The 72,089-nt window shown below is 44.0% G+C and overlaps 2 protein-coding genes across 2 annotated transcripts in view; both read left to right on the top strand.

Annotated features, from left to right (window-relative positions):
- Window positions 1–20,461: 20,461 nt before the first annotated feature.
- LOC306775533 (E3 ubiquitin-protein ligase TRIM35-like) lies at window positions 20,462–21,853 on the top strand (the record flags this gene model as incomplete). The annotated part of the gene is made up of 1 exon (XM_079265984.1): window positions 20,462–21,853. Exon 1 carries the CDS (start codon window positions 20,480–20,482, stop codon window positions 21,851–21,853), a length of 1,374 nt encoding a protein of 457 aa, XP_079122110.1. The 5' UTR covers window positions 20,462–20,479.
- Window positions 21,854–67,631: 45,778 nt separating this feature from the next.
- Window positions 67,632–72,089, top strand: part of grm7 (glutamate metabotropic receptor 7) — a gene marked incomplete at its 5' end in the record, with an annotated part of 174,029 nt that continues 169,571 nt past the window's right edge. Inside the window, one exon of the mRNA XM_079265687.1 lies at window positions 67,632–68,138. Within this exon, the coding sequence (XP_079121813.1) occupies window positions 67,632–68,138 (507 nt within the window). The remainder of the gene's footprint in view (window positions 68,139–72,089) is intronic.

A 72,089-nucleotide genomic window follows, 5' to 3' on the forward strand; every position in this document is an offset into this window, starting at 1 on the left:
GAACCCCTGAGACAGAAGTACCTGTATGTGTCTCACTGTGTGAGAAACGATTTAACAACAAGTGGAAATATTAAAGGCAGACAGCTGTGGCAAAAAGGAACTTAAAAAGCATTCAAATGTAAACTTGTTTATTTAATTGTACTGTGGCTATATTCTCAGAATCTGGACTGTCATTGAATGACAGGAACAATGTGTATGAGGGTCAGTAGTTCTCGTGGTTATAATATGTCCAAAAACTGTCAAGTCATCCACAAAAAGGTTTATTTGTATCACACATTTCAGCAACAAGGCGATTAAAAGTTCTTCACATAAAGAGAGAATTAAAATGTCCTTACCTGCTCCCTAATTCCCTGACTCTGTGTGAGGCCGATTCAAGCGATTTCATTTGTGTAAAGAACATTTCCACACGTTTGTAATAATCGACAGTCAAGATTTGCGAACATCAGTTGGTCTCCCTGAAAGCTTTAATATGAATAAAAACATTGTTTGCAGCCATCAGGAGACGAATCAGTTTTTATATTGTACATTCAGTATTATTTAAATGTCTATGCTTAGTCTCTCTGTTCTACTTTGTTGCCTTTAATGTCCTTGTTTTCATATTTGTCTTGTTCATTTGTATATTCCATGTATGTACGTTGAGAGCAATGTGTAAACCAGAGCATGGGTGAGGTGTATTCTGGGATACGGGATTAAGTTCCAACAGCAGCAGCCAGAAGAAGCTCATTAGCAGTCGTGAACCTCAAACCAATTTTAAAAAATCATCAGGAGAGATTTCCTTGTGTTGACAGAGAAACATTTACGCTGCCGAAAACTCAAAATAATGTGACAACAGATTATTGTTTCAGCAACAAAGCAGCCAAAGGTCATGCTTTCCAAATCATTCCATCATTGTGCTGCCACAGGAACGATCAATAACTTCAATGCCTTATAATAATGTGGAGATATTGATACATGCCGTTGTTGATTATTGATCAGCCACATGTTCTCCAGACAGGCTGTCAATGTGATGAAGTCAATACTGTTACTGGACAAGCTTTAACTATTCTCTCTATGGATGGATCAGTATCGTAGAGGAAGGGGCATCATCTATTCAGGCTTCATGAGTAGCATTCAATGATCAACATGGACAAACGAATCTGGTTTTCCTGACAGACAGCAGTCTGTTGTTGTTTAAAAGATTTGTACAGATGGATTTGCAGAGAAGAGCTGTTGTCGTTGTCCGTTTATGCAAAACCACGGGATGCGTTGGATGTCAACTTTCCTGTAAAAAACACTACTTTGTAGAAAAAAGATGATGGTTGGTGGTAAAGTACAAATCTAAAGTAACAAAATAACATAACTTAACAATGTAACGTGACAACAACCTAACAAGGCAACCTTATGTAACAGGGTAGTGTAACAGCGTAGTGTAACAGCGTAGTGTCACAGCGTACAGTAAAACTGTAGAGTAAAACCGTAGAGTAACGGCGTAGAGTAAAACTGTAGAGTAAAACTGTAGAGTAACGGCGTAGAGTAAAACCGTAGAGTAACGGCGTAGCGTCACGGCGTAGTATCACAGCGTAGAGTAAAACTGTAGAGTAACGGCGTAGAGTAAAACCGTAGAGTAACGGCGTAGAGTAACGGCGTAGCGTCACAGCGTAGCATCACAGCGTAGAGTAAAACCGTAGAGTAACGGCGTAGAGTAAAACCGTAGAGTAACGGCGTAGAGTAAAACCGTAGAGTAACGGCGTAGAGTAACGGCGTAGCGTCACGGCGTAGCGTCACGGCGTAGCGTCACGGCGTAGTGTCACAGCGTAGAGTAAAACCTTAGAGTAACGGCGTAGAGTAAAACCGTAGAGTAACGGCGTAGAGTAAAACCGTAGCGTAACGGCGTAGAGTAAAACCGTAGAGTAACGGCGTAGAGTAAAACCTTAGAGTAACGGCGTAGAGTAAAACCGTAGCGTAACGGCGTAGAGTAAAACCGTAGCGTAACGGCGTAGAGTAAAACCGTAGAGTAACGGCGTAGAGTAAAACTGTAGAGTAACGCCGTAGCGTCACGGCGTAGCGTCACGGCGTAGTATCACAGCGTAGAGTAAAACCTGTTAGATCCTGGGTACTTCTGGCCCGATACGGGGCTAATTACTGACTCAGCTCTCTATTAAAAGATTCTCGAGCTGGTGTTCTTGCGAGGGAACTCGCCTGGCTCTTCTAACTGCCGTTACTCCCGACGTCTACCCTGCTTCCTCCGGTCTGAGTGCACTCGGTCGAGGGGCCACCCTGACCCCGGGCGCTCCTACCAGTCGCGTCGGTTATGGCAGCTTCCCTCTTATGGATCCGTGCTCTTGGTAAATGCCAGGTTAGGTTTTAACGGCTAGGATTACTTCTTGCTAAAACCGTAAGGGGTTGTTAAGTGGATTCAGTCTCTAGGATAACCTTTCAGAACTCAGTTGTTAGACATACAATGGCTTTAACTTTTTACTGCCACGAGGAACTTTTTACTACTTGAGCAAATGAATGCACTTGAGAAATTTACTTTAAATGCAGATTAGATATTTATTGCAGGTTATATTTGGTTAGTTTGCAAGGGTTAAAGCTACAGCTCACATAAAATGTCACTACACTTGATTCGTTAATTTATTTTTCTTCTCTGATTATACTCATTAGTTTTAGTTGCCGAGACGGCTCGGTTGGAGCTGGATTTTCAATGGTGCGATGAAAAAGTTCTTTTGGAGTTGTTAGGAGCGAAGGTCCGGCCGGACCCTCGGTCCTCCTGCTCTGCAACGGAGTTCGTCCAACAGTCCACAAAACTCAGTACAAAGTCTTTCTCGGGCTGCTGCATCTTCTCTGTTGTCCAGATGTTTAAGAGTCGAGCAGTGGGGAGAGGAAAACCTCCGTCTTTAAATCTTCTTGTCCACGAACAGAGGTCTCTTTTCCGTGAACAGAGACGAAGCCCTCAATACATCAGCTGCAGGCTTCAGTATCTTCTCATCTGGTGCATTTGGACAGCACGCGTGTTGAAATCCCAGCTTGCAGCAAGCAAACCACTTCTTTTATTCATCATTTGGGCTGTTAGCCCCCCTCCTGCTCAATACATGCTCTCATCCCCCCCACCCTCTGGAAAGGATGTTGGGTTCGAACATGTCCATATAAGTCCAGGCTTCCTGCCTCTGACTCATTCCTTGCAACACTCTTCTCCTAATTTCTGCAAGTCATCCTGACAAGCACTTTTCTTACATCGCAGCTCCGGTCACACAGAACATTTGTTAATCAGTTTTTACATTTGTTAAATCGGTTTGGTTAGTACACATTTGCTTATAAAATGATTATTGATCTCATCCCTTGAAGCCAACACCCTGCTTACTTCCTCTTTCTCCGTACTTTCTACACTCAGACTGCACTATACTCAGATACACATATTATTATCAGGTTTACATTTGTTAAATCACTCTATGTATTAAACATTCGTTACATATTGATTAAACATTTTGTTATATAATGATCATACACTTTATCTTTCGATTACACTTTAACTATTGATTTCTGAGTATATGCTTTATGCTTTTTATATCCTGACCTTCCCCTGATCGTGTATGCATGTTTTCGAGGCAGCTCTGTGGGCTCAACTCTTCTTGACATCCCCTTCTTGAGGTCACAGGCTGCCTCGCCTTAGCTAGTAGGAATCTCACAGGAAGCTTTCGTCGGCCAGGGCAGTGATGACGAGCACGTCGTCCTCTGGTGAAGACGGTCCTGATGCCTGCTCCCAGCTGTCGATCACCACTAGGTGATGAAGGTTAACCTTGTTAACTTCTCCACACGGCATGTACCGCATATGCATGCATCCATAACCTTCACCGGTTTATGGCGCATGCGGTTAAACTCTTTTCTTTTTCCTGTGACCCGGAGTGGTTTCTGGTCTCCGGGTCCCTGCCATGCAACGGCTAGGGTGGTCGGCAGCAGGCAGACCACACAGTCATTCTTAATTTCTCTCCATTGCAACACTTCTTTTTTCTCCGGAGAGAAATCACTTCTTGCACAACCCAACTTCCTCAGGGCTCTTCCTGCCCAGAGCCCCGTAGTACTCCTTCTCATGTTAACCACCCCTTTGACATTGGCCACTCTGACGTAGGGTGGTAAATCTTGTATGTTGGTGGCCATTCTTGAGTTCCTGGTTTTCTCCTAATGCGGAACCGGCTTCAGCTGCCCCACTCCTTGGATTCCTCTTTTCTTAATGGTGAGTCCTCCCCTCCCTTTGTCCTCTCCTTCCTGCGTTGTATCGACCACACAACTCACAGTTTTTTTAGGATTCTGCGGACTTCTTTTTCAGGAATCCAGAGTCGCTGCTTTTCCAGTTCCCTTTGCGTTGGAACGGTGCCTGCAAATCCTAGTGCGCCATGCACTGCCTGCACCACCTCCTCCACGCTCTCTTCTGGGACTACCCTTCCTTTGGGCAATTCTTCCCACTTCTCGATCCCAACAAAGACAATTTGTGTCATCTGGACGAAACGATCCACTTCTTCGTTTCCTTGCCAGTGAATTTCTTCTCGCGTGTGGGCCCTCTGGTGCACCACGTCGAGCTCTATGCTTAGCTGTAATTCGGCTATTTTTCTCCATAGGTCTTGATGAGCCACTTTTTTTACTTTTAGCGCTCTCAAACCCATTTTCCTCCCATATGGGCAGGTCTTCGTTAAGGGCCTGAGCACAGTAATAACTATCAGTTATGACTAGCTCTTTTCACCCTTCTCTTTGCACTGCTGTTCTACTTCTCCTTTAACCGACGCCCTACTTTCTTCTTGATGTAGGTCGGTTAGGTGTTGTTGGATGGCAGCGTCCCAGGTGGTCCATCCTCTTCCGTACAGGATGACCTGATGTTGGACGTTGCCTCTGTCGTCTTTATCCAGCGTCGGTCCTCCCGATGCCGCTCTGCGTGCTCCAGCGCCGTCCTCCTCCTGGTCCGCGCTGCCGTCTGCTGCCGGGTCCTGGGTCGATGTCGCTGGCACGTCCTGCTGAGTCGTCGTCGTCTGCGGGCTGCCTTCGTCGCCATCGGGTCCTCTCTGCCGTCCGGTGGCGATTCCTTCATCTGGGCCGCTGGCTCGTTGGCTCGTCCCGCTGGGTCGCCTCCGTCTGCCGGCCGGTCCCTGGAACATCTGGTCCGTTCTGCTGCACTTGCATCTTGGACTTTGTCTTTGTCTTTGTTGTCTCGAGTCGCCTTCCTCCCAAAGCCTCTCGTCGCGCGTTGAGGAAGGGATGGGATCAGGCTCTGGCCCCTCTACAGGTCGGGCGAGTCTGGTCGATGCTCCCCGTCGCCTGCGGCTTCTCCTGTGCTGGCTTGTAAATACCACACACAGCTTCGATGCGTGGATGTCTCGCCATCGGACTTCTTCGTGGCTTGGGCAGCTTTACTTTCTACCCCAACGCCTCACCTCAGGTCTTTTCGTACACGAACGACAGCCTCTCTTGGCTGCCGGGGTTCTTCTTTTGGACTCAACGTACTCCTTTTCCGTCGAGCCCCACGTTATGGGCGCCACATGTTAGATCCTGGGTACTTCTGGCCCGATACGGGGCTAATTACTGACTCAGCTCTCTATTAAAAGATTCTCGAGCTGGTGTTCTTGCGAGGGAACTCGCCTGGCTCTTCTAACTGCCGTTACTCCCGACGTCTACCCTGCTTCCTCCGGTCTGAGTGCACTCGGTCGAGGGGCCACCCTGACCCCGGGCGCTCCTACCAGTCGCGTCGGTTATGGCAGCTTCCCTCTTATGGATCCGTGCTCTTGGTAAATGCCAGGTTAGGTTTTAACGGCTAGGATTACTTCTTGCTAAAACCGTAAGGGGTTGTTAAGTGGATTCAGTCTCTAGGATAACCTTTCAGAACTCAGTTGTTAGACATACAATGGCTTTAACTTTTTACTGCCACGAGGAACTTTTTACTACTTGAGCAAATGAATGCACTTGAGAAATTTACTTTAAATGCAGATTAGATATTTATTGCAGGTTATATTTGGTTAGTTTGCAAGGGTTAAAGCTACAGCTCACATAAAATGTCACTACACTTGATTCGTTAATTTATTTTTCTTCTCTGATTATACTCATTAGTTTTAGTTGCCGAGACGGCTCGGTTGGAGCTGGATTTTCAATGGTGCGATGAAAAAGTTCTTTTGGAGTTGTTAGGAGCGAAGGTCCGGCCGGACCCTCGGTCCTCCTGCTCTGCAACGGAGTTCGTCCAACAGTCCACAAAACTCAGTACAAAGTCTTTCTCGGGCTGCTGCATCTTCTCTGTTGTCCAGATGTTTAAGAGTCGAGCAGTGGGGAGAGGAAAACCTCCGTCTTTAAATCTTCTTGTCCACGAACAGAGGTCTCTTTTCCGTGAACAGAGACGAAGCCCTCAATACATCAGCTGCAGGCTTCAGTATCTTCTCATCTGGTGCATTTGGACAGCACGCGTGTTGAAATCCCAGCTTGCAGCAAGCAAACCACTTCTTTTATTCATCATTTGGGCTGTTAGCCCCCCTCCTGCTCAATACATGCTCTCATCCCCCCCACCCTCTGGAAAGGATGTTGGGTTCGAACATGTCCATATAAGTCCAGGCTTCCTGCCTCTGACTCATTCCTTGCAACACTCTTCTCCTAATTTCTGCAAGTCATCCTGACAAGCACTTTTCTTACATCGCAGCTCCGGTCACACAGAACATTTGTTAATCAGTTTTTACATTTGTTAAATCGGTTTGGTTAGTACACATTTGCTTATAAAATGATTATTGATCTCATCCCTTGAAGCCAACACCCTGCTTACTTCCTCTTTCTCCGTACTTTCTACACTCAGACTGCACTATACTCAGATACACATATTATTATCAGGTTTACATTTGTTAAATCACTCTATGTATTAAACATTCGTTACATATTGATTAAACATTTTGTTATATAATGATCATACACTTTATCTTTCGATTACACTTTAACTATTGATTTCTGAGTATATGCTTTATGCTTTTTATATCCTGACCTTCCCCTGATCGTGTATGCATGTTTTCGAGGCAGCTCTGTGGGCTCAACTCTTCTTGACAAACCGTAGAGTAAAACCGTAGAGTAACGGCGTAGAGTAACGGCGTAGAGTAAAACCGTAGAGTAACGGCGTAGAGTAAAACCGTAGAGTCACGGCGTGGAGTAAAACCGTAGAGTCACGGCGTAGCGTCACGGCGTAGCGTCACGGCGTAGTATCACAGCGTAGAGTAAAACCGTAGAGTAAAACCGTAGAGTAACGGCGTAGAGTAAAACCGTAGAGTAACGGCGTAGAGTAAAACCGTAGCGTAACGGCGTAGAGTAAAACCGTAGAGTAACGGCGTAGAGTAAAACCTTAGAGTAACGGCGTAGAGTAAAACCGTAGCGTAACGGCGTAGAGTAAAACCGTAGCGTAACGGCGTAGAGTAAAACCGTAGAGTAACGGCGTAGAGTAAAACCGTAGAGTAACGCCGTAGCGTCACGGCGTAGCGTCACGGCGTAGTATCACAGCGTAGAGTAAAACCGTAGAGTAAAACCGTAGAGTAACGGCGTAGAGTAACGGCGTAGAGTAAAACCGTAGAGTAACGGCGTAGAGTAAAACCGTAGAGTAACGGCGTAGAGTAAAACCGTAGAGTAACGGCGTAGAGTAAAACCGTAGAGTCACGGCGTGGAGTAAAACCGTAGAGTAACGGCGTAGCGTCACGGCGTAGCGTCACGGCGTAGCGTCACGGCGTAGCGTCACGGCGTAGCGGCACAGCCGTACGTCCCTTTTTCAAACTATATTTTTTGTTACTACTGTAACAAGTGTGAAGAAACAAATCGTTTGCTTTCGGTTTAACAGTGGACAAGAACAGCAGCCTGGGTGAAAGTCCTGGTGACTGGAGCGTCCGTGTCTATTCACTACTTTTGCATGTTATGTGGCCATTCAGACTACACACTTGAGGACACGGGGGGAGCATCTCCAATCCAAGGCTCTGAAAGCCTTCGAAGGTTTCATCTCCTCCTGTGGAAGGGCTAAAGCTCATCAGCGTCGCTTTCACATGTGTTTGGTATGAAACATGTTTGGGACACACACCTCAGAGCCTATCCAGGTTTACTGTTAAACATCAGGACCACTCACAGCTACTGAGAGCTGAAGTGATATCGGGTAATGATGTTCTTAGGCTTGAGGTCTGGACTCACTCTGACCACGAGCTTCTCTGTTTTGATTCCTTGAATTTGAATGTAAGTGAGTGAATCTATCTGAAGCTCTATTTTGTTGTCTGCATGGGGCCAACTATTTGACATTGAAATGAATATAGATGTCAAGACTATACAGATGAAAACAGACGTTGATATTGCATCTGAACAGATTCAAACTGTTGTCCTCTCTGCGTAGACACTATATTGCTTTCAGGTGTAAAACGATGAGTCATGGCGGCAGGAGGTGAACTTAAACATGTGCATCTTCTGCACAATGCTTCCGTTACTACAGGAAGGTGTTCGGTTTTTTCTGCTTAAAATTGTGGAATACATTTTACAATAATTACAAAAATCAGTCACATTAACATCAGAAGTGATCTGCTGGAGGGCCCAATTACTTGATTTCGCTGAGTGATGGCGCCGATCCGAGAGTCATTACGAGCAGCTCCCTTTCACATTGTGCCTTCAAGCTGCTCTTCAAAGTATGGAACAACCTCAGGGGTCTGGGATTATGTCAATACATTGACCCACATGAGCCTCGGGAAAGCCCAGAGAGAGCAGCCGGTCAGGTGTTTAGCGAGACGTCAAACTCTCCACGACCACGGCTTGTTCTGAAAAGCTGGGTGGATAGCATGCAGGTGTGTCAGTGTGACGCCGTTACACGTTCAATGTGATTTACAGTCCACACCGTGTGTGTGATCAATGGACTGGCAAACTGCAGCGCAGACGTGAACAGAGAGAAACCTTGACTGTTCATTTCTGTTGATTTCAATACAATAGAAAGTGTCTAAAATAGAAAAGTTGTTATTGCTTCAGACTGAAGCTGAAACGGTTCTCTCAAGAAGGCAAACGAAGCGCACAGCCTTCAATGAAAATGTAAGAAATATTTCATTGTAGTTGTGAAATACCTGGAGGACATCTTTTATTTAATTGTGCCATTTTGTGTCTTTAAAAAATGCCACTTCATTTAATCACTCAAACTTTTTTTTCAAAACTTGGGAAAAGTGGGTTCTAAGATAACGTTGAAGACTTGAAGGAATAGTGAAAGCTTGTGTTTGATTACCGTCTACCAAAATCATTGTTTGTAAGCTTTTGTGCTGCCAGAACTACGGATATCGATCTCTAGAAAATTCAATGTAATCCCCTTTAAATTTGGTGGCACAATTCAAAACTACTGAATTGAGTTTTTCTAATGTTACCTACACAAACAAATTGCATGTGCTCATTACCAACGTTGAATAATAACGATATCATTTTTATTTTTACCTTGATTAGAGATGTTGAGAGGAATAATTTTTCCTTACCGATTCTGAGATCTGAACTTGGGTATTAGCCGATGCCGAGTACGGATCTGATACCTATGCGTTGAAAACACGCCACCGTTTTACTGGTGGGAATTTTCTTCCGTGTAAAATATTGCCAAATTGCTGACATTCGAGAGTGAGCCATCGCTCTTCTTCTTCTGATAAGAATTGAATATCGATCACACCGATCGGCAACGATGAACAGATCGGGTAGCGTCGGACACGTGTTGCGGTTGTTGCAGGAACGCCAGATCAAATTCCCAGCTGGAAGCTGCCCAGTACGACCAGTACAATCTCGGTCTTATCTGCTGACCACCGAGCGCCTCAGTTGGGAGTACAGGGTGTTTCTCAAGAGCACCTCTGTGGTTGTAATGGGGAGAAATGTATCCAGTCACACGTCCGCTTCTGTTATCCTGAGGACGACATCGAACTTGGTCTCTGGCACTCGATTTGGGTTTGTGGGTATTGAAGTTATGATAGTTATGTATCTTTTCTAAATCATTTGCCTCTTGCTCATTGGATCTAGATTTAAAAAGTTGTCCATTATTCATCTTTTATCCCATCAAAGGTAATGTCAGCATTTTGCATCACAGCTGGGAACAGTAGGTGCTTTGTTTTTGCAATCATTATCTTACTCATCAAAGTCTAGATTTTTACCACCTACTGCGACCATCACTGGATGTAGGGAAGTGGTTTTTATTTGATTTATTTTTTTTATTGTGGCTTTTTACATCCCCGCAGCGCTCAGATAGCTCCATTGTATTTCATGCTTTCAAAGTATATCCAGTTTATAAAGAACCATTCACACCCAAAGAGATGCTTCAGCCTACGAAATGGTTCTTAACGCTGATCAGCAATTTATAGAGCTAATGGTTTCTATTTGATCAACAATTATAAATGTTGTTTAACTGTTTAGGCAAGTCATACTGAATGTGATCTACGTACAGATTTCCAATCAGGGTTGGATATCCAGATATGGATTCTCTTAAAACTTTGAGCTTAACGTTCAGTATATGTTTCGTGGAACTTCAAAAGCAAACACAGTGAAGTTCAATACCAGGTGAAGGACTTATATTGGTTTCAAAGAATGACTCCCTTTTTCCCCCAAAGACAGTTCTGCTTTCCACTCTGAAAAGCCTTTAACAAAATAAAGTCTTTATTTCATTCGGCTCTCAGTCATTGTGTGCTTGTTAGAAGAGTCGGAGAGATGTCTCCCAGTGGTAATGATTTTTCTGCAACAGAGGAAGGATTTACTGGGTCATCTGTCCGATGCAAGCAGTCAACAAAAAGCAGCAGGCTGATCTCTTCATGTTGTGGCATTAGAGTCCAACCGCTGTCTCTGATTCCTCTTTTCTGTCCTCTGTGTTCTTTTCATTTGTATTTCCCATCATTCTTAGCCCCAAGTATCTGCACCTATGTTTTGTTCTTAAGGATGTTTACCCTCCACTGTTAATCCCCCACTCAGTCTCTGTCTTTCTCTACATTGACTTTACAATGCCCTGATGAACAATGGAGCAATCTGTTGTCCTCTTGCTCTTCATGACATTCATTCCAGTCTTCATATTGTTCGGAGCAAAGACTTTTGGTGACGAAGAAAAAGAGAGTATAGTGTCGCTATTAGAGCAGTTTTTCATGTTCAGTAAATGGAAAGACAAAACAAACAAAAAAAACTTGAATGACGAAATTAATAATCTATATATTTTTTGCTAATCACTGAACAAGACAAGGTCATTGATTTAAATCCTGTGTAATTGGAGCAGCCTGTCTCCTGTTCAAATCACTGAGATTCTCCCATAAACACCTCATTGGTTTTGGCATGACATTTATTTTAGCTAAGCTGTTTGTATAAGCTGTCTTACATTGTGTTGTAACCCACACAGGTGCCGTCCTCTACTTGGTAATACTGTCCTCCAATCACGAGCCTGCGTTCGCCCACTGAAAATTTGCTTTAGTGTCTACCCGAATACGTGCAGACCACACATTAAATAAGGCAGCACTCACCGCTGCCCGCCATTCTAAAACCCAACTGACTGCTCCTCTCTGCAGATGGAGTCGCCACATGAAGAATCTCAGCATTGCCCGTAATGTTCTGGCCCCATCGCTGGGACGGATCTTCACAACGCCTGCTTCGAGTGCACTGGCCCAGACCCGGGCAGTGTTCAGTAGCCACCAGCCTGCCCGACCTGCCGAGCGTAGCCTGAGATTTGCTGTCAGCAGCTGTGGGATCTCTTCCGACGATTCGGTGCAACGTTTCGGTGCGACGCTTCGATGCAATGCCAATCGACGTCACCACCCCAGTCGCCAGCTCTCCGCCGCTGCCTCCGGTCATCCCTGCTGAGCTACAGGCTTAGTTTGTAGATGAGGGTGACGATAATATGGCATTGGAGGACCTTTGCTGGCATCTTTTCGCTGGGACTTCCCGCAAGTGATGACCACTGCGGCAGTCCACGAGTCCACCCAAGCCTGTCCCGCTATGGTTTTATAAGGCCAATTGTCCCCTCCAGCAGACATCTGACAGTGTGTCGAGGCAGCAGACACTGAAGACGAGAGCCTGTGCTGCAGTTCTGGTGGATGTTCATATTGTTATGATGTGGTGTGTTCATGGACCCAAATGCAGACTCAGGACAGCAGAGTTCTATTTCAAAACCAAGATAATACATTTTTCTCAGTCAAGGGAAAAGACAGGAAATGGACAAAGTCAATAGGAGGCGTCTCCACGCGCTCCGCACGGGTCGAAGCCGGAAAGTGGCAAATCCTACTGAGCGGCAGACGAAGCCGACAGGAAAACTGTCAAACGTCAGTACAGAGGCGCGTCCTTGCGCTCCGCTCGGATCTTAGCCGGAAAGTGGCTGGTGTGCGTCCGCGGCTGGCAGGCAGGCTGGATCGTCTGTGTGATCCCCGGGGCTCGACACAGGATCGCCAAGACTTCACAGTTGATCTCCGAGGAACGAACTGGATGGCTTCTTCGTACAGGTGAAAACCCGAGGCTCGACACTGGATGGCAGGCAAGTTGAAAAACAAAACGGATCGTTAGTAGCAGATCTTCAGAGAGTGAACAAACGGACAACTCACGGGTCGGAATACCAGGTAGGTAAACGGACGGACTGACAACTGGGATGAGAGTGACAGCAGTATTTATGTCAGCTGGAGGCGATCACAGGAGATGAGGCACAGCTGTGCCTACGGAGAGAGGCGCGGCAGTGGGCGGGACTCGTAGGAGGACCTAAATCCTCACACATACGGTTCTATCTCTTGGACATTTCGGAAACCTTTTAGGGTTTGTGCTTGCTTGACAAGACTGGACTGGTGAAAAGGGTGGGGTGTATTGTCTGTTGTGATGCACAGGACCCCCCATCCTCTGGACATGATACACCAACATGTCCCCGAGCCCCTTGATAAGGTTATAAAGTAGTAGTTGGGCTGCTGCGATTAACCTCTAACGGGTCAGGATCAGTGTGGTTGGGTCGATGTTGTGTCGGCAGGATGTGCATTAATCGGGCTCCACCCACTGTACCCATAGAGTCCAGTGGAGGGCGGAGCTTGTGTGAGTTAAAACAAAGGTTACAATATTGTAACCCTAGATCTATAAGCACTGGTGCCCTGCTGCTCTTACACCGTTTGCTGAGGAGGATGTAGGCTGGCAGACAGAGCTGTGAGCTGCCTTATGTTGGGTCCCTAATTGCTTTGGAAGGCACATCTTAATTGGTTGGCTACCTGCATCCAAATGTCCAGTGAGCGAATGCATGCTCGTGTTTGGAGGAAAGTATTCCCATAGAGGGGGCATTGCCTGTGCTCATAGAACCTGGGTTACAATATTGTAACCTCTGTTACATTATTCCAATGAATAGTAAGGGAGAGGGAAAATATTGTCATGTGTTTTGAATATTGAAACATTCTGACATAATCATGATTGTTATCAGTGAACCTATAGAGACTTGTTTTGTCAGTCTAAATGGATCAGACCCATCCTTAATATCTGTCGGTAGAGTGAACAACATTCTTCTAAAATGTCCTATTGTAGCCCTTCACATTCAGAGTTCCATTTCTAATGATATTCCATAGCTGCTGTCACTGACACCATCAGTCTACATATCCAGCAGTGAATCTGTGGTTTGCAAACACACCCCTGTGCTACAAGTCAGGCCAGTTAAGCAACAGCATTCATCAGAGGAGGTGTGCCAAAGCTCCACCCCTCACCTGACTCACCTGAGACAAACAGTTTGTGATTCTTCCTCACTAAAGAGACACACAGACTGAGAGCGAGACAATCAGATTCACCTTCAGACCAAACTAACAACTTCCTCTGAGTGAGTTCAGCTCCAGGAGAGAAAAGAGGAAAACTACAACACTGCTGCTTCAACCTGCTGACGCTCCACACACTGAATGTGAGTTTGACTAAAAACAGTGAAGTTAGTAGAGGAGGGAGGGGAGCCATGACTGATGTCCTTTCTGTGTTTTCAGCTTCACTCACAGACTAAATGGCTTCTAGATCATTAATGAATTGTGATGTTACAAACATGAACAGTGATCGGTATTATATTGAGTAGGAACAGAATACATCACAACTGTTATCACTTTCATTGACTACAGTTAGAAAAACAGTAATTCAATGTATCGATGCCAAAAGCTGTGGAATGTAACAAAATACATTTACTCAATTAAAACAAAACATGTTTTAAACATCAGTAGAATATCTGCAAAGTATCCTGAAAACATTGTTTTAATATCAGTTTAGGAAGAGGAAAACATTTTTGTTATTTTTAAATCCGGTAATTTCAGGAACATTTCAAAGTATCTCATCTGTCAGATTAATCTAATGAGAACATCCAGAAGATATTCATGAAATAAAACTATTATTGAGTTCATATGAGTACATTTGAAGTCATGATTTATGTTTTATTGGTGGTTCAACAGGTGATAACAGAGGTGACTTTGTTGTCATGTTGCTCATCTTTCTTTAACATGATTTAAAACAAACAAAGTAAAAACTGACAGAAACAGTGAACATGAATTTACTCTGCTCGTGTTTTCTTTGTGTTTGTTCCGTTAAAGTTAAGTTGACATAAAGACGTGATCTCAGAGCAGAGTGATGGATCTTCAACTGAGGACAGTTACAGGTAGAAGGACTAGAGTACTGCAGTACTGCAGTACTAATGTACTGAAGTACTTCTTCCTGCTGCTGACTTGTTATGAAAATGTTCCTCATGCAGATGAAATGAGGTAAAACCTGTTCAGCAGTGAGCTGTAGAGGTGTGGTAGGTGTTTGTGGAGTGAAACACACCCCTGTGGTACAGGTGAAGTGTTTATCAGAGGAGTGACAAAGCTCCACCCCTCACCTGACTCACCTGAGACAAAGGCCAAATCCCAATGTCCCCCCTTTACGGACTCACGGACTTTGAGGCGCGCTCCCGCGAAGTCCGTGAGGGTTTAGGGCTGTCCCACTGTCAAATCATTGCGTGTTTGAGGCTGTCTGGCAGACATTTTGAGCCCTTTATGAACCCTTTCCGTAAGTCAGCATGGTATGCTGATGTAGCAGTTGTGTATTTAAACAAGGAAATAATGTGAAAATGATAAGGATTAGCAATAACTTAAATAATATAGTAATACTAGCAACCAATGGCCAGTGATGGCAAGTGGAATCATTAACTCTGTTACATTCCCCCCTACTGATCTCCACTTGCTCATCTAACCAAAAAAATAAATACAATTAATTAAAAGAAACTCAACAGAAATACTTGACCAGTGCCATGAGAATACCACCAAACAGGAATATACCAGGTAAGATTGACTATTTAAAAACAAAACTTGAAAAATAATGTACAGTACTGTTCAGAATATGGATACCAAGTAGTCCAGTCAATGACTATTCCTGAAGAATTAGAATGGGAAAGGGTAGCAAGTCCTTTCAACACGCCGATCTACATGTTAAGTCACTAGATATCACATAATAAATACAGTAATTACAGTACAATCACAACCTATCCAGAGTTACACACTACCAGTGGTCTCACAGGTTCTAATACCATCAGGAAAATAAAAAATCAAACACAACAAAACAAAATAACCCCACAGTTCAAAAGAGGCCACAGAGTACATTAAACCTCAGAACAGAAAACATTATAACCCTGCAAGAACCTTCTGGTGCATTTGCTGAATAAGCCTCAAATCAGGTCTAACAGCCCTACCACACCTGGTCCTCACTCCTAGTGTCTCCTCACTACAAGCAGTGTCAGGTCGAGTAGACTCTGCACCTGATCCGACAAGAGAACAGATGTCAGAAGGCTGAGTGTCAATCGAAGGCACAGAAGTAACAGGTCGAGAGTCAGTCAGGTCAGCAGGACAGTCCATGTCAACAGGCAGGTCACAAGAACCAGTTTGGCCTGGTCTCTCATCAGTCTCTTCCAAGTCCTCAACAGCAGGAACATCCACGGAAGCAATCAGCTGATCACCAGTGGAGGCTGGAAGTCTGGAGACCCATGACACAGTCCTGTCCTCGGGTGCACAGGAAGGCAGTGCAACAGAGTCCACATCATCACCCTGCAGGGAGTCGTCCGTAGCCCCAGTGGCCAGATCACTGCCACAAGAACCACCATCTTCAGACTCAGTCGGCAGAGGCAGGAAGTTCACAGGCATGATAAGATTCCTGTGGACCACTTTCTCCTGGCCTGTGGCACAGTTCCTGATCCTAAAGGTATGCGTGTTCTCTTGTCTTGCCACAACAGTGTAGAGGTGTCTCTCCCAACAATCAGCTAGTTTCCTCCTTCCTCGTTCGCCTTTGTTAGCGAACAGGACTCTGTAGCCAACATCCACAGGGGCACCTTTAAGCTTCCTGTTGTAAAGGTCAGTCTGCCTCTGCTGTTGCTTTGTGGTGGAGGACTGAGCAACCCTCATAGCCTCTGCCAAATCCCACTGGAGACACTGCACATAGGCATCATAATCCACCACCTGATCATCCAAAAGGACAGAGTCAAACATCAAGTCAACAGGCAGCCTAGGGGTCCTGCCAAACATCAGTTGGAATGGGGCAAAGCCTGTGGTCTCATGCACTGTTGAGTTGTAGGAGAAGGTGAGAGATTTCTGCTGCTGGGGCCATCGGTCCTTGGCCTTTGGTGGTGGTGCTCTGATCATATTTCCAAGCGTGTGATTGAACCTCTCAACAGCTCCGTTGCCCATGGGGTGGCAAGGTGTTGTATGAGATTTTTCATCACCAGCAACTGGGAACATCTCCTCAATCAGACTGCTCTCAAAGTTAGCTCCTTGATCAGATTATACACATTCAGGAAAACCGTACACACAGAAGTTGTTCCAGAGTTGTTGAGCGACAACCTTAGCTGACTGATTGGGACAGAGGTAGGCTTGGGCCAGTTTAGTGAAATAGTCAGTAACCACAAGCACATCAAGGGACTTGTTGGAAGAGTCCTCAGCTGACCAAAAGTCCACACACACCAGCTCGAGGGGTCTGGAAGTTGTAACACTCTCAAGCGGTGCTCTGGCCTCAGGCTCGGGAGACTTGCTGAACAGCGGCGACAGCATCGTACATACTGTACCACGTCTTTCTCCATTCCTTGCCAGTAGAACCTTTGCCTTGTCAGATAGAATGTTCTTCTCTGGCCTTGGTGACCTGCCTCATCATGCACACCTTTGAGAACCTTCTCCTTCAGCACAGAGGGCACAACATACTGATAGGTTTTTCTCTTTGTAACAGCGTCTTTGGAAACACGATACAGGACACCTGTGTTCATGGTGAGTTTTTCCCAATTTCTGAGGAGCCGCAGAGCCTCAACCGGCTCACCTGCACGTTCTCATCTTGATGGGTGCTGTTAGATCCGGGGGGTTTCCTTGGCCCGATACGGGGCTACTTATTGACTCAGCTCTCTATTAAAAGATTGGCAAGCTGGTGTTTTTTCGAGGAACTTGCCTGGCTCTGCTACCTACCGTTACTCCTGACGTCTTCCATGCTTCCTCTGGTAAACCCGCACTCGGCTGAGGGGCCACCCTAGCCCCGGGCGCACCTACCTGTCACGTCAGTTATGGTAGCTTCCTCTTTTGGATCCGTGCTCTTGGTAAATTGCCAGATTTGGTTTTAACGGCTTGGATTACTTATAAAGCCGTAAGGGTTTGTTAAGTGGATTGGTCATTAGGATAACCATTCAGAACTCAGTTGTTAGACATACATAGATTTAACTTTTTACTATCATGAGGAACATTTACTACGTAAGCAAAATTAATGCAATTGAGAATTTTACTTTAAATGCAGGTTAGATATTTATTGCAAAATATATTTAGCAAGGGCAAAGCTTCAGCTCACATAAAATAATAATACTACACATGATTTCTTACTTTCAATTCTTTGGTTATACTCATGGTTAGAGGTTGGAGCTGGCTTTGGGTGCGGTGAAAAGTTATTTTTTGGAGTTGTCAGGGGTGAGGGTCTGGCCAGACCCTCCTTACTCCTGCCTGCTCGGCAAACGACGTCTGTTCAGCGATCTCTGATCTTGTTAAAGTTGAGCAGGGAGGATAGGCGGTTCTTCGTCTTTCAATCTTTGCTCATAGAAGGGCCGTCTTCTGCTTTCGTCTTTTCTCGTCTTTCTTCCTTCTCACTTGGATTTCCCCTCTTGGTTGGATCGTCCTTCTCACTTGGATATGTCCTTCTTGGTTGGATCGTCCTTCTCACTGGGATATGTCCTTCTTGGTTGGATCGTCCTCACTGTGGATTCTTCCTTCTTGGTTGGATCGTCCTTCTCACTGTGGATTCTTCCTTCTCGGTGGGATCGTCCTTCTCACTGTGGATTCTTTCTTCTCGGTGGGATCGTCCTTCTCACTGTGGATTCTTCCTTCTTGTTTGGATCGTCCTTCTCGGTTGGTTTTCGGTCTTGCTTCTGTCGCACGCACTGTGAAGGACGCGCATCCCTTGCCACACCAGGCAGATGCTTTGGCTGCGCTAGGGGGGAACACTTTCTTCTCAACCATGGACTTGACCTCTGGCTACTACAATGTGGAAGTCCATGAGGAGGATAAGAAGTTCACCGCATTCACGTCTCCTTTTGGACTGTACGAGTACAACAGGCTTCCGCAGGGACGATGCAACAGGTCTTATCGTCGCCTGTCTCCTTCACACTATGAGAAATTGAGAATGGCTCTGAATGAAATGGAGGAACAAGAGATCATAAGGAAGTCTGCAAGTGAGTATGCGTCACCGCTTGTTCTTGTTTTGAAAAAGAACGGAGATCTGCACAGACTTTCGCTGGCTGAACGCACTGTCCACACTGACATCATTAGCTGAAATTTACTTTAGACATGAGACAATATTCTCTCCAATGCTGGTCCCTATCTGCTTCACTAAGTCACTGAGAACATCCACTGGGACATGCTCCACATCTTGATCCACAGAAGGTGCAGACTGCTCACTCGATCCGACATCAGCAGATATGTGTCATCACATGTACTCTGAATCACCATCGGATGATGAGGGGTAGATGTCACAGGCTTTCTTTCCCTAAGCCCACCCACAAACCACAAACCCCGACCCCTACCAATACCAAACAAATCAGGCCTGTCCATAGGTAGTGAAAAGCATAAAACTCAAAATCAAAGAATGTGTAAATTGAGAAAGAGGAGAAAAAAAATATACACTCTTGGCTCACAAACACAAATAAATATCACTTTAAGATTTTAAAACTTCTAAACATGTCCAGGAAAAAAAACGAGTGGGAAAATAAAATAAATTCACACACTCACTAGCAGCAAGCAAAAGCCGCATCCATTTTACACCTCGTTTTGGAAAAAATAAGTTATTTAAAAAAAAAAAATTTATGCAGTCCAACTCAAGCCAAAATGGCAACTCACTGGCAATTGAACGGCGCATCAGCGTTGCTCTCCCACGATGCGTCGGCAGAAATCCCCCGGCGGAGAAGAAGGGTCACGGCACCATTGTAGCAGTTGTGTACTCTCGGTTGCGTTGTGTTTAATTCAGCACACTTGATCGATTGATGGCTCCAATCAGACGTTCATTCATCGGACAGAATATAGCTGGTAATAGACAGAACAGCTTCAGTTATTCTCACAGAGAGCCTCGTGGTCACAAGCTCCGGAACACTGTCAAATTAAAGAGACCAATACTTAAGCTAGCTGTTAGCATGTTACTAAGGTTAAATGCTGAATCAGTTATCAGTTAAAACATTTGCTCTAGAAATTATAAATTAAAACAATTATCCGAACACAAAGGGACTTATACAGAGATCTATATATATATCAGATATCGAATGAGATGTTTCATCACGGAGCTTGTCACAGAGCACAGAGCTTCAGACTAAGCCTAGTTAAGGAAAACGGCCGCACCACTAAAGTCTGCAAGCAGCCAGCAGAGGGCGCTAATGTTACACACACATCCACTGGTCTCCGTGGATAACAAGTTGTAAATGATATTTAAACAAGGAAATAATGTGAAAATGATAAGGATTAGCAACAACTTAAATAATATAGGAATACTATCAACCAATGGCCAGTGATGGCAAGTGGAATCATTAACTCTGTTACACTGACTTAGCCTCAGGGAATTACCCACAAATCATTGCAATGTGACGTTAAACGCTGGGTAAGCAGTGGACACATGGAGACGTGAAAAAAAGGTAAACAAAGAGGACGGCTCACGTGTTCAGCCTGTCACAATAAATTTAATCAGAAACATTAAGGGTTAAAGATTGAACAAAAAATAAACATGAAATCAGAAGATATTTATTTATTCATCAAATATTTGATTTTGTCATTGAAGATGTTTTGACAAAAACGAGTAAATAGATTATACTAAGTTAGATCTCATCTTGTGAGGAAAGAGCCTGAAGACGTTCACATCAAGGAGTACAAAGTATAAAATAAATACACACAATTATACATCATTTTTTTGTCATTTTCATGGTAACGTGACACTAATTAGCTGTATTTCATGTTGTCGTAAATTGCCATGAACTGGAGCCATGACTGATGTACTTTCTGTGTTTTCAGCTTCACTCACAGACTAAATGGCTTCCAGATCAGAGGAGGATCTCTGCTGTCCGGTCTGTCATGAAGTCTTTAGAGATCCTGTTGTTCTGTCATGTAGCCACAGCTTCTGTAAAGACTGTCTGAAGAGCTGGTGGAGAGAGAAACCAACTCGGGAGTGTCCACTTTGTAAGAGAAGATCTTCAAAGGATCCACCACCTCCTAACCTGGCGTTAAAGAACCTGTGTGAGTCCTTCTTACTGGAGAGAGATCAGAGAGCTTCAGAGCCTCTCTGCAGTCTGCACTCTGAGAAACTCAAACTCTTCTGTCTGGACCATCAGCAGCCAGTGTGTGTCGTCTGCAGCGTTTCAGAAAAACACAGCGACCACAGATTCAGACCCATCGATGAAGCTGCTCGACAACACAAGAAGAACCTTCAGGAAACTCTGAAAACCTTAAAGGAGAAGTTAAAGGTTTATGAAGAAGTTAAAGTGAAGTCTGATCAAACAGCACAACACATGAAGGTCCAGGCCCGACGCACAGAGAGGCAGATTAAGGATCAGTTTAAGAAGCTTCACCAGTTTCTAGAGGAGGAAGAGGAGGCCAGGATGGCTGCACTGAGGGAGGAAGAGGAGCAGAAGAGTCAGATGATGAAGGAGAAGATGGAGGCTCTGAGCAGAGAGATAGCAGCTCTTTCAGACACAGTCAGAGCCACAGAGGACGAGCTGAGAGCTGAAGACGTCTCATTCCTCAACAACTACAAGGCTGCAGTGGAAAGAGTCCAGCAGCGCCCCCTGCTGGAGGATCCACAGCTGCTCTCAGGAGCTCTGATAGACGAGGCCAAACACCTGGGCAACCTGGCCTTCAACATCTGGAACAAGATGAAGGACATGGTCTCCTACACTCCTCTGATTCTGGACCCAAACACTGCTGGTCCAAGACTCATTCTGTCTGAAGATCTGACCAGTGTGAGAGTAGGAGAGAAACAGCAGCTTCCTGATAATCCAGAGAGGTTTGATGAACGCTGGTCTGTTCTGGGCTCTGAGGGATTTAACTCAGGGACTCACAGCTGGGATGTTGAGGTAGGAGGTGCATTCTGGGCACTGGGTGTGTTAGCAGAGTCTGTCCAGAGGAAGGGACTCATACGGTCTGGATTATGGAGAATAGAGTTGTATGACGATGAATACTCAGCATGTTCACCATCAGCTCTCACTGATCTCTTAGTGCAGAAGAAGCTCCAGAGGATCAGAGTGAATCTGGACTGGAACAGAGGAAAGCTGTCGTTCTCTGATCCTGATACTAACACACACATACACACCTTCACACACACTTTCACTGAGAGGATGTTTCCAATCATTGGTTCTGTTCATGAAGTAAAGATATCTCCGCTGAAGGTCTGTTCGACAGTTGAATAGAGCAGTTAGAGACAAAGAGGTTTACGACATCCAACCTATGAAATATTATAGTTTTTGTAAATATTTGATACATTTATTATAAAAAGACACAATATAGCACCAGCATTGATTGATTATCATTTTGTTTACTGTTCAAAAAACATGTTTAAGTGTGCAGTATGTATTTAAGCTGCACTTACTGTCTCATACTGTACAAACAAAGAGTTTCATTTATTGTTAATGTGTTGTCTTATCTTTATCTTTTCATTGGTCTTTGTTTGGTTTGTTTACCCTTTTCCTTTTTATGGATACTGTGTCATTTAACATTTGTGTTATTCTTTTATTAATATTTTGAATGGTGTGCGTTGAGCCATGAAGACCAGCAATCACTTTGTGGAAGCTGATGATTCAAATAAAGTAGAAATAATCAATAACTGATTGTGCACTGCATAATTGTTCAGATCGAAAAAACGTTTTTTTAATCTATTCCAGATTTTAAAGTTTCCTGATATCAATGTATAACTGGGTTGAGAATCTTCTTTCCCTTCCACTGCCCTCACTTCCACTCTCGCTCTTTATCTCTTTTTCACTCGTTCACTGATGCTGTCTGTTGCTCTCCGGTCTCAAGGATTTATGAGATTCCTCACTCGTCCCATCTGTTTCATGCCCACGCTTTCACTCGCTTTCTCTCTCACTTTTCTCATCTCGTCGCAGTCCAAAGATCAAATGTTTTATCAGACGTGAAACTGTCGGGACCCTTTAGGTCTGCAGCTGACAGCTGTGAGTGGGGAAAGTAATCCAAGCAAACCAGTGTTTCCACATGAACCTTCTTTCTCTGTGTCTCCCTCATCCTTCTCTTTCTCTTTCTCTGTGTCTCCCTCATCCTTCCCTTTTCTCTTTCTCTGTCTCCCTCATCCTTCCCTTTTCTCTTTCTCTGTGTCTCCCTCATCCTTCCCTTTTCTCTTTCTCTGTCTCCCTCATCCTTCTCTTTCTCTGTCTCCCTCATCCTTCCCTTTTCTCTTTCTCTGTCTCCCTCATCCTTCCCTTTTCTCTTTCTCTGTGTCTCCCTCATCCTTCCCTTTTCTCTTTCTCTGTCTCCCTCATCCTTCCCTTTTCTCTTTCTCTGTCTCCCTCATCCTTCCCTTTTCTCTTTCTCTCTGTCTCCCTCATCCTTCCCTTTTCTCTTTCTCTGTCTCCCTCATCCTTCTCTTTCTCTGTCTCCCTCATCCTTCCCTTTTCTCTTTCTCTCTCTCCCTCATCCTTCCCTTTTCTCTTTCTCTGTCTCCCTCATCCTTCTCTTTCTCTGTCTCCCTCATCCTTCCCTTTTCTCTTTCTCTCTCTCCCTCATCCTTCCCTTTTCTCTTTCTCTGTCTCCCTCATCCTTCCCTTTTCTCTTTCTCTGTCTCCCTCATCCTTCCCTTTTCTCTTTCTCTCTCTCCCTCATCCTTCCCTTTTCTCTTTCTCTGTCTCCCTCATCCTTCCCTTTTCTCTTTCTCTGTCTCCCTCATCCTTCCCTTTTCTCTTTCTCTGTCTCCCTCATCCTTCCCTTTTCTCTTTCTCTGTCTCCCTCATCCTTCCCTTTTCTCTTTCTCTGTCTCCCTCATCCTTCCCTTTTCTCTTTCTCTGTGTCTCCCTCATCCTTCCCTTTTCTCTTTCTCTATGTCTCCCTCATCCTTCCCTTTTCTCTTTCTCTGTCTCCCTCATCCTTCCCTTTTCTCTTTCTCTGTCTCCCTCATCCTTCCCTTTTCTCTTTCTCTGTCTCCCTCATCCTTCCCTTTTCTCTTTCTCTGTCTCCCTCATCCTTCCCTTTTCTCTTTCTCTGTCTCCCTCATCCTTCCCTTTTCTCTTTCTCTGTTTGTCTGCGATCCGCTCTCCTCATCGCTCGTGAACTCTCCTGTTCTCAGGCTCTTACACTGTTTTTAAAAAAATGTTTGACTGTTTTATTGTTTAAATCTCCTTTTCTTTTGCCTCATGTTTTGATGCTTTTAATGGTTTTATGTGAATCACTTTGAATTACCTCGTTGTTGAAATGTGCTATCAAATAAACCTGCCTTGCCTCAGACAGGCCTGCGCCCCTCAGGTACAAAGGCATGCAGTCTCTTCTATTCGTCCAATTCCAGGACCTGACATACATCATTACTTATCTTCCTTCTTTGCAACCTTTGTCTCTCCCTAAGATGTCCGTCCCCTGGCCCCCTCTGTGCCCATGTCCCAGGTTTGGAAAAATGTCCCTCAGATCTGTTTTCATCTTTTTCCCTCTCGCTCTTCAGATTCATTTGTTTTTTTTCAGGGTCAGTTATGACACATGGTGCCCTGAAACATTCTGTATGTAGTGTATTTATTAAACAGATGCAGCAGACTGCAGTCAGTGTGGGCTTTCAGCAAGTGTTAATGCCTTTTTTTTGAGAGATTGATTTGCACGTAAATGTAATATTTCTGACTGTCGTTTTCGTCAGAAGAACTTTCACACAGAAAGCAAATATTAGGCAGCAACAAAGCAACAAAAAGAAGATTGTTTTGTCTGAGCTGTCTGCGAATAAAGGCATCAACCAATCAAGTTGTGCGGAAGAGGTTGAGTTGGGCCGATATTTACGAGGATTATAAAACAAAACTATGCGGCTCTGTAGTGCGAACAGAGACGGTGTACTTAATCACTCCTTTCAATCTTGTTTAAGGCAGCACAAGCCACATCCACTCCTTCCATTTTTACTTTTCACAATAAAAGCCAGAAACATGTAATATTCGGAGCCCAGTAATTCACGTTTCTTCGTTGATTATTCGCCGGTGCGTAAAGGCCTTTAACGGGGTGTTTTTCTCTCCTTATTGCAAATGCATGTCAGGGATGATCCCACAAAACTGTGCAGGACACTTTGTGAAACTTTGTGAAACTTTATTCAGCGCCAAAAAATGAAAACATAAACACAATGGCTCCTTTTGAATGAAAAAGATCTCTTTTTGAAACTGGATTAAAGTCGGTCTGAATGCGGCTCAGTGAATTTAGAATGAATGCCACAAGTTCTATATAACCTGCAGCACACATTTGCCCTGGATCTTTCTTTCCTTCATTTACATAGTTGTCCTCCAGTCATTGTTTTCTTTATTATTTCATCTTCTCTTGATGTTCTGTTCTGTTTTCCCATCTGTCCTGTAGTGGTTACCTTGATGTGGCCAGCTAGCTGTCATGGACATGAAGACCCAGGTCCTGACAGCAGTGAGTGTAATATTTTGGCTGCCGCATCCATTTCACCCTCTGTTTGGTGACTCTGGAGCCTCCATGCCAGAGGGGTAAAGGCAGTGATCTGGCAGGCAGCTCGTTAGATGCATATCCCTTACTCTGCTCCGAGAATCTACAGAACAGAGACACAGATTCCCAGCCGGAGAAGTCTTTGCATTCATTGAGGCTTGAAATTAATTTCAAATGTCTTTACAAGAGAATCCAGCTGGGCAAAGAGAGCGAGAAAGAGAGCGCTGATAGAAACTACATGGATGCACGCATGGATAATCACGCATATTCATAATCATGATGATACTACAGCACTGTACTATGTGCTGAAACAATATCGTCTCAGAATAACAAACGACAATGCAGACCAAAATCCTGTAGAGACGACAAAATGACCTCGACACAGAGCGGCTCTGATGCATTTTGTTCCATCGGTTGTATGAGTTGAACAGAATATAACTCCAACAGGACGTCCTGGTGGTCTGAGGGTTAAAGCACTGGTCATGTGACCACCAGGTCCCTGGTTTGATCCTCGTGGAGGTTCTTCTGTTGCATTTCATCTCCCATCGCCCTCCTCCCGTTTCCTGATAGTTTTCTACTGTCGACATTGGATAGAAAGGCAAAATTTTGCGCTCATGGCTCTGTGAGGCTGTCCTTTAGTTACGTGTTGATAGGGAGTCAATGGCAATCGTAGGATAAACGCCGGTCAGTAAATAGTTTGTAGAATAAGAATCGAAAAGTCCTTCAGTCCAAGTTCCATGTCATTACGAAGCTCATGACCTTTGAAATGTTGAAAGAAATCCAGGAAGTCAAGTTGGATTTACAGGTTAATGAGTTTATCACCAGCCAAACCTACACAGCAGTTAATACTCACAGAGACCTTCAGGGACCTCAGATGGTGTCAATACGTGCAAGTGTCCGTCTCATATCAACGAAGCAACATTGAAATACATCACAGCCTACAATAAACTTTACCTCAACACTCTTGGACAGAAGGACTGAATCTCTACGATACAGAACAGGGCATCCAATTATTAACTGCATAGCAAATACTGTGATTCAGGCGATGTATGCTGTTTTCCTTCTGGCACAACCACTGCTGGAACTTGTCTTTAATGGAAGCACCGCTCTCTGGGGCTGTGGATGATGTATCCCTTCACTTAAAAGTACCAGATTCACTAGTTCTGACTCACTGCCAGCACTGCCCTCTCAGCACGAATCAATTGTGTGATTAAGTAACAAGACTAAAAAGTAGAATTGTACTTCAAGAGCACAGGGAAAAACAGTGGATAATGAGAAAAGATGTAATTAGTTCAATAAAGAGCACACTTGCTCCCACAAAGGGCACGGGAAGATGGCATTGTATGAAACTATTTCACAGCAGAACTGCTCAATAGTTGTAATGCCTCAGCGCTGGTGACGGCAGCGACCAGAGGCATTCCGATTGTTGTCCGTCTGTCCGCACTCACGTACGTCTTCGTGGTTCATGCTTGTGAACTTCTTCACACGAGGGAATGTCTGGAGGCATTTTCTTCAACAAACAAATGACTCTCCATCAGACGGATGGAAAACGCTTCTATTCCGATAAATCGTGACGTTATGTTCATGTGTTTGAAGTCAGATTCCAGTCCTGGTTGATTTGGCGAGAGCTGTGCTTCCATCAAGTTCAGTTTCATACTTCAGCAAACAGTGTTCATACAGAGAGGTAATTACTGAGTGTAAATACACGGGATTCAAAAACAGGGAATGATTTCATACAAATATCTGCAGGATTATAACTTTGATCAAAGTAGATTACCTCTTGTTTACACCGTTGTCGCTCAGCTGGACACGTATTTGCTTTTCATCCCCAGAAGACTTGATGTTCGGCGCTTGTCTCCATTTTCATGCCGCAGTTACAAGCCGGGTCTCACATGTAAACACATGAATTTTAATTACAATTGAATGTGTCTGTCATAATAACAATGCTTCGTGTTCTTACAGAAATCTATGCAGCGTCAGCTCGAACTCTGCTCTCGGTCACAGAGTCGATTTGAGCAAATTGACTGAAACAAAGGATTAATATCATGAACCTGATTACATTGAAATGCAAACATGTCATATGACTGCATGCACCGCTTTGTGTATCGCTCTTTGAGAAAAGCACCTTTTCCTATGTAGTGCATCTCTGCCTGTTTGTGTGTGAAACGAATTATACGTGAAGGTAAACAACAACAGACTGTCAACCCCACAGCACAGAGAAGGCTCCCATTCCCTGGAGCCGTCTGATGTGAAATGGCTCAGTCAGCCGTTACTGCTCCTCTCAGGCTCACATTCAACTCCCACACGATGGAATTCTGTTCAAAGGTGACAGAAAAACAGCCAAAACATTTAGTCGTTGCTTTTGAAGTCCCTCGTCCTGCAGATGTTCTGGCATCACGGCTTAGCGTCGCCTCGGCCCTCGACGTGATAGTTGAATCATATTATGTTCAGCGGTCTTCACATCGTGGACTGCATGCTGCTGGACTCCCTGTTGCTCTCCTGCTTCTCAAACTCAAAGCCTTGACTCCTCACCACCACGAGGTCTTTGGAGCCTCGGCTTCAGTGGAGAATTCTCAGCATTTAAAAAAACTTGGCACTCCAGCAGAGAGAGAGGGAGGTGTGTTTTTTGTAAACTTTGAATCTTTAAATATTAATCTTAAGACATTTCTCACAGATATGACGTTGAGTAGAAGCGTAAAGTCGTATAAAACGGGACATTGAACTTGTTATTTCGTACATAACTGGAGTAAATACCTGAGTACCTCCACAACTGCTGGCGATGAAACACATTTTGATTGACAGCTGCAGATATTCAGATGAATCCTAATATTTTCCACGATCTATTATTCCTTTTCAAGCAGAACCATCAGGTCTACATTAACATTTGTAACCAAACAGTATCCCGATCAATGTGCAGATTACTGTGACGTTTACTGAGCGTGGATATGATGGGTGTGGTTAAGTAGCACCACACACTAATCATGGGATTTTACACAGGACACGTTTTCCAAAGAGCTGAAAATGAACAATTGGTGATTTTTAAACGCAACACTGTTTAAAGTTTAAATTTTGCATTAGAAGCTAATTAACCCATGACCTGCGCGGTGCAGCTGCAGAGCGTTGTTCAGTGCATCTCGCTGTCACCGTGAAGCCTGCAGGTGCAGGGTATTATGGGTATTAGTGTAAAAGCTCAGGTGTCATATGAACGTTGATCCGGGGTCAGCTCTCTAAATCCTTCCCAGCTCGTCAGGATTAAAGCCGCGGAAGCGGAATAAATGTGTCGTCTGCTCTGAAGGGCATCTCCATGACTGAGACGACACACATAATGGAATCACCTGCTGTGCAAAGCTCTACTCTGGAGAACATTTCCCCGTTCTAAGGGCGCTAACAAGAACCTACCAGGGGGTTCGAGGACGCTGTGGTATTCCAAGGATTCCATCTAGAACCCACGCACGGGGTCAGCAGCAATCAGGATTCACAAACACTTGTTGTGGGTTTGTGCAGGATCCCTTGAACGGCCACGCTTTCCGCTGTCCTTGAAGAACTCTTTCTTACACAAAGGCTTCTTTGGATGATGAGGGTTCTTACAAAGAACCCCTGAAAGGCCGTTGCTTTCTTACACAACGTCAATGTCGTGTTCACTATCTGTTTCTGCTGAAAGCAAGCCGACCAAAACAGCAGCTATTGCAGGCAGCCTGCGGTCAGCGGACGTCAAGTCTCTTTTGTGGAACACCACCGATCAGAGGAGAGACCATGTGGCCCGGCTCTTCAAGAGAAACACTGATCTGCATCTCCAGCTAGATTCTGGTAGATAAACAGCAAATCCAACTTCCCAGAGGAGGGTACACGCAGCTCTGCACTCCAAGTACCTTCTACACCAACAGTGCTGTCTACATCAGGATTTATCCCAAAGTGTCCTTCTCTTGGATACGTTTGTCTTCATATAAGTTATGTTTATGTTTTGAATGAGCTGGACTGCCTCATTAAATATGAGGTTTTGTAACCAGGTATAGAGGAGACATGCGCACAAGTAATAATCAGACTGCAGGTTGGAGGAAACAACATAAGTAAGTCATGAAGTATACTCAGCAGTCAGGATGTATGAAAGAAAGTTCACTAAACGTTTCAGGACAAACACAATGACTCTGCTTTCATTAATAAGTTATGTTTTCTATACAGAGTTCAGAAAATCACTTCAAAAAGACGTCTCATCCTACTTCATGTAAAACATGTCTGAACATGTAAATATTCTTAATTTCTGAAGTTTAACAGCTGAACACGTCTCCAAGTTTCACACTTGACCATGATTGGCTTCACATAACAGTTGCAGTGATGTCATACATCTGCAGCTACCTCCAGACTTTAAACTGAGATTCAGTGCATCAACATGGCGACGGCAGAGCCGGCTAACATCTATGACTAATATCTGATATATATTCTGCCATATCAGTCGCCATTGGACCGATGAACCGCCTGAACGATCAACAATCGAGCTGCGAGACGACCGGCTGGATTTCTGGCAGATGGGAAATGTCGTGTTGTCTGCCTGCAGTTTGTGCCGTTCACATTTCCAACATGGCCGCTGTCACACCAGCCGTTATGAAGTGAAGTGGGCTTGTTTTCATCGTACTGCGGTCATGTTTTACGCATGGCTAAAAACTTAGTTGGTATAGTGCTGTATGGATATGGGACAGCCGCTTTGTGTTTGACCCTGTTTCCCCTCATCACCCCCCCCCCCCCACGGACACAATAACCAGAGTTGTAATTCACTGTCTTTCTGTCGGAATCTTCAGTCCACTGCTTTGCTGCGTCTCATTACGTCTGCCTGATTGTTTTTGTATTTATTAATCATTCTTTAAATAATCCAATAAGCTTTTACAAGAGAACCACTGGGATGTGACGTGTCGTCCGGTCCGTAATCCTGAAAGACGTGTTTACCTCTGAGAACACTGAGTGACGGTCGTACTCGAGCCGCACAGCTTAGTATCGCTTTGGTGTTATGGGGCAACGGTTGCTAAAAAGAGAAACCAAGGGAACGTGAACAATCTGCCTGCCAATGAAAGCAACAAGGTTTAGAGAGAGAGAAGCTGAGGGATAAGAAAGAAAGGGAAACACATAACCAGCGAAGCCATTGTGAGGCCCTGCAATTAGGGCCAATGACTGCACAAAGGATGAAGGAAGAAGGAGAAAGAAAAGAACCGAGAAGACCGAGGTGGTTCTGTTGATGTTAATCAGTCTTCACAGCGACTGTATGCCTCATGTCATGGTAACGCGCTGTCACCTGCGGTCTAAATATAATTATTATCTCTGAAGAGCTGCTTTAGTTCAGGGATACGTCGCTGTGATGACAAGGGGATTTTGGTGGAAAAGATTGTGGGTTCAAATCTTACCTTAAATGTTATGAAAAATCCAGAATAATTATTGTTAACCTTTATTATTATTTATTAATCTACGCATTTGAATCAGTCTTGTATATTATTCAAGTAATGCAATCTCTTCTTTACCTCGCATTACTTCAGGCACTCAATGAAGCTCAATGATAATCAGAAGACACCACCCCCCCCCCCCCCCCCCCCCTCTTACAGTGCATCAGCTCTGCATTTAAAATGCTAACTTATTCATGGCAGCATGTCCAGTACAAAACGTACGATTTTATGGCTCTGGACTCGCTTGCTGCAAAGACCTATGTGGGCCGAAGATCAGGAATATTAATGCCACATTTCCCCACAGGGCGAGTTCCTCGACCAGCAGTTCAGAGGGCGGGGGGGTCAGCGCCCACAGCTGGCAGGGCTTTGGTGTCGTGTCCAAGGTGGCTGCAGAAAGCCCAGATGCTTGCTGACTCCGGGGTCATGCACTCAGTTTAAATGCAGCCTCGCAGTCCAACAGGCTCCTCCTCCCAACGCTGTTTCTACAAGCAGCTCGATGTTTGGACACAATGTGCAATGTTCAGTTCCACTGTAAGAAAAGTCTGCTTTTAACTCATCACAGGTGTTTTAGTTCACTTGTCCCGGCTGATTCTAGGTCTGCTCAGGTTCAAGTGAGGCGGAGCTACGCGGGTACATGTGAGCTCACTGAACTTATGAACAGGTCTAACCAGTCAGTTCATGAGTCAGCACAGCTGCGTGGGTGGAGCCTGAGTGTGTTGTGCGTCTTTGTACAGCTGAGTGAACGGTGAACACAAACAACAAGTCCACGATCGTTTCAGCTCATTGTTTGTTGTTCTTTTGTTGTCATTGGATACATTTACTTTCTTAAAGTATCTGTAACACTTTTACAATTCCAGCCCAGGAATATACAAGCGCGTTGCATCCAGTTGGGGGCTCCGTTGGGTCACGTGACTCCAGTCGGTGTGAAACATTGCAGGGCGCACGTGAAGCCTGTTCTCCGCGGCGTCCCGGGCTCCCGAGGCCGACATCCAGCCCGACTTGCAGCCACTCTCTATGCGTGGCGTTGCCATGGCACCGGGCTGGAGGAAGAAGGAATGCACCCACAACCGGTGGAAGTCTGCCTGGAGGCTCCTCAGGATCCTCTCATGCGTCACGCTCTCTGCACGCTGCCCTCCCTTGCTCCTCGTCCCGTTTCTTCTCCCCCTCTTTCACACCTCCACAGCTCCGACTTTGCACAAAATCATGCATTCCCTTTCAGCATTTGCAGCGTGCCCACTCCTTCCCTCCATCTCCATCCCACTCTCTTTTCTTTCCTCACGTATCCCAGCCGCAGTTCATGCTCCCACCACTGGTCCGTATCTCGCCATCGCTGTCACTTTGCCTCTGGCTGTTTCTGCTCTTCCATCCGCCTCCCCCTCCTTTCCTCAAAGATCTCACCTTCCATCAATCCATTCATCCCTCCACCATCTGCCTCTGCTTCTTCCTCTGTGGCCTCTGCTTCTTCCTCAGTGCCGTTGTGCAATGCGCGCTGCCATCCCGCCCTCGTTTCCTCCCGACCTTCTCTTTCTCCCCCTCGCTCTCTATCTCTGCCGCCTCCGGTCTGCTCTCATCGCAGCGAACACCCCGCTGATGGTCAGCAGCCAAGAGCAAAGCAGCGAGCTGCGGAACAGAAACGCCTCATGAGGAGGAAAAGAAGAAGAGGGGCATCATGGGAAAAGCGCAGGGCACTTCTTTTATTCCTCCTTCCTTCTCTTCAAACTCCCGTTGTGCCTCTCTATGTTCTGCTCCCTTCGACCTGTTCTCCCTGTTCTATCTGTTTCTTCTTCCATCTCATGGTTGGTTCGTTTTAACCCTCTCTTTCTGCAGCGGCTCGTGCTGTTATGTCAACACGTTGCCTTCCCACGCGCACAAACTCTTTTCGACCTTTGTTTGATGCTGGCCATTATTTGAACACTACATTACAAATGCAGACATTGTACAACTCACGTCAGATGTAACGATGTGCTGTTTCATTGAATGAAAGTGTAAATCACGCGGTCACGCTCCGAGTGGGATCTCCATTTAAAGGTGGTCGCAGTCCTCCAGCTGACCTCACATCACGAGATAACGGCCATGCAGACTGACCCTTGGGGCTGCGGTACATGGACCAGCCTCTGCTCGGCTCTAATTTACTGCTTATCTGGTCTCCTGTGCACCTTTGCGTGCCCGCGAGCTGTCCCGTATCTGTGAGCCAGCTAACGGGAGGGATGCCAGGAAGTGGAGATAAGAAGCATGGATCCCTGGGTAGCGTCCCAATCGGCATGGATCTGTGCGCACGACCCTCATCTGACCAAATGGCCGTTAGCTGTTGATGCGTTCTGGTGGCAGCATGATTCTTGCATTTCTGTGCACCCTTGTGTGTGTGTGTGTGTGTGTGTGTGTGTGTGTGTGCGTGCGTGCGTGTGCGTGCGTGCGTGTGTGTGTGCGTGCGTGCGTGCGCGCGTGTGTGTTTTGATTGAACATGGCAGTGGAAGCAGACTGTATCAGAGTGTCGGCCACTGCATCAGAGAGATTTGGCATCGGGTCAAGAACACACATGCATGTGTGTACGTGACGGCAAGTGTGTGTTTACTCTTATGCATCTTTGTGCAGATGTTTAGGTTGTTTGATGTTTTTCTGCCTCCAGGTAAGCATTTAAACCAACGTCACTCTTTAATCATATTCCCAGGTGTAGTCCATAAGTCATCTACTGTATGTTGGCAGCCTGGGGACTTCTCCTGGGAGTCGAAACCCAGAGTGGTGAAGCCATGAGGGAGTCTGTGGCAGAGACCTGGGAGTTCCCTCTCATCAGAGCCGGAGCGCTGCAGTGGCCGGTCCGGTGTGAAGTTACGGCTGCAGGCTTTGGGAGAGCCACAACGTCCGTTGCGTCACTGCATTAATCATAGACTGTGTATGAAAAGTGGACGGAGTCAGTGTGACGTCTCCCAGTGGTTTGTGGACTGTCGTTTTCAAGCCTTGAGTTCGAGATTTTGGCCGTCGCCATCTTGGTTTTTGGCCGTCGCCATCTTGGTTTTTGGCCGTCGCCATCTTGGTTTTTTCTGCAACCAGAAGCAGCAGGACAGTGTGTACAACCAAATGCTGATTTTAACAACATACCATTTCTCGTTGTCTTGCTGTCCACAGACAGCAGATAAGCATATTTCTCAAAATGTCAAACTTTTGCTTTAAAACCGTCTTTTAGAAATGTATGTGATGTTACAGTTAATATGTCCAGATTTGGCTGAAGACCATAACACTGTAAGTCAGTCCGCTGCTTGGCATGAGTACCTTTGTTCAACACATCTGAACAACAACGTGGCTTTAGTCTTTATTTTACTTTTACAGTCGGTGCACACGTGTGATTATTACTCTGTAAACCCATTACAGAGAGTTGTGAGTCACATCTGTACACATGTTTTTACAGATTTTCCATTTGAACCATCCGCGCTCTGCAAGACTTCAATTTCTGGACTTCAAAACTTGTCGGAGGGTTTGTTTATTACAGATAATTATCAGTCGCAGCGTGTCATTAGCAGTGTTGGAGGACATTTCCTGAATAGGTTTTTTTTTCAAAACCAGGATGTTGCAATAATTACATATTTTCAAGGACAACAAAAGACCATTAATTTAAGTGTATAACTTACTGAAAGGCTTTTTTCAAATAATTAATATAGCAGAGTTCCAATGATATTTTTAATTGAATATAGAGCAGAATGTGTGTTTCTCTTTGTTATGTTTTGCAAAGCTTTTTGAGATGAGTAATATCTCCGGTGACTTGACCTTCTGATAGCCTGCAACACAAGTCAGGGACCACAGGTTCTTTCAAGGGATGCTTCCACACAGGAATACTATTTGCAATTTTAGCAGGTTTGGAAGCTTGTAAATCTTTGCATTTTGGACTACAGAATGACATTATTGACTCGGGGCTGATATGAATCATCAATTGAAATTGAAGGTTTATTACTTTGGCTGGATATTACAAGTCCTTATTATTAGCCTGCCCCAATAAGTCCTGGAGGACTCTCCAGTTGATCCACAATGCTGCAGCACGTGCACTGACAATAGTATATATAGTTCCTATAGGAAGGTGTTATATTAGTTGTTTTCTCTGGCCCCCTGTAAAATCCAGAATATCATTTAAAATCCGTCCCATCACCTTCAAAACCCAGACACGGTCATGCTTCATCACAACTCAAACAGCCCATAATAATCCCGTTTTGGGGCCAAGAACCGCATTGAAAGCGCCGCTAGCCGCTTCCCTCCTTTCATCCAAAGATGCAAGTTGATTGACTTGAGACAAGTGAGAAAAATTCTAAATCAAAGTTTATCAACTTGGCACCACCTGCTGTCACACGTCAGAACGTCTGTACATTCCTCTCTCTGTTGAAGAAGAAGAAGAAGAAGAAGAAGAAGAAGAAGAAGACAGGGACACAGCTGGAAGCGTTCTGTGTATGTGAGGGTGGACAGTGGGAGAGGAAGGGACAGGGACAGATATGGAGAGCAAGCAACAAAGGAACCCGTCGAATCAGGGACATTGTGGTTCATGCGTCCTTCCCAGACCAGAGAAGATATATAATCTCTTCAGCGTGTTCTGGGTCTATCCCAGGACCTCTAACCATGTAGGTGAACCCTACAAAACGCTTAAGGGAGGCGTGCAGGTGGCACCTTGATAAGATGCCCGAACCACCTCAGCTGGCCCTTTCCTGTCCAGGAACCCAGTGAACTCAGGAAGCTCATTTCAGCCGCTTTTATCCGCGTTCTGATTCATTCGATCACTGCTGGCTTCTCTCTGACATGAACAGGCAAACCCACATTCTCTCACGTCTGCTATCTTTTTATTTTTTTTACCACAAACAGGTTTCCATCTCACTCCATTCTGGCCTTTTAGCACCTCGGCGCCGCAGTTCAGCAATCGCTTCCTGCGCTGCTGAATGTGAAATGTGGGGCACATAAAAAGGAGCTTGGAACCCAAAACACACAATCAAGGGAGACCTGGTACACACACACACACACACACACACACACGCGCACACACACACACACACACACACACACACACAGATCGGTGCTTTCATAAATAAATGAAACCGACTCCTCCTCTCCGTTTCTTAATTCATGTCCTTCTTCTCTCACTTTGCACCTCCCCCTCCTCTTCCTCCCCCTCCCCCTCCTCCTCCCCCTCCCCCTCCTCCTCCTCCTCCCCCTCCTCCTCCCCCTCCTCCCCCTCCCCCTCCTCCTCCCCCGGCCTCCCTATCGTGGGTGAGAGCTGATGCACGATGGCAGTGGTGCGACTGTGAAGTCGAAGCCTGCAAATAACAACACGTATACATCGTCTGGGGTTGCCATGGCGACGGACTCCGGGCACCACGAGGTGCTGCGACAGCGCAGGTGTGATGTCGCCCGAGCCTTCCCCGTTATTAAGCAGTGGGGGATTATGAATGAGAGTTTCTTGTATTTTGGAGGAAATGTAAACAGAAATCATTTTCATCACTGACAACTGATTTCTCAGGACCTGGTTCACATGTTAACTTGCATGAGAGGCCGAACAATTGACAGGCTTTATGTGTATTAGAGACATTAACCACATCCTCCAATGTATATGTTTTAATATTATTATAATTATACTAGTGCTGGGCAAGTTTAAAGTTGTTGTTTTTTTTAATTGAAAGACGAGACAATACATATACATAACAACAAGAGGATGACAAGAACAGTGGGACAAAGCCAGCAAACATCCTATCGTCAGACGGTCTCATGTTTATGGTTTTGCATTAGCGATATGATGTCCCTTCAGGGTTGCCGTAGAGAAAAGGCGACTTCCGCTGCTCTCCTGGAGACGACTGGACATCGCTGCGGTAAACGCATTTAAACGCACAGATCGGGAGCGAAGGACTTTGAATGTTAGCGGAAACATTAACGTGAGGCAACATCCGGTTTCTTCAGACGAACATCCGGTTTTCAGAATAAGATGCCGACAAAGTATGAATTATATTCACATTAAGTATGAAACATGCTGCCTGCATCTCGTGAACCAAATGTTATTGCCCTTTAGTTCATACAGCAGTACTTTAAAATAAAAGTGCGCAATACACTTTATAATTCATTGTTGAACTTTGCCATAACAATGCGATTAATGGCAAAAAATCCATGCGATTAATGGCGATTAAATATTGTAATCGTTGCCCAACACTGATATATATATATATATATATATATATATATATATATATATATATATATATATATATATATATAACATGCTGCTCTATACTGATACGTCATTATTAATCTAATAATGTCACATAGAATCAGATACAACATGAGACATTTCACAGTAGAACGTGTACTTTTACTCCATGAAGCTGATAATACTTGTGCACTTTTACTGCTGGTACTTTATAAAAAGTAAAAAGGTATTGTCAGCTTCATTGAGTTAAAGTATAATTTTGAATGACTTACTTGTGAGTATTTCTACGTATTGGTACTTACTCATGGTTCTGAATACTTCATCCACCAGTGGACATATGAGACGGTCGCTCTCACATTCACCATTAAATGATGAAATAAGTGAAACAGTTAGAGCACACAGAGCTTTGAGTTGGTCGTGTTCATCGTGAAGGTGGAGATGAAAGCGTTGCCATGGTTTCTACTGAACTGGAGGATGGGACACTCGCAGGTCTGCCTCCCGTCACTGCACTGAGTTATGGCTTTGTCATGAATTGATTAACGTTTCAAAAACAGCCCGTTAAGGGACGTAATTCAGCGAGGTCGCTGTGTGATGTGATCATTAATTTGTATTACAGAGATTCTCAAACGCCGATAATTCCCCCAGTTTTGTTTTTTGACCGTGAACTCGGAGGCAATCATGAATCATACTTTTCTCGTACGAGGCGGTACAAGATGTCCCGTCCAAAGGCAATTCATCATATTAATAAATGTGTCACCACTGTGCTCTTTTACGTTCTCGCTTTTTCTATTGCTGAACTTAAAGATGGAGGAGTTCATTTGGATATTTAAAGTGCAAAGATAAGAATGAGCAGTGAAAATGTGCTTTTTATAACTGTATTCCACTGCAACGACTTCAGGTACAAAGTATCAGCAGAGTGTTGGAGGAATCGGTTCCACCGGTGTGGGGCTTCCTTTGGAAGGTGGAAGGAGAAGCGCTGAGGGCGAGCACTAGGACCCAGGGAAGGGGCGGGGTTTATAAAAAGGGGCTACAGCTCACCTGTTCCCTTCTTCCTGCTTTGAGAATCACCTGAGGAGCTGCAGCTGAGTTCTCTGTTTGGCGTTCATTCGGTAGGCTCCTTTTAAAAATGTTCACGTCAAGATTCTAAGACTTCGTTCTAAAAACCCAATAACTTTAACACTGAGTTGATCATAAAAAATCGAATGTTTAATTTGGTGAGGTACTAAAACTTGCTGTGATTTGCCAAGAATCACATTGTGTGTAATCCTAATCCTGCTGTTCTTGAATTTAAGATATTGCAATTAATGCTTTGGGTTTGTAAACGGCTCTTGGTTTTAACATCCAAGTCAAATTCATGACCGGACTTTTCTGAAAGCTCCAATATTTCCAATTTAGTTTCAAGGTAATTCAAATAAAAATATATTGTCAATACACTTTATAGGTAAATGTTTTTTTGGGGCATTTGGCCTTTTTTGGACAGTGATAGATTGAAAAGGGGGAGTGAGAGGGGATGACATGCAGCAAAGGGCTTCGGGGATGACTATAACCTGGGCGGCCAGGACGGTCAGGACTCTTTGGGACATACTTTCTGTGTGCTCGAATACCTCTTTTTAACATGAATCTACACTCATTTCCCAGCGGTTCCTGTCTCGACCCACAGTATTTATAATGATGTTGTTATGGATCCATTTACTTCCAGGAATTACTCTAATTATGTAATGCCTCCCTTTCCTTTGGCCTGCATTTAAGCCTTCATTACGGGCAGAACGCCCCAGACTGAAGCGAGCTGCTGCTTCTGCACAACCGTCAACAAGCTGAGCAAAATTTAACTTACAGACGCATTGCAATTTAAATAGTTTGTTATTGTATTTATATTATATTTAATCTGTTCATATTTAAAATGTTGGAAAAAGAGAGTACATTTTTTCCAACATCCGCACCACATGTCTCTCTGTTCGTTGCCTCAGTAATAATTCCATCATTTAACAAACAGGACACCTATTTGTGATAATCGATAACCATATTGTTGTTTGACTGCTTGAATATAATTATGACATTGATGTCGGAGAACAAAAGTCATTATTGAATTGTTTTTTATGGACGTTGTAAATATGCAGGCGTTGTAAAGTTCCGGGTTAGGGGTGGGTAGGGTCATAGCAATAGATGGGCGGCAAGTGATTTAATTGCTGTGAGTTATTCGCATGAATTACAGCGTTTGGCCTGAAGATAGCTCCAGCCTCCTCGATGTTCGTTAACCACAGGAGAAACGTTTCTCCTTTGATTTACAATGAACTGTAAATGAATGTCTTTGGTAGAGCGGTCTCCTCTTGTGTATCTGGGTACAATCCTTCTCCTGCTGTATTCTAATGGAGCTCTGGCCTCGACCCAAACCCGCTGACTGACTGGAGGTCAGTCGGAATGTCCCTGCACGTAACGGTCGTATAGTGACACGTCGTCTCCGCTGCGTCCAGAACTGACGCTAGACGGGTTCATAGAGCGTCATAGTGTGAAGCGTAAAGCCACTGAACACATTCTGGTTTTTGACAAGTTGGCTGCGTCACTTCATCCTGTGTTCTGATTGGTTGGTTCGTATTGGGTTGTAAGAGCAGCATCATTGTGGAAATCTGGTCCTAAACAAGCCAAAACATGGGCAACAAGCAACAGATGTGTCTCTATGAACCATTTGGTATGTACTCCATTGATGCGGAAATGATGTGCTGCACCAACAACATATATGAGCCGATATTCCTTGGTGTTCTGACTGAACTTTAGAACTATTTGATAGCAGATTAAAGTATAAAAATAATTTCCCTGACCAGAAAAGAAGCATAAAATGGTGCGCAAGTACAGTTCTCAAATATAATGTGGCCTTCCTGGGTTCTATAGACACTTTACATTTATACATATGTGACTTCATAATCTCAAGTATTAGGTATTTAAAAAGCTTGGTTAGTGTGTGTAGGGTAATAATTGCCTCATTCCACAGGCCCTGACACTTAATAATACGGCTTGGTGACTGCACAGCATTTAGCAGATTTGAAGGCTTTTTTTCTGCGGTGTTGGAGGATCGTAATGACCTCAGTTCTTAACAATATACCTGCCAGCCAAACTGCCATCTATTGGCGCACTGCAGGGACATTCAGGGAGATCACTGTGACCTGCGCACTCTGTCTCCTGCTGCTGTTCTTCTCCCGGGTACCGAGCGGTGCCGCGTCTGCAACAGCAGCAGCCGTGTATTCTAACCAGGTGATTATCAGCTCCGTCTTTATATTAGAATGTGTTTAATTGCAGGGCGCGCGGTCCAACGTGTGAAGCCAACCCAGGTGGGATTATTCCGAATCAGTCAAATGAGTTGTGTGAATAGCTGACGAGCCACCGCCCCCGTGTGCGCCTTTCTAAAGACTTATTTCATTCCCTCACTGTGGCTCTCAGTGCGCAGCTTCCCTCGTGTGCCACGGTGGTGTTTTAATATCCATCAGGGATTTGAAACAAGAAAAGAAGAACTGAATCACATCATTCAGGACATTTCTCTCTATGAGAACATCATGTTTCTTTTTTCTCAGAGCTTTAGAGACGCCATGTCGACTGTTATCACTGTAGTTTCTAAAATTGAAAATCCCAAACCATTTATGACTGAAAAGACTCGTGTTGAAAAGATAAACCCGGCGCACCGCACTATGAATTAGTTCCTATAATTACACTCACTTTGTTTTTAATCAATGATCGAGGAAACTAATGACAAAGCAGAGCGGTCGATCAACAGTTTCAACACAATTTATCTTCTAAAAAAGGTGAGAAAAGAGTTAAAAGTGTGGCTGCAACATGAGTAACATGCATGGGGAGATATAGCAGGACAACGTTTTATATGAATAACACATGAAAGTGCCATTTGCTGCAATATTGAGCCTTTAATCATGAACAATGAAGCTGATCTTTCACCCAAAAAGTCCAATTGAAAAGAGAAATTGCTGATTTCATGCCTTTACGCGTTACATAGATCATAAAGCAGGGGATGCTTTAGGGCGGCTTACTGTGATTGACAGGTTGCTGCCACGGCGTTGTGCGGTCTGGGAGTCGTCCGTGTTTGCATCTTGGAACTTCAACCCTTTCACTGTGTTTTCAGTTCATGAAAGTTATTTGTAACATTTCGGTTTCTCAAAAAATGTCTTGTTCAGCAACTGGTTGCACCGAGATGGATCAAGTTCAGCATTTCAGTCCAGCTGTTGAAGTTTAATATCTTGCCGCCATAGATGCCTTCGGCGTGTTGTTTGAACGAGTGACGTGGCCAGCGGTGACTCGGCAGCTGTTGGAAACCCCAACAGAACATGTAGGTGTCCTTGTAAGAGTCCTCATCTGTGTTTATTGTCTACGCCAACAATTTACGCAAGTGAGCAACCGCCGATGCATTCGGCTGAAAGTCAGCAGTCATCACGGTCACTCGCTGAAGTGGAACACCTGTTGCCCTTCAGAGTTCTGTAGAACTTGAGTCCTCTGTTGGAATATTGTTTCTGACAACAGACCATGCAACAATCAGACATCCTAAAGCTGTTCACAGCTCGCCAACTCGTCCGGACGGCTGGGGCAAAATGCCACTTGAGTTTGATCACGTCTGCTGTAAAAGCGTGTATCGTGCTTTCATTGCAACAGTAGTTCTGCCTTGTTTCTCTTTGGATGGTTGATTATATTGTGACCAGCCCTCCCTTCCACCAGGACTGTGTCCTGTTCCCTCAGTTTGTCTTGCAGGATGTTGATCGGCAGCTAACGAGCCCCACCTGAGCCCGCTGGCAGTGGCAGCTATAAAGAAGCGCCCTCTTCTTTGGCTGGTGCTCCTCTCCTCCGACTCCTGTGTGGAGGACCTGGTTGTTTGTTTGGTTATTGGTTCATCAAATAAATGTATTTATTACTTTTCACTCATCTTGCCTCCTTCATGTTATGGCCTTTTGAGCCGGGTCGTGACAATATGCAACCAGACAATTTCTTGAAGAAAGTGACAAAGCACTAGTTCTTTCAGCAGCAATTTACGGAGTAAAACATAACATGGAATGCACAATATCTACAGTACAATAAAATACCAGAGCAGAATAGATTAATAAAAAATAAGCTAGAATAGAAATGCACAGTATATACCATGAATATAGTGGTATTAATTGATGTAGAGGAACATGCAGTGGTGTGTTTTCAGGTGTGTGAAGTCCCATCAGCCAGTAAGGAGCACCAGCTCGGCGCCGAGCTTTAGAGACCGGCGCCATCTGGCTCAGCGTCGCTGGCACGCCATGGATCACACTGTTCCCCTGCATGCTTCCCCAAACCCTGACAGCAAACGCAGGGCGGCATCCTTCAGACTGTACAGTGAGGGATTTCTGTTTCTTACTGGCATCAGAAGTGAAAATGAGACTGCTCAACCGGGTTGGGAGAGCACATTACCACACCTTTTTAAATTCACTACACAAACGCAGGAAAAGAGGAAACCGCCGCTTGATGTCGTGTCTGTAATTTCCATTGTGACTGCGGGGTGCCCCCGAGCAAGTGCAGCGACCACGATGTTTGATTCAACTGTTGTCTTCGCTGCAAAGGGCCCACCTGAGCCGTGCAAGTTTAATTTCGTGAAGGTTTCCTGCCATTTCGGGTCCGACAGCAAACTGCAGAGAAACGCTGTTCAAACATGTTTCTACTCCGTTCAGCCCTTGAGCAAGGCAGTGCACCTGCAGCCTGCTTCAGAGGCGCTGCTGTGTGTTTTAGTTGCTTTCATCTGATCACCGGTGTGCATGCTGATCCGGCTCTTCTTTCCCAGATGAGCGTTTTAAAAGCTTGAATACAGTTTAGCAGCCCAGTGCGCTGCTCATGCATTCTGTGTCGTTGTGAGGAAATGGAAGAAATGTTTCAGAATTTTTAAACTATGCATTGGAACTGTCCGTGCTGTTTCCTCACACCCATGTGGATTCCATGCTCTCTCCATCATTTTTAATGTGCTAAACAGTATGATGGGTTTTTTTTCTTTCTTTTTTTGCAGCGGCATTTGTGCCTTATCTGTACACTGAGGAAAATTATGCCGCAGATTTTAGTTGCACAGGGTTCTTCAATAAGGGCCGACGGGAAGTCAGAGTGAATCTGAGGGAGGAGCATAAGAAACAGCCATCTTAGTCATGTATGACTGACTTACACGGGTTGGCGCTCTGGGAGTTTGTGGCTGTATCGAAACACTTCATCGTAGTTTTTGTTGTACTACTTAACGTGTTCAGTATTACATCTGTGAAACTTCCTACTACTGAAATCCGGTGTGGACTCCTCCTTCTATTGTTGGAGAATCGCGCATACGCATTTATATTCCACCTCACGAGAGTTCTGCTGAGTGAAGCCGATGCGGAAGTGTCTTAAAACCTGCATTCTCTCTTCTGACCATCAGGGGGCGACTCCTCCGGTTGCAAGAAGAAGTCGGATTGTATAGATACATTTTTCCTGACCCTTCTGTGCAGCGGTTGCAGACAATATCAGGGTTGCTTAAACCAGGGGTCACTAATAGGCGGACCAGGTCTGGACCCATACGGCATCCGGACCTATAACCGAAAGATGGTTGAGAATTAAAAAATGTTGATGGAGCACTTCTATTTTAACAGGCACAGCTTTTCTAGCCTTTGCGGTACTCGCTCAGACGTCCAGTAAAAACGTACTCAAATCCGAAATGAAGGCACAGCAAATATACCTCGGAGCCCAAAATGATCGGAATGCTAAATCAATGCTCAACAATGCTGTAAACAGAGACGGGACTAGAGCTGAGACGATGTGGGTTCAATAACCACAGACAGAGTCCCTGTACACAATTCTCTCTATTTAGAAGATGAGAATAAGTTAACCCCTATTTTACTTGAAATCAGGGAAGAATATTTATTATTAGGGTATGCATTATTCATAAGTCATCCTGTTCAACTTGAAATCTGACAATAAATATTGTTGAGATATTATTCAGTTGAACTTTATTTAATTTCACAGTCTGTTGTTGACTACATACACAGGCTAACAACTGCTAAGCTACTTCAATATTTATGGCACTCAATCATCGCGCAAGTTCGAAGTTATTGTGATGTTACGGACCTTTGCATGAAATTCTGTCGAACTTGACCTCACTGAATGTTAACTGAGTACCCCGAGCTGCAGAGGATTCCCAGCTGCCTCTATTCCTCACAGAATCTCATTCCCATTATAACATTGGCTTCATGCAATCAATATTTTAATATGCATCACTCCCTAACCTTCCTCTCCAGTTCAGGCTTTTACTGTGAAATCAACCTTTTTATGGTTGTAAAACAAAGTATTTGTGAGAAAGAGATCGATGGCTGACATTTGTTTGGCTGCAGAGAATCAATATCTGATCCATGGAATGAACCAAATAACCGTAGGTTAACATTACGGGCTGCAAAGATAATGCTGAAGTGATTTTAAAATCAAAAAAGTGTTTTAAACAACTATCTGAGAAATGTGTTCCAACTAGATGTATAGATAAGAGAGTGGGCTTACCGTGCACTACACCGGCCCCCCGGCCTTCAGTGAAAAAATGTTAAAACAACTACAAAGACACACAACTACAAAGACACACAACTACAAAGACACACAACTACAAAGACACACAACTACAGAGACACACAACAACTACAGAGACACACAACAACTACAGAGACGCACAACAACTACAGAGACGCACAACAACTACAGAGACGCACAACAACTACAGAGACGCACAACAACTACAGAGACGCACAACAACTACAGAGACGCACAACAACTACAGAGACGCACAACAACTACAGAGACGCACAACAACTACAGAGACGCACAACAACTTCACAGAGACACACAACAACTACAGAGACACACAACAACTACAAAGAGACACAAAACAACTTCAAAGAGTCAAAATTACTAAAAAACGATATAATGAAAATACAAATGGATGCAAAACGAATACGAAAGGAGGGCAAAACTACCACAGGCAAAACAATAACTAGGAAAAGACCAAAGTAACTACAAAGACACAAAACTACAAAGACACAAAACTACAAAGAGACACAAAACATATACAAAGAGACACAAAACAACTACAAAGAAACACAAACCAACAAAAAAAGAGACTAAAGAACTAAGTCTTGTGCATCTTGCGCCTGTGAGGTGGTGGGGCACATATACTTAAACGTGTATATTGAACAAAAAGGGTATTCCTCATTTTCATTAGTTTTCCTTACAAATGCAACATGTCTGTTTGCGCTCGTTACATGAACAGACTTTTTTTTTTAAAAGACTTCAGTCTTCACAGAAAACTTCAGGTTTAGGCATAAAAACTACTTTTTTTAGGTTTAGGAGAAGTTCAGAGTTTGTATAATACTGAAGTGACTGTATTTATATCATGTATTTATATCATGGGATTCATGATTTACAATAGATATTGCTACAAATGGTGTATGAGACCTTCCTGCATGTTTTGTTTAACAGGAAGAAAAGATTAGATGTTGATATAAAAATACCAAGAAATTGATTTCTCATAACTTTGTTTGCATATATTGCTAAATAGGTGCACGATGTGACCGGGGATGTCATTTGAAAGGATTGAAAAAGCAATTGTCCATTTCAATCTCGACATTAATTTAATTTGAATTAAAATGCATTTTAATTAAATGTTGTGCTCCAGATTACAGCTGTGCTCTAAATGTGCAGCCGTAGAAGAGGTGTGCTCTTCTTGAGCCGTAGAATTAAAACCCCAGATGAACATGTATTGCGAATTGCTGCAGGGGCTGAGGGATTTCACGTGCACATGTAACATAAACTCCCCAGCATCGCACAGATGACTCATCTCAAACCAGTGTGTGGATTATGGGGGATTACAAACAGTCCAATCATCTCATGTCAGGGTCGCAGAACACAGAGTGTAGTTTTGCGCGGCTGGAAGCGCTGCAGAAGTGCATGCCTGCTAACAGTGTTCAGCCACAGCACAATATACAAAGGACAACCCAGTTATGACTGGTTTGAATCCCAGTAGAATTATTCATTGCCAATTAGCCCATTTTTAAAATGGGTCCCCAACTTTTTCCTCATATTAGGTCACTCAAAAATAACTCAAAATGTCAGTCTTCTTTGCCACGCTAGCTCTATATGGATGCCAATGTTTGTCAGTCAGTCCATTGCTTTGGTCCAGATTGAACAACTATTGGATGGATTACCACAACATTTAGTTCAGTCATGAAAGGCTCCACTCGGGATCAATTGTTCCATCTTTGTTGATCCCAAAGCCCTGGAACCTATTTACTCGACCAGCCTCTTCTTATAAGTGAAGTGCTCTTGCAGAAAACACAAACGCACACAGTTTTGCTTAAGTCATACAAGATATGTTCTGTATTTTCTATCTTGTCTGTGCCCTTTTTCACTAGTTTACAATGGGCACAACCAGACAACGTCCAAACACCAACCGAGATAGATTACCATCTGATGACGGCTAATGTCGGCTGCTGTGCGTTTATCACTTAATATTTGTAATATTTATAGAGAAATACCACAAACGAAACGGCATTTGCAGACGCTTTAACTTTCCACCCAGCGCCATCGTCACGTCGACACTTTAGTTTGTGACGAAATATGTTGAAACTTCAAAACTATAGCTGAAAATTAAGAAAGATTAAATGTATTTTGCTGCACCAACACTTCAAACTCCACTTTTTTTACTCAACAGAGCTTTGCTTCATTTTGAATCTAGATTTCTCAATTTGCTAAACTCTGAGAACGAATCTTAGATTAATTCAATCCTATTTGGGGCAACCCAGTCTAAACCTGCTAAAGCATTAGCATGTGTTAGCATTCTCACTTTGCATTTAGCTTGAACTGCCATTAAGTGCAACAAGAAAACATCCATAAAGAAGGTTGAACTCATCCAGATGTTAGCAGTTGTTTCACTGTTGTCGTATTTAAAGAACGCTGTGACAAATTACATTAATTTATGAAGGAATCATGTTATCGTTTTTCTGCTCACACTCTACCTCAAAATAATCTTTACCTTATAATAAGTATTATTAATGCTGTTTGTATACTGGTTATGATGGGATGTCAGTGTCCATCAGAGGGAGGGATGGTGTTGAACGTCATAAACTCTGAGATGGGATATCGATGTTTTAATGCCCTCTCTGTATTCTGACCAGGCTGAATTGATTTCCCCGCTCTGACTTTGACGTAGGTGTTTACCTGTCTCTATCAATACTTCTTCTTGCATTATATCAGCCTTCGCTCTCGCTCGCTCTCTCTCGCTCTCAATGGGGGGCAAATTAATCCAGATTGTCTTGTTCCTTTTACTCAAAGGCCCATCACACACCATGCTGGGTCCTCATTAAAGGTCAACTCTGTGTGCAGACGAGAGGCACAGAAGCAGCTGATTTTACTGTGAAATAATGATTACAAGGTTCTCATTATGACTCGTTTGACAAACGCAGAAAGTCGATGGTGATGATGTGCCCCGCTGTGTAATGGTTCAGTGGAGTCAGAATGTATGTTGAGTAAATAATATGATGCGAGTTCTGTTGTCTTGAACAAATCTATTTAGCGTAGGATGAAAGGTGGTTTATTCAACACAGCAGATCGTGATCACAAAGTGGCCCCTGACTGAGACCTGGAAGAAGTATTAAAATGATTGAATTAAAGTTACAGTGAGGAACTTTTAACTGGTCCTGAACCAGTCCTGGTCCTCTATCAGACCTCCATCAGTAAAGAGACCATCAGAGAGAAGATGGTCTGTTTCTATAGAGTTGTTCTTAATGCTCGTCATCGGCGCCACTGGGTCGGATTCTGGTGAAATCAGATGAACTCATGCAGGTTCACTAGAACCTCCTTCAGCGCAGAGACCGGTCCACCGTGGACAGACCCAGATCCGGCTTCACCTGCAGCCTAAGATCTGCAGTTGGAGCTCCGGAGGGAGGAGGAGAGCTCGGCTCCCGGCGGCAGCAGCTCCTCCTCCTCCTCCAGGCGCAGAGCTTCTCCTCTCTGGGAGCCAACACCGACACCACGCTGCTGGAGACCCAGGACGTATTGCTGGACCCGCTGGAGGGAAGGGGGACACAGGAGAACCAGGACTGAGAGGGGCAGACTGACAGACCCTGCTGCAGTAAAATGAGAGGTTTTCTAAAGGGAGTCTGGTGCTCAGAAACACTACCACCTTAGTCCACAGGGGGCGACAGAATCAACACAAAATGAAAGTTCCTCGTAGTAACTTTAAGTTAAGCACTGATGCCACGCTGGTAAAGTTCCCGACTACAAGTCGAAGTGCTTTATTTAAAAATGTACCATCAGCTTTATGTGGTTAAAGTATCGGCAGTAAAAATACACAAGTATCATCGGCCTCGTGTCGCCTTGGTATGATCTGTGATGAAAGTCCTGACACACACGGCTGTTTTCCGTTTTGGGACTTTTCTGTCTTTTTAAAACATTTGATACTTTGATAGAAACACGTGAGGAGTTTGGTTTAGAGAGGAAATGTGTCTTTGGTCGAACTTGTTTCCACTAGGGCCTGAATCTAGTCAGTTAAAACTACACAGATATTTTACAAGACAATGCCACAGATGACTGTTCACAGGCGGCCATCGACATTAAGACGGCTACAAAAAAGAAATGAGTGGGAAAGCGCACTGCAGTACTTCAATAATTGAGACCAACAGAGAACATTTCCATCAGTCTACCCGCTATTTCTGACGGTAAACGGACAAAAGTGATTTCGAGAGTCTTTCCCACAGACGTCTTTTCAATCAGCGAACACAACAAAAGAAGCTCTTCTTCCTTCAGAAGTCCTCTTTCTCTGCTGACTACCTCTTTGTTGACTTTTTGAGAGGCGCTGTGATCAACGGCGGTGCTGTGAGATGTCGCCAAGGCGATAAAAAGCGAAGCCTCGAACTGATTTGATTATTTTTCAAATTGCATTTTGAGCTTCAAAGAGCAGCCGGAGAATGGAGGTGACATTCAGTGTCACACTTAATGACTCCGACCGGTTGCATTACAAATGAAATTCTAATGAGAATATTGTATTTTTGCTTTGGAGTCTTCCTTGGATTATATTGTTAGTATTGTTTGGCTCTTCCTGTTTGGAGCCTTACGCGTGTCTTGCCCGAGAAATATTGATTTAAAAAGGTAAATATGGAAGCCCTTTCACATTTAAACCAACTAACGTTAAACAGGGGTCTCAACAATGGATTAAAATAAATCATTTTCTCTGACCCATCCCCTCCAGCTTACCCGCTAAGAGGGAAGTCAACAACGAACTCAAACCACATGTTTGTGGAGTAGCAACACGTCAATATCAGGGTTGTACTCCTGGACTGTTTTTGAGCGGTTATGTCACCGGTTATTGTAATAATAATAATGCCAAGATATGGACGACTATGGGGACCTTCTGAAACATCTCACAAGATTGTGATCCGTGATTATTTTCGAATCTCTCCTCACCTCAGTGTCTTCCTGTTTGTTTCTCCGCTCTGCGTCCATCACAGTCGGATGAGTCCTGATCACAGACGGGAGAAAAGGTCTGGAGAGCGATGCTTCTTGGCTCCCATTGTTTTGCCCGTGAATGCCCGGTTTGATCCCAAAGTGGACGTGAACACGGTTCTGTTCATCAATCTGCTAGAAAATCTATCTTTCACATTTGTTTGTCCACACATCACATTCAAACACGACGAGTCGACTCAGTCAGATTGGTTGGTGGCATTGGGCTTCAAACCCAGAACCCCTTCCAGCGCAGCTTTTGCAGCCGGTCACTTTCTCTTGTTGCATGCATACATAGCAGTGTTTTAAAATAAACTGACATCTTCACAGGAAGTTTGGTTTAGGCTACAAAACCACTGAGCTTAGGAAAAGATGGTTGACGTTGTTCGTTTGCACTATCCACTCTGTTGTAGTTCTGCAAATGTCCCCGCTGTGGGAATAATAAAGGATTATCTTACTTTATCCTAAATTTTGCACAAGAAACGAACAGCGGGCTCATCGACAACAGTCCTGTTTTATTTGATCCATCTACCTCCGCTCCATGGCCGTATCAGACACACGGCCCTTTAGGGTCCGATACTGACACACAAGGCCCCCTTTAGTGACTACAATGGAAATCCATCCGGCAATATTAGACGCTGCTCCGGATGTCAGGGTGGATTGATGGACGGTTGGGTCAAGCAAACGCAGGACTTTAATCCAGGAGGCTGCTGTTCTGTGTGAGTCACACACGCAGACTAAGTGGTTTCGTGACGCCAAGGGGTCCTGACCAAGGAACCGAATGTGACCAGTTGGGAATTTGAATGGTCAGGTGACGGAAAATAACAGCATCAGTCCTTTCAGTGAAATCCAGTAAACATCTGTTAACATTAGAGTGACAGCGCCCTCTAGCTGTTCACTACCTGTTTCCTTCCAACAGTATACATTGGTTTCTCCTAACCATGACAGCATCTTCCCCTTAATCTAGAGGTTAATGAATGAAGTCATTTCCCTCACCATGTTGTTCATAAGTATAAATACATATAACGAGAATAACCAAACCTTAACCATAGCAGTATGAGATCGCAAAAGGCTTTTATTTTTAGTTTGTTTTATGTCTTCATGTCCGCTGCTGTCACTGATGTTCGCCTCCACGGTGGCTAAAGTCAGACTGCCGACCGCTGCAGCATTCTGAGGGTAAACACGTCGCGATGACCCTCACAAGGGACGAGAGGAGAGCCAACAACAGCAGCACGGTACTGCATCTGGCTGCAGTGCTGTTAGCAGCACAATCACCGGCTGTAGGCTCAGTGACAAAGGGAACAGAGTGAAAACCCTTTTGTGCTTTTCTAGGCCCTTCATCATTTCACAGCCAGTGCTGCTGGCAGAGCACATTGAGGAAATCAATTCACCCGATTGTGTTGTTGCTTTGTGAAACCAAATTATTTCAAAGTCTACTAATGAATAATATCAGCAGTCTTTAACAAGTTTCTTCAAAGTGACGGTTTGTATATAATGTATTTTTTAGCCGTAAAGCATCCCCTGCTTAAGTGTCTTAAAACTTGCATTCTCTCTAGTGTCCACCAGGGGGCGACTCCTCTGGTTGTATGGAAGTCTATGAGAAAATGACTCTACTTCTCTCTTGATTTATTACCTCAGTAAACATTGTAAACATGAGTTTATGTCTCAATCTCTAGTTTCAAGTCTTCTTCAATACAGCATGATGTTCATTTAGTACATTATGGTCCATTGAGAGTCACACAGACCATAAAGCAGGGGGTGCTTCAGGGCGGGGCTACACAGTGATTGACGGTCCATGCATCTACCAGAGCCTCACATGGCGTCTGTCACTCCTCTGCATCCAAAAATGGTCACTTCCGTTCACTTACTGCAAAAATCCAAGATGGCGACGGCCGATTTGCAGAACTCGAGGCTTCATAACGAGCATGGTGAAGTTAGCGTTAAGCTCAAATCACTGCTGTGCCTCAGAGTTGTGAGCATGACTGGGGCTAGATGCATTCAGATCCAGGGAGTGTGTGTTGTGTGAAAGGGGTCTCTGGAGCTCCAGCAAATGATTAGCTGAATCTGCAGCTTCTGCTTCAGAGCTTTATAGCGTGTCTATATATGTTTATCTCTCCAGCACACAACTTTACTGTTCTGGTTCACTCGCAGCACTTTCATAGCATTTTTTATTCAGAGAAGAAAGCTGTGAAAATCCACTGTACACCACAAACAGCAGACAGACCCAATGAGAGACGAGCTGGTGAACACAGTGGAGCATTTAGCAGCTAAAGAGAGCGACGTTTCCCTCAGGAGGTGCTGGAGACCAAGAACAGAGCTTAAAGAGAGAGAGAGTCGGACTTGAATTCTTCTCAAACACAGAGATTCCTAATGAATCGTGTCGATATGCAACTGCTGGATACGTAGAGCAGCAACTGTTTGCTAACAAGTTCAACATATCGACTTGCGCTAGTTGCCCCCCAGTGGCCGAGACTTTTGTTTTAAGAGCTGCATGAATGTGCAGTGATGCAGCGCCTTCATACGCTGCGCTTGAGGCGCTACTTTATTCGCCAGCTTCACTCCTTCAGAGACGGCCAGGGAAAGGATGAAAAAAGGATGGAAAAATGAGAGCAGACAGACGGTACCTCTTAACGACAGCAAGTGATCCGCTGTTTACATAACTGACAAATGTCTGTATTGAGTTATTCACAAACACGTACACTTTAATTGCAGAGAGCAGATTGTGGAACAGTTGCTTCCTTAAGATGTATCTGATACAGTCTGTATCACTTTAGGTATTAAGTGTTATTTAGTGAGACAACAAACATTCCCGCTGTACGTACACAATGTGCAAAGTGACTTTTACTGACGAGTGTTTGTGTCGGAAGAAAATGAATGAAAGTCGCTTTGATTGTTTTTTTAATCACCCTCTTCTTTTAGGGACAGATTTAGTGAAGCAGAACAGGAGAGATGGGAGACAACATGTGATCCAAAGACATGACGTAGAGATCCCAATGTGTGACCCAGTCTGTTGGTTTTCCTCTCCGTTGGTTGGACTCCTTATGTTTGCTGTTTTTCTCAGGACCCTGAGAGAAGCTTCACAAAAAGACACAGATGGACGATTGTGCTTTAATGCTTTGAGTCAGGTGTGGTGGCCCAAGTTATTGTTACTGTACTAGAAATATGTCCTTTACTATCACTATCCAGCTTGATTTTGCTGAGTCAAATTTAAAGAATTACTCCACAGATTTAGCGTGTCGCGATTATCAGTTAAATCGATCCAGCAACAAGAGATATCGTCTCCACTTTATTCAACACATTCTTCTTCCTAGTAAAGCCATTACCCATCATGCAACTCTTCCTCTAACATTTGTATTTTGTCAAGCTAGTAGCAGCTAATTTATCCTGGAGCCTCCGGCCTGAAGCAGACATGAGCAGCGGGCTGCAGAGGTCTGGTCGTCTCACTTCTTTCTAACTCCACACTTCAGGTTTATTTTTCATTTTCAAACTTGTGGCCGTCAGACGTCACGCAGCGCCCTCGAGAGACACTAATGGCTTTGCACATTGCGTTAAAAACATATGCAGGAGAGTTCCCCAGCACTTGCAATCACACGCTGAGGTAGAACATCGGTACAGCTCCCCTTTCAATGAAAAGGCTTTTATTGTGAAAGGTAAGGCAGAAGCAGTGGATCTGCTCTGCGCGGCCTTTTTCACGGCTGAAAGGAGCGATGACGTCTGCTGCCTTGTTTCGGCCTGAGGAGCCACCTTGTTGTCGTTTCATAAATATCCGTTCCGCGCAGCATGATTAGCTGATGCATTATTTTTTTATGCATTATTTTTTCATGGCGCGAAAGCTCTGAACAATCAACCTTCTGAAAAGAGTAGGCTGCTTTTAAGCCGCTTAATATTCTGTGTGAAAGTATTCATGACATATAAACAACCTGTCGGAAACATATATTGGCATTCAAATTAATCGCATGAACAAAACGCCCCCAGATATGCTCAGGCCTTACTTTCAATAGATGAAGTGAGCTAAACACACTTTAGGTAACACCACTCCAATAATACTCTCACCATCCGAAGGTATATTTAGACTCCACTTCGTGTTATTAGTAATAATCTGACTACTATAATGTGTTATTTTCCAATTGTTGTTCATTCACCGCTAACGGCTAACTGCTAACCGCCCAGATGTAGAAACAAATACAGTAGATGTACTTGTTTTTGTGTGCAGTTTCATCATAAAAAATTAATAAATACACGTTTGCATTGGATTAGCATCACATGTTGCTGGGCTCAATAATAATCACAATGCATGCTGGGACAATGCTACTTTTCTTTTAATCCCAGCTGGATTGGTCCTTAAACTCTCACCTCTGTGATGGATGAAACGCTGTTCATGTGGTCTCATTATGTTCCATCAGTAAAATAATAAAAGAGCTTTTTCTGTCACGAAGCAGCTTCTACCCACAGGAAAGACTCCCTAACAGCGTACAGTCACACAAACCTCACCGTCATTATTCAGCATTCAGTTCATATGTTCTGTTCACACAACTCCCTCTTTTCCCTGTTTCAGCTGAAATGATGTACTAACACCAGCTCTCCCACGACACACACACACTTCTCTCCCGGTCCCAGTGGAATATGAGTTGGAGGCTGATATGGGTTTTCTCTCAGACTCAGGAGGTTGAAGAATCTGCGTTTTTGGCAGTAACTGGCACCTGCTATATTCCCCACTTTCCCTCCTCGAACAGCTACATATGAATAATGTTGACAGCAGGGCACAGACACAGCCAGATAAGTGCGTCTTGAGGAAAAGAGTCTGGAGATGTGAGACAAAACGACAGCTATTCACCGTCATACGCGCCTTCAGGCACTGATGGACACAGAGTCCTCCGCTCTAGTTTTTCATGCTCATTGCTTTTTCCTGCCATTTCACTCTCACATATAAATACAGGGACACTGTCTGGGCGTTGTCACTTAGAAACTCTTTTGCAACTCTTGTAAAATGTTGGTAATCTGGGAACTGAAGCACCTTCTGTTTTTTATTTCCTTTGGATGCTTGTTCAAATATGAGTCTGAAATATGAGTGCAAATACATGAAAGTCTACAGAGGAACACAAATACACAGAAGTCACACACAAGGTATTTATGTGGCATCAGCACTTGCTCTAGACTTGCCACTACAAGGACTCCCTGCTGAGGCAGCGTCGGAGTCCCATTGAAATGAATGTGGAAGCCTGTGATTTGTGCTTCAGTGCTTTAGTCAGCGTGAAAGGGGATCTTACGCCGCCCACTGTACGTGGCCCTCACAGCTTCGACTGAAGTGGCATGTCTTTGCTCCATGCTGATGAGGTTGAAATCAATCTGCTAGAAAATCTATCTTTCAATATGCTTTGAAATATCTCTCTTGAGACCGTTATGAAGAACAGCGCGGCAAGTTAAATCCGTCAATGTTCTCATGAGGGCAGAGAGACGTCCCATGAAGACATGCTGGTTGGTTTCATCTCTGATGACAATTTGGTTAATTACTAATAATTTGTTCAAATGAAACCACGTGAGGAGTTCAGAGGATACATGTCTCTCTGGAGGAACTGATGACAACACAGACATCTGAATCGTGAGTTCAAGACACTAATACACTGATTTTATAGAAGCGCTGAGAAGTCAAAAGAAGGTTGAGAACATCATGGTTCTGAAATGGTTGGTCTCCAGTGGAAGAAACCCAATGGTTTTAAAATGTCAATTCATGGCATGTATTAAATTATGTTGGATCAAAGAATACAAATTACAAAATGATACAAAGGCGCTCTCTTCCAGTTAGGCATCTTTCTTTCATGTTCGCCCAAACTAAACTGCATTACCCAGGAGGCATTAGGTTACTCTGTATGACGTTATGAGTCTCTGAATAGTAATGTTACTCGGGCACAGTTGGACAATAACGGATTCCAATCGGCTCGACCATCAGAGTTTTAACTACAGATCATCTGCAGCATCTCAGACAGATCAGCGTGATCTCAACGCTCGGCATATTTTGCCCTCTTGAGTAGAAGCACTACAATGAGGGCCGGGGACAACGTTCTGGGTAATACAGGATATTGTTGCAGACGTTTCGGGAGTGTTTTCCATTGTAACATGTAGTTAACTTCAAACTGTCGCAATTAAGTTTTTTGTCTTCTCCCCCAGGAGATCATGCGATCAGTTACATGTGTGCGTGACCTGTGTGTCTGTCCACAGCTAAGCTCGCGTTCTGCTGCAGTAAACTGCATAATATTTTGGGTGCCAAGTCACGGTTGCAGGCTCGGGGACCTCTCGTGGTTGACGTGACTCACACTTTCTTAAAGAACTATTTATTGTCTGTATTTACTGCCTCTGACTGCTCAGTCAGTCCTCTGAGCCGGCTCTCAGCCGGTGAGGGCCTCTAGTGATGAGTGCATCATCTCCATATGCTGCTCTGCGCCCACGGTGGGGTTTGTTTGGCTAACCTCGCTCTCAATATTATATTTGTATCCGAAACTACGTTCAGCAGTTTTCTGTTTCCATCGTCTGCAGTCAGTTACCCTGAATCTGCACTCATCACTCTACAGAAACAGCCGTATTCCCCGAGAAGAAATCACGGTTTGAAAAGCCTGCATTTATCGCCCACTCAGACATAATGATGTTCTCCCTCTCAATTACCGTGAAAGCCATCGAAACAAGTCTCCAACGACGGCATACATCAGCGCCCTTCTCGTCTCCTGTGCGGGAGACACGCGGCGGTTTGTAGTATCACAGCAGGGTCATCACCGCGCCCGCCGCCATCGGAAGACCACTGCGGAGTGGAGAGGAAAACCATGGTTACGCTGACCGATGACCGATGATTGATCAGCTCCGTCTCAACGACGCAGCACCAGTGTCTGTGTCGGCCTTCTGCTTTCATCTTGTGAATAAGTAATGCTCTAATGGTGGGAGGTTATTGTTTCCCCTCTGCTCGGTCCTAACCCTTAAAACACACACACACACTCACACACTCACATTCTCAAGCTGCATGCCTGCATTATTCAGGATGTTGTTCATATGCTACATCAAACCCTGATAGGCCGCACTGCTATAAAATAACAATCGATACAGGAATATGTGAGGACCGGCTGCACATCTTTAGAGACGTGTTTATTAGATCATTTAAAAAGGGACCGCAGGATTCAAAGGTTCAGGCCTGCTCCACGTTGAACACCAACATCCCTTCTGCAGCAGGCCCTGTGTTACGTGTGAGTTTTACTGGCGGTGAACTGGAGGGGAATGCTGGAGAAGCTCTCGATATGAATGACTGTTACTAAGCACACACAGGCTTACAGCACAAACTATACCAGTCCAGGAAAAATGTGAGAGCACACTTCTAAAACGATCCCTTTCCCGTACAAAGGAACGGCAATGTGAGCTGTGTTTCGAGGGAATTGTATTCTGTCGTGGTTCACGTTTGCTTTTGATCACGAATAAGTTTCAAATGAGTCCATGGAGGTCGGAAACACAGACTAATGGTGGAGTTCGTGACTCGTGTGAAGCAGGTATTTCTGTTAAACACAGCCAAGTAGTTTCCATCTGAGTGTGTACTTATGTCCGGGACTTTTCTCCCATTTTTTTTATCTTCACCAGGAGGATGGTGGTCTCAATCGTGTCTGTGTGTGAGTGACCTGTGTGTCTGTCCACGACTAATCTCGCATGCTGCAGCAGAAACCTGCATCATATTTTGCCAGTTATGGCTGCAATGCAACCAAGCACCTTCGTGAAGCGTTAGTCTTTCTGTGTGTCCGTTACGGTTCTAATTGTTTCTCAGTGTTTCTCATTAGAATGTATTTTAAATCGATGACTGCAACTCGATACTATTACAGAGACTTCTGATCATCATCATTCTGAGTTACTGATTATTGTTACATTTGTTGGTATTGATGATTCATGATGAATTAATGTTACACGCTTCCACTACAATAACGTATGATGTGAATCCTTGAGCTCTGAATGTGGAATGCATTTCCTCCCTCATGAAACATTTGCTTCTTCTTCGCTGCCTTTGTTGGCGTGTTCCTATCAAAAACCCACCAAGAACACAACACAAGGTTCTCGGCAATAAAGCGAACGAACTTCTTCTCCTTTTCAGCTTTTCTGTAAACAAACCTTGTGTGACTTTGTGAAGAACTGTTCGACAATACAATGAATAATTGACGCAGTAGAACAAAAGATGGATCAGAGACGTGACGTGAGGAGTAAAGAGCTCTGGTCTCGTCCTTCAAACTGAAGATTCGCAACTTTTGACGGACGCGACATGACGCCATGTTACTCTGTTCGTCATTTCACCTTTGATGGTTTGTGGCTCATCAGAGAGGTACAGATCTACTGTGTTTCATTGTTTCCCGCCTCTCATCCATGCTTACATGTCTTCATAACTCGACTGAGAATGTGGTAGATCTGCTGCTTCCGTCAGCCTGGTCTCACTCCCAGGGAGTCAAACACTTTTGCTAAAGACGTTATGTCACGTGATCTTGCGGCGCTGAGTCACATGACGTTCCGTCCGTAGCTCACATTCCGTTAAGGGTCAGAGCGCAATATGTCAAACTTTTGTCATGTTTTCAAGGATGGAGGCGACTTACAGGATGTCTGAGAATCAAGTGGAAGTGTAAAGCAAGTTATGCTTCTAAAGCTCTTAAGCTGTAGCTTCACTCATTGTGATGATTGTGTCAATGCTTTATGTGCAGAAATAAGAAATGATGATGAAAGCTTCCTTTTCCAGATCTGGCTCCGATCCTTTAGGTATATATCCGACACATTGAATAAAAGCTTTAGCTGTTGAATCTGACACAATAACTTTTTCAGGAGCTGCTTGATCCAAATAATAAAGGTCTTGTTTCATGAAAAGCCTTCAAGTGTCTGTCAGGCTGGCTGAGCGCTAAAGCTTGGATTTATACTGCAAATATCCCTGCTGTGGTACCAATAAAGGATTACCTCATCTTATCTCTTATGTCACATCGTTGACGTGACTCTAAAGCGATTAGCCGGATGGTGTTTCTGCGAGGAAGGTACTGGAGGTTTGGACCATTTCCTCTGTGAGGGTCCTGACACAGATGACACACAAATGTTTGTTTCCGAACTTTTTTCTTCATCCCTCTCAGATGAATCATCTCTCGACCCTGCTGATTTATCTGGTGACCTTTTGTAGGGGCCCAACCCCTAGGTTTGGAACCACTGGACTATAGTAGCTGTCCGTAAACTAGCTCCACCCAGAGCAGCTCCAGCTGCTCCAGCTGCAACAGTGATGCTTCCACATCTGTCGAGAATCAGATATCAGTCGCAGGAGACCTTTCACTTGTGATGAAATGCATGTTGATGGGGCTGCTTGTGTACTTTTACTTTGATAGGTTTGTGAAAGTGGTGCTTTCTGGATCTGCATACTTTCTGCACCGCTGCTGACAATGTCAGTGCAGGTTATACTTATGTACATAATACATGTATTATTTATACATCTTATATTATCAGAATTTGTATTCTGACCATTCCACAAGCAGCACAACATTTCCACAGTGGTTTTGAAAATGAAAGGCTTGTTTGAGTCCAAACTGTTTTCTCTACGACAACCGCAGAATACCGAGTACGTTTCCTCTCGCAGCAGACAGCCGCTCGTCAGCCGCTCGTCAGCCGCTCGTCAGCCGCTCGTCAGCCGCTCGTCAGCCGCTCGTCAGATGTCGTCTTTGTGATGTGTCCGAGTGCAACTTTTAACCGAAGACGTGGGGTCAGCGTTTGATCAGTCAGCCTTTCGTCTGCACCGGCTCTCTCAGGTCGTCTTGGTGCGTCAGGGCTCCAACAGCGTCGGTTACAAGTTTGAATCGGGAGTTAATGCAACGTGGAAACTCAAAGAGAGAAGAATACGTCTGCAGGATGTGGCCAGCAAACATCTGTTCCAGGCACAGATAATAGAATTACATGATGAATACACAGCCCATTGTTCAGGTGAGCTTGGAGGTGAGAAGTTTGACAGACAAGCTTGTTGGTTTGTGAGGAGAAAATGATGGAAAAGAGTGGAGAAGTGTCTTTAGTTCACTAAAACATAAACAGTGAGTGACATGTAGAACAAAGGTGGTATGAATAACAAAACATTTCCCGACATTTCCGCGTGTCATAACGTGTTCTAGGCTTCTCGAGTGTCATTTATACGTCACTGCTACTTAACGCCACATCATTATCGTGAAACAGTCGCAGTTATATTCAGCAACAAAGACATTTAGCTAAGTTTAGGTTTTAAAATAAGTCAAATACATAAACATTGTAACGTAAGTGTGGAAAACAAGTCACAAACTAACTTAACTTTAAAAAACAACACTTTGGGTCACTGGTCTGAACAGTCGGGGGGGTTGTCAGGAAATTTGTTCGTAGTCCTCCGAGGACGACTCATTTTAACTTTGGTGGTCACTTGTGTTTTCTACTAGCACCGCCAGGAGGTTGGCTTTTGTGGTGCGGAGAGAAATATCTCAAATATATCAGACGAATGACCATGAAATGCGCTTCCCAGAGGATTCATCCTTTTGTTATTTCTGACTTCCAATACTTTGGTTTAGGAACAATTAGCTGCGGAAGTATTGAAATTCACATCGGCATCAGCTGCACAGTGTTTAGTGTTAGCAAAGGTTAGCATGCTAACTGACACAAAATATATACTTTGTACTTTCAGAGACGCTCCACCGGCAGTAATAACTTCTTTAGTCTTAATTCTTTATTCAACAGAATAAAGTTAAAGCAAAACAAAACTCAATCCCTCATTATCTTAGTCGACAACGCCTCACAGCGGCTAATAAGCAGGTTTTCTTTGGACACGTTCCTGAGGGGCGAGGTGAGCGCTGCACTAAAGCCAGCGTGCAGTGAAGAGGAGCTTCTTCATCGTCTGCATGTGTATCTGATCTCCAGCGCTAACCAACCGCGGCCGTGCTCATGATGTCGCCACTTCCTGTCTAACTGCTCCAGTGATGCTGGACTGCTACTTACCCTGACTCCTCTGAGTGAGCGGCTATGAAGCCAAGAGTACATCGGGAAATACACGTTAGTACTCCCAACATGCAGTACTTACCTCTTGACTTGTATTCATAGTATATACAAGCTTCCCTCAATTATTTATCCTCCATGCTAGAAATTCAATTAAAACCACTAATTTACAAAAGTAAAGACACTTTGAAGGAAATTTACACCTGTGTACTTTTACTGCTGATACTTTAAATACATGAAGCTGATAATACTTGTGTACTTTTCCTGCTGATACTTTAAATACATGAAGCTGATAATACTTGTGTACTTTTCCTGCTGATACTTTAAATACATGAAGCTGATAATACTTGTGTACTTTTACTGCTGATACTTTAAATACATGAAGCTGATAATACTTGTGTACTTTTACTGCTGATACTTTAAATACATGAAGCTGATAATACTTGTGTACTTTTACTGCTGATACTTTAAATACATGAAGCTGATAATACTTGTGTACTTTTACTGCTGATACTTTAAATACATGAAGCTGATAATACTTGTGTACTTTTACTGCTGATACTTTAAATACATGAAGCTGATAATACTTGTGTACTTTTCCTGCTGATACTTTAAATACATGAAGCTGATAATACTTGTGTACTTTTACTGCTGATACTTTAAATACATGAAGCTGATAATACTTGTGTACTTTTACTGCTGATACTTTAAATACATGAAGCTGATAATACTTGTGTACTTTTACTGCTGATACTTTAAATACATGAAGCTGATAATACTTGTGTACTTTTCCTGCTGATACTTTAACTACATGAAGCTGATAATACTTGTGTACTTTTCCTGCTGATACTTTAAATACATGAAGCTGATAATACTTGTGTACTTTTCCTGCTGATACTTTAAATACATGAAGCTGATAATACTTGTGTACTTTTCCTGCTGATAGTTTAACTACATGAAGCTGATAATACTTGTGTACTTTTCCTGCTGATAGTTTAACTACATGAAGCTGATAATACTTGTGTACTTTTCCTGCTAATAGTTTAACTACATGAAGCTGATAATACTTGTGTACTTTTCCTGCTAATAGTTTAACTACATGAAGCTGATAATACTTGTGTACTTTTCCTGCTAATAGTTTAAATACATGAAGCTGATAATACTTGTGTACTTTTAGTCCTGATAGTAACTACATGAAGCTAGTAATACTTGTGTATACTGAAGTACGATTTTGAATACATGTCTTTTACTTCTTTTTACATTGTTGTATTTGTACTTTTACTGAAGTAAAGCATGCGAGTACTTCCTCCGCTCCTGCATGTGTTCCTTCTGTAAACATGAGACTAAAAGCACAAAGAAATAGACTTTGTGTTGATGTGATGAGAGCGACTCTTTGGGTAAAGAACCGTCGGAGGCTTTGAGCTGGTTATGAACAGAAAGAAGCCATAAACACAGAGGTCAGATAGCACACAGACAGTACGGCATGTCCGATAACCTTGGGGAGCATTTACCCCGGAAGATAAGATAAGAAGTCGCTGGTGGCTCCGCTCCAACGCAGCACTACAGTCGCTCCTTCTGCCATCTGATAAGAACCGAGGTCTGCCAAGACAGCTGCTGCGTCTACCCTGAGACGTGTGCTGGTGATTAATTATGGTTGTTTTTCATTTTACACTTGTTAAATGTCAGCCAGCTGATCAAGTTACAGCTATAATCACATGTAAGGGCTCTTTATTCAGACTTAAGTTATGCAATAAATTAGTGTACTCAGTGAGAAGCCATCGGTTCCCAGCGCTTCCCTGACCTTCCATTGATAAAAACATTGCCAGTAAGCTGTGATTAAATGCAGGAGCATGAGCGAGCTCCACTGTGCCTCACAGTCCAGCAGAATGAATACAATTATCTTTATTTTGTGCAGGCGGCTAAATCATGACGAATGACTGAAGAATGTTGTGTCTTCAGAGACTGAAGACGCAACGAAAATACATTTGCTCACATTAGCTAACATGCTAACATTAGCTAACATGCTAACATTAGCTAATTAGCAGTAAACACAAAGCACAGCTGAGGCTGATGAAGATGTCATTAGTTCTGCATGTGTTTCCGTTCGGTCGTAAGCCAAAGGATCACCAAAGTTATTAGAATTAATCATGAGGGGGAAATGAATGTCTGAATCAAATTCATGGCACTTCACTGAGTCAATTTTGAGATATTTCATCGGATAAGTTAAAAACAGTCAGCACTGTGTGTTAGAGTTTAGTTCAGTCAGTTTTCTTCGCCCCTTCTGGTGGTTGTTTCTCTTCTTTTGTGATGACGTCAGCAAATATACAACATTTTAAAGCGTAAAATGATGCACATGGTGTGTTGTCTGCCCATGGATCGTCTTACAGAAAATCCCTCTAGTTTTGATGCTGGAGTATCAGTTACTACGGTTTAGTTACATAGCCTAGTCGGGGATTTCTGGGTGTTAGCAATATCAACTCCGAAGGCTGCAAATGTAAGGATGCTGCAATAGATTAAATATGATCCATCCCTAATGTTGTGGCTAAGAAGTCTGTGCTCCAGCGTTTTGAATCATCTGGAGGGAAGGGTTAGCTTCAGGTTGTGTAATGAAAGCATCAAAAACCCAATCTGAAAATATTAGAAAAGAAAACTCTGAAAACTGATGAAAGAGGGTTGAACTTTCTACTCGCCCGTTAAAAACTTAGACTGAGGGCTGGATGCATGAAGCCAATAGCGAGACACGACAGCGCTGCTAAATCTACTCCACCCTCCACTAACTTCACCCTGTAAATCTCGAATGAATGACGACGTATATCACTTCACCTCATCACCATCATATTTAACCCCCATATTTCAGGAGGAAGAATTATTGTGCAGCTACAAGCAACTCCTCCATCTGGCCAGCGAAGGAACAAGCTCGTATCCGGTGCGGTGAGCAGCCAGGTAGGTGCATCCCTCAAGGACACTCTGACAAAATATGTGTGAAATATGATGACTCATCAAAACATGTGACCTGTCATTTCCCTGTAATTGCTGCATGGGGCAGCTTACCAGCTTTGCGAGCAACTGGCAGCAGTGGCTGTTCAAGTGAGGGGCTCATTATATTCCCTCTGATAGCTCATTTCGGCGTCTGAGTGAAATTCAAAGCCACAATTCAATTACAGAGTAATGCGTTAACAAACTTGCACTTACAGCATTCAGGCGCCGGTATACAAAAGTATTCTTCTGTTGATCAACTTTTCTCATTTGATGTTATCTCTATTGAGTTTGGGAGTCACTGTGGCAAACTATGTTTTCTGTTGTTCAGGTACGAGGACCTGTTGGTTTGTACCCGTTCAGGAAAGGATTACCTAGAGCTTCCAGAGTCGGAACTCGCTGCACCAGCAATCTTTCTGATGGCCTCTTCTCTCCTGAGGCGAATCGTCGGGCAGGAAGTGTGACATTCACAAAGACAACAGATCAGAAAAGTGTCAACAGGAATTAGAGGTGTTTCTCGTGTGGTATTGCGGGACTCTGGGGGTTCGGAAATGCTCAAGCTGCTGTAATTCACCAACAGGAGTGATGTGTTGTTGATGGGAGTAACTCGATGTAACTGAGCTCAGCCAGTAGCCACTTGAACCTTCTGAGCAGTCGGCTCAGACCCAGCACTCTGTAAAGTGGTCTCAGCTGCAAAGTGGAGGTTCAGTCATGTTCTCTTTAGCTGCAGCTCATTGCTCACGCAGCTGAATTTGAAGCTCTGCTGTTTCTTGCCGAAGTGCACATTGGGAGTTGTAGTCGACTTCTCTCCTCCAGTTTGTACGTCCACAGGCTTCTTGTACCTTTGACTTTTGACTTTCTTATTTTCTAACGCAGTTGATAATCTTTTGTATTGGAAGTAATTGGGAACATTTCGACAGTGAACAGAAGAAAATACATTTTGTTGATTTGATTAGATTCATTTATGTTCATAAATACATTGCCTTAATGAATAAGGGTAGAAACATGTTGCACCTTCATGATCACAAAAGAACAAGGGAGGTTCTTGTTTCTTGGTTGGACTCTAATATAGAAAAATAAGCTTTTTGTACAAAAAGACGCATAATTGAACAATCTAAACCAGATCTGAACTCACAACCTTTCTGTTATCAAACTTGCGTAACCATCTGCGCTATGAGGGCTCTTTGACCTTTTTTAGAACGTAAGAGTGAGAATGTAGAATATTTTACAATATTACAGAGAAATATCGTGATTAACATCAACCCTTAAAAGGCTAGCGTAGCGTCAATGTTTCTAAATAATATGATCCAATAAATGGCTTTAACTCACTGAGGAAAATGTGTATTTGCAGCCACCTTCACATGGAGCTCAAAGACGCCTAAGTACAACTTTTTCACGTAAAAAGAAAAAATCCCTAGAAACTTTGTAGATATTCAACAAATCACAAGTTATTTTTACCTGCCATTTTATTATGTCAAATATGATACTCAAACAAAGGTAATGCATGAGGGTGACTTCACACTGCACCATAGAGACAGGACAGGTTCCCCCGGATCATATGACGTACAACTCTTGACTGAAAGAAAAAGCTCAGAATTGGCAAAAGTATCAAACAATGTCCAGGCTTTTCTTTGTTCATAGGGTTCATCGATCAGCATCAATAATAACTGATTCTCATATCGTTTGAAAGAGGATCTGCTCGGTTTTACACTCCATGCCACTAAATCTTTAATGCCATTTCGTCATTAATGGAATCAATCATTGAGACTTTGACCGGAGCTGATTTCAGCTTCGGGAGAAGTATGTGAAGCAGCACGGCCTCAGGGAAGCCACGGCCGCATTCCAATACTCTGAGGACACACCCTTCAAATGATCTGCCCTCCATATGTCCTGCTATATTCCGTCATTCTGGCTTCAGTGTTTAATAACGATATCCGTCCTGTCGTAGACTCATATGGATTTTGTAATTGAGTTTATGAAAGCTGAAATCAATCACCAGTAAATCTCAAGATCAGCTGCTCATTTCACGTTTGACATTTGACATCGACTTCATTTCCTTTGCTGTCAAACAAAGATTGCACAATCAACCTTTCAAATGTTTTTTTTTTCCTTTTTCTGATCTCTAAAACCTGATATTGAGTAATGAAGACGTGACAAAAGCTTTGGTATGACACAAAGGAAACAAATATTTAAAATGTGTGATTTGTATGAATAAATATATCTTTACGGTCATTCAGTTTGCAGAAGAAACCATTCACAGACGGATAGATTACAAGTACGTTACAGGGTGAGATCATTTGTAGGTGTAGGATACGAGATGTACCGCGTTCAGATTGCCTCTCAACGGCTCTCAACATGGCGACGCCTGAGCACACGGCTTGTAGCTAACGGTGCTAACAGCGCAGACTACGGCAAACATGCTGACGGAGCGAACAGTGCTTACCTGAGGGGGGATCTGAGGGTCGGGCGCTACGCTGTCTGTCGGACGGCGTTACCAGCTGCAACTGCGACACAGGAAAGAAGCTGCTGCTGCTACTACTACTACTGCTAATACTACTACTGCTACTGCTACTACTGCTAATACTACTACTGCTACTACTGCTACTGCTACTACTGCTAATACTACTACTGCTACTACTGCTACTGCTACTACTGCTAATACTACTACTACTACTACTACTGCTAATACTACTACTGCTACTGCTACTGCTACTACTGCTAATACTACTACTGCTACTACTGCTACTGCTACTACTGCTAATACTACTACTACTACTACTACTGCTAATAGTACTACTGCTACTACTGCTAATACTACTACTGCTACTACTGCTACTGCTACTACTGCTAATACTACTACTACTACTACTACTGCTAATACTACTACTGCTACTGCTACTACTGCTAATACTACTACTGCTACTACTGCTACTGCTACTACTGCTAATACTACTACTACTACTACTACTGCTAATACTACTACTGCTACTGCTACTACTGCTAATACTACTACTGCTACTACTGCTACTGCTACTACTGCTAATACTACTACTACTACTACTACTGCTAATAGTACTACTGCTACTACTGCTAATACTACTACTGCTACTACTGCTACTGCTACTACTGCTAATACTACTACTACTACTACTACTGCTAATAGTACTACTGCTACTACTGCTACTGCTACTACTGCTAATACTACTACTACTACTACTGCTGCTAATAGTACTACTACTACTACTACTACTACTTGGCATTATTTGGAGATCCTTGATTAATAATAATAAAAATAATAAGTAAAAAAAGTAAAAAACGAATAAACTACATTTGTATGTTATGTAACTTAAAATAGTAAAATTTGAGAAATGTCTGCCTTTTTTAGGTGGTAAGAGCGAAAATGAGTCGTCTTCAGTAATTCAGAATGATGAAGACAGATGGAGAATAATTAGATAGAATAGGATGCAGCCCCCCCCCCCCCCTTGCAAACTATCATGTTTTTCCAACTGATGTTCTGTAGACTTGTGGAACATCAGTTCAGAACCAGGATTTAAAGCAATTTCTCTAAAACAGTGTGTGTTGTAAATTGGTTTTGCACCTTTGACAATTACACAAACGCGCGTGGGTGGAGTGCGTGTGGATGTATATGAGAGAGAGAGAGAGAGAGAGAGAGAGAGAGAGAGAGAGAGAGAGAGAGAGAGAGAGAGAACCCTCGCGCTTGGCTTCGTTAATCGTGACAGTTTCTGCGTAGGAATTCTGACTACAACACAACTCCTCTTCTTCTTCTTCTTCTTCTTCTGCGCGCAACATCTGGCTTCCCACAGGCGACTGGTGGCGGACCCGGACTGCTGGGGGATGAGGAGACCGTCTTGACACAGACGGCTCGGCAGAGTTCATTTCTCGCGCTCGAGCAGCGCGTGCCGATGTGCGCCGCTTTAGCGCCTTCCTCCCGTTTTCGAGGGGAATCTATTGAACCCGTCTGATATTCATCTGGAGGTGTGACCACATTTATTTTCTTAAAAGTATGACATCAGTGCAGAACGCGGAGTGGGGTTTTTCACACGTCCAAGACGGAATACCGGGATGAGCCCAAACGGAGTGCTTCTTTCATGAACAAACCTCCGATGGTGCGTTTTTTTTCATTTTCTTCGTGTCTTCTCATGTGAAATCCCGGAATGGGTTCTCGAGCAACAAGCGACAGTGGCTGTGTGCAGCAGCAGCTCTGCGCACGCTTAACGGGGGATAACGCGCTGGTGAATGAGTCGCTGAGGTTGGATGCTATGGTTGTGCATAAAGGCTGCACCTGCAGGATTACAGCAGCCCAGTAACCTGCCAGCTGTCTTTTATTTTGTGTTTGATTCTCTGCTGGATCGAGGACAGGAATGAACTCGGTTGTCGGATTCGTAAAAGTGTCCTAAAAAAGTGTCCTGCACCTTGTAGTGGTTCTACTTTGCTCGGTCTCTAAACAGGGCTGCTTCGTTCGCGGGGAGGAAAACAGATCCAATCATGGACAGACACTCTGCCCCCCAGCTGAGACCGGGTTTTACATTCCGGGTGTTATGGATGGTTCACGCTTTTCTGGACCTGGCCGGCTCCCAGGAGATTTACGCGCCTCACTCGATCCGGGTGGAGGGCGACGTGACGCTGGGGGGGCTCTTCCCCGTCCACACCAGGGGGGTCCCCGGGATACCCTGCGGGGACATCAAGAAGGAGAACGGCATCCACCGGCTGGAGGCGATGATGTACGCCCTGGACCAGATCAACGGCGACGAGGAGCTGCTGCCCAACGTCACCCTGGGCGCCCGGATCCTGGACACCTGCTCCCGGGACACGTACGCGCTGGAGCAGTCGCTGACTTTCGTGCAGGCGCTCATCCAGAAGGACACGTCGGATGTGCGGTGCACCAACGGGGAGCCGCCGGTCTTCGTCAAGCCTGAGAAAGTTATCGGGGTCGTAGGCGCGTCCGCCAGCTCGGTGTCCATCATGGTGGCCAACATACTGCGCCTCTTCCAGGTAAGAGCTGCTTCAGGTCCTTCTCACTGCTGACACAGACACAACTCACTGCGCTCTCATGACTTATTTGCCAGCATCATCTTCTTATGTAACCCCGCGTTCCTCGTGCAGTGGGCGGCCTGCTCCCTCTCACGCGCTCTCCACCACTTCTCCTCACCCAGATCCAATTCCTGCAGTGCAAGCCTGGGGTGCTTTTTATTTTCATTAAAAACAAATGTTTAAGGGAAAAACCCACTCAGAGTCTCGGGTGGTGTGTGACCGAGAGGGGGTCAGGTCGGCTCAGTGGGCCCCAATAACTACAAATCACATCCATCAGGGGCTGGCGCTGTGGCTCTGCTGGTTGTTGTGTGTGTGTGTGTGTGTCCGTGTGTGTCTGTGTGCGTGTGTTCTTGCTTTGCTGTGAGACCTGTTTGCGCAGAACATCGATATTTGCTGGTTCTCAAAGAAGGGATGTGTTTCTGGGGGTTCATGTTGCTGTTCATTGAGTTTGATTTGAAGATGTTCATTGTTCGATGTGAACAGCAGGGTCAAATAAACAGTGTGAAGATTGTAAACGTTTCTTCAGCTGCTGCTGTCGTCTGGGCAACAGCATTCCTGCAAATGACCAGGATGAACAGGTTTGCTGGTTCTGTGTTGTTTGGCTAAAATTCTGCTTCTGGGTTTAGTTGTTGATTCTCTTCTGTCATCCGAACTGTATTTTTTGGTCGCAGACGGGTTTCGTAGCATGCACCAGGTGTCTTGGTCTGTTTACGGTTGCTGTGAGAACGTTGTTTTGATGCTGCCCTCATGGCCTCTTGTGAAAAAAAGGGATTTGATCTCAGCAACACTTTATTGTTGCTTTGGAAACTGTGTGAGTGTGTGTGAGTGTGTGTGTGTGTGTGGGGGGGGGGGGGGTGTATAACATGAATGTGTGTGAGAGGCTTGGACAGGGAGCGAAGCGAGCGACAGACAAAGGGAAGACGTAGAGAGAGAGAGAGGTGGTGCTGAAAGGACAGCTCCTCTGCTCTGACTGTAATTCTTCAAATCCGTCTCTCCTTCATCCTGCCGCTCTGATGAAGGTCTGCTCGACCCCGAAGCTCAAACACAGTGCATCACTGCGTACATCCGAGTATCTCTTATCAGTTGTTTTAATCCTTCATTCTCACAGCTCTTCAGTCTTAGCATGTCTCACAAGTAGAAGGCGTTATCGACCTCAGAGGATCCTTTCTATCGCTCTCCTCAGAGCTCCGACACTCTCTTCTTAATGTGTTAAAGCTTCAGCGCCATGAGCTGCAGCCTCAGAGTAACTTTACACTAAATCCACTTACATGTAGTCACTTTATTACACACACCAGCTGATCCTGGTACAGCGTTCATTTTCCAGAAAAAGTCCAGCCATTTTATTCACTGGACCCCCAAAATGTAGAAAAACTCGGGGGGTTGATGGGGTGAGTAGGGCGGGGGTGTCGGCAGTCTCAGCGGGGGTGAGGGGGTGAGGGGGGTGTCGAGGTGCAAAAGCATTGCATTCATTTGCGAAGGCAGCGCGATGAAGCTGAAACAGGGTGTTAAAGGGACAGTTCACTCCAAAATCCAAACATATTGTTCCTCTTACCTGTAGATCTATTCATCCATCTCAGTGTTTGTGGTGCGGGTGGCCCAGTGTTGGAGGTACTGACCGCGGAGATGTCTGCCTTCTCTCCAACATAATGGCACTCAACTTTAAAGCCCTAAGAAAAACATTTGGGAAAACTGAACTTCAGCTAAATTCATGTCATTCTTCTTAAAGATGTATGAACCGTGTTTGTTTCAGGTTCTGATGATATATTCACGACTCATCCTGTATTTGTTCTTCATCTCATGAAATCTATTCTAACAATGACGTTCCATCGATACACTCGTCTCCTCATTTATTTAGACATTCTTCTTATATAACTCTGAGCCATAACTGAGTCCGGCGGGGCTCACTGAAAATATTATACAATAATATTGAAGATATTCAATGGCCAGGAAGCTTCAGAGTTGACTGGTCGCCAAACTGACTTTGAAAGGCCGTTGCTCTGCGGGAGCTGGACGTGTTTCTTCTACAACACACTTTTCAAAGAGCTGATGCTTTTCTCTTTCCTTCAGTGGTGTCAGGGCCAAAAAACGGGACCTCGAGAAAATAGAGAGAAATATTATTTTCGCGGTTGCCGGACATATTTCAGTGAAAACGCATGAATGGAAGAAATGGTTTCTCTCTAGTTCATCCTCATTTGGTCCAAGAAGCCCACCGCTTCTCGGAAAAGTAAAAAATGTCCCGTTTAAATTCACTGCAGACAGGTTGTGCAGGTTTTTGCTGAAGGGAAGTGGGTCTGATATTGTGCTTCAGCTGCTTTCTGCATCCGTTTAACGTGACACTCGATAGAGTGAAATGGGAGGCTAATTATTTTGCCCCCTGATAGAGAAGTCATCTGTTCCACAGCTGTTTTCACTTCATTACACATGTTCCTAAATGGACTAGTTGGCTCTGCAGCCGCTCCATAAACATAGTACGCTCTTACAGTAACCTAGAGCAGTGGTTCTCAACCGGTCTGCCTGCGGGACCCACCGTCACCCCTTAATGACAAGCCGGGACCCACTACCCAAATTTTATATATATATATATATTTATATATATATATATATACAATTTGGGTATATCTATATTCAAGAAGTCTAGTAGTAGTAACGTCTCTGTGTAGTAAACAACTGTCAAATCAAAAAAAGAAAGTACACATCAATTATATTTTAACAAATATTATTCTCATTTTTCAAATTTAACTGGATGGATTATAAATAATACATAGAAATAAATGTTCTTCTCATTTCAAGTAAAATAACGGCTGGATTAAAAAAATTAATTACGTAACGAAATTCAATTTAGAAAACTTATTTTCACTGAATTGCCCTGCAGCTTTAAACTCAGTTCATTCAGGGTGAAGTGAAAAAGCCACAACATTATATTTTCTCATCTTCTAAAAAGAGAAATTAGTGTTTGAAGAATTCACCTCTATGAGTCTGTCCAGTCAGAGTCTGATGACTCTGGTCTCTCTGGACATTTCTCTCTTTTGGAGATCGTCCTATGATTTGACTTTCTCACACTCAACAGTCCTGCTCTGTCTCTGTGTCCTCGTCTCTCCCCGTGTGTCACGGTGTGTACATCTCACTCAAGTCAGGAAACTTGTCAGAATACTCATATTTGATTGGCTGAGCTTCATCACGTGATGTGATTCACAACGCATTGGTCGGTGTTTTTCCTGCACCGCTGAACAAGTGCCGTAAATGCTGGAATAATTCCGCTGCATAAAAAAAATGCCCTTCAAAATAAAATCACAACTTTTTTTATTTATTATTATTCTTTTTTTTTTTGTCAGGCAAAGGCCCGCGACCCACTGAAAACGGGTCCGCGACCCACTTTTGGGTCGCGACCCACCAGTTGAGAATCACTGACCTAGTGTGTCTGTGCTCAGACCAACATGATGTTTTAAAAGCACTTTCACCTAAAACACTGAGGGTCCAGTAATGATGTCCAGAACCGGTCCATTAGTCTGCGTGATGGGAGGTCGCAGCACTCACACTGATAGTTTTGTGGTCAGTGTGTGTTACATAAATATACCAATGTTCCTCTCTACGGGTGTAAAAGGAGGAAAAACCCAAAAGTCACTGTGAGTGCTGAAATGGTGTAGAAATACCTCTCAACATATTTGCTTTTACTTTTCATCAAACCCAACAAACACTGAATTGAGAACGTCAACATTTGCTGATTCCAGCTGCTGTTTAAATATCAAATATTTATCTGAATATTTTTGACCAAACGAGCGATTTAAAGACGTCATTCTGTGAAACTATAATGGGAATCAATTTTAATATCGTGTGACATTTTATCAACGAAACCATTTATCAATGAATCCAGAAAGTAATCTGCAGATTATGAGATACCAGCACGCCTCCACT

This window comes from Melanostigma gelatinosum (genome assembly GCF_949748355.1).
Source record: "Melanostigma gelatinosum genome assembly, chromosome: 3".
Classification (NCBI taxonomy): domain Eukaryota; kingdom Metazoa; phylum Chordata; class Actinopteri; order Perciformes; family Zoarcidae; genus Melanostigma; species Melanostigma gelatinosum.